Source organism: Acomys russatus, chromosome 20 (genome assembly GCF_903995435.1).
Source record: "Acomys russatus chromosome 20, mAcoRus1.1, whole genome shotgun sequence".
Taxonomy (NCBI): Eukaryota; Metazoa; Chordata; class Mammalia; order Rodentia; family Muridae; genus Acomys; species Acomys russatus.
Window position 1 is genome coordinate 48,060,065 of NC_067156.1, and position 58,639 is coordinate 48,118,703.

Below are 58,639 nucleotides of genomic sequence, written 5' to 3' on the forward strand. Positions count from 1 at the left end.
CGCTGGAGGTCTGACAGTAGCATCCCAAGCATCATTGTGACGTAAGAGCATAAATGAGTTTGTGCACCCAAGGCATTTGGCTTAGTGCCTGGAACACACAAATGCTTACGAAATACTGGAGAACAAACTATAGGAAAGCCATGGGTAAAGCTAGCTCGAGATTTAGATGACTACGCCAAAGTCCAAAGGTGACTCCGTGCTCCCTCTACTCCTCTCTTCTTTTTTTTTGGTTTTGTTTTTGTTTGGGTTTTTTGTTTTGGTTTGGTTTTGATTTTGGTTTGGGTTGGTGGTGGTGGTGGTGGTGGTAGTGGTGGTTTTGTTTGGGTTTTTTGTTTGTTTGTTTGTTTGTTTGTTTGTTTTTGAGACAGGGTTTCTCTGTGTAGTCCTAGATGTCCTAGACTCACTTTGTGGACCAGGCTGGCCTCAAACTCAAGAGATCCACCTGCCTCTGACTCCCTGAGTTCTAGGATTAAAGGCGTGTGCCACCATGCTAGGCTTTCTCTCTCTTTCTTGTCTCAAGACAACTTCTTTCCCTTGGGTACATGTCTCCAAGACATGGCCCCACAGGCCTTGAGTAGGGTAGCCATTTAAAGTTTGAGGCTAGGGGCTGGAGAGATGGCTCAGTGGTTAAGTGCGCCACCTGCTCTTCCAAAGGTCCTGAGTTCAATTCCCAGCAACCACATGGTGGGTCACAACCATCTATGATGTAACCTGATGCCCTCTTCTGGCCTACAAGCAGACAACACTGTATACATAATAAATACATCTTAAAAATAAATAAAGTATGAGGCTAATAGTTATGTTTGAATGTCAGACAAATGATGGATAATTTTTTATAACAAGCTTGTATGCCCAATTATTTGAATTTGGCACTGAATAAGAGTTAATGTCTCTAATATCAGGGAAACTGCCTTCTAACAGAATAACCACAGAACAAACAAGTGACAAATCTACTAGCAAATAAAACAGTCTGCTCTGTATTGATAATACTTTGGTGGGGAGGATGGGACATTTGGACTGCCAGACACCTGCGCCCCAATGTCATAGTGCTCCCCAACTCTCACTGCTCTTTCACCCAACCAAGTATCATTTTGTGAGGCAGGAGTCTTTGAGGGAAGGTCCCGAGTTAGAACTGGACTGAGCGTGAGGAAGGCTAGGAAGAGAAGGGTACAAGGTGGATGGTACTGTGGGCAGGGCCTGTCATGCACACGGAGTATGATGGCACTCCCAGGGATATAGCCTTTTGGTTCAGAGAAAAGAGGTTGCATTTTGTTCAGTTTGAACAGAGGATAAACAGTCTCTGGGACACTATGGAGGTTTTGTTTGTTTGGTTGGTTGGTTGGTTGATTGGTTGGCTTTGTTTTGGTTTGGTTTTTTGGTTTTTCAAGACAGGGTTTCTCTATGTAATAGCTCTAGCTGTCCTGGAACTCGCTCTGTAGACCAGTCTGGCCTCAAACTCACGGAGATCCATCTGCCTCTGCCTCCGGAGTGCTGGAATTAAAGGCCTGCGCCACCACTTTGTTTTGTTTTTTTAAGAAATCGATCTGCCAACTCTCTGAGTGGGTTTGTAGGTGAAGGGCAGAGTGAGGCAGAGGCCACTAGGAGGCACTATGGAAGCCCAGTAGGAGATGGGGGTGAAAGTGGTGGAGAGGGTGAAGGCAGAAAAGGGATACGAGATAATCTCTGAGGTAGAGCCAAAAGGCCTCCCTGAAGAATTGGATCTAGAGAACTGAGGTGGAGAGGAATCAGGGGGTGCACCTGGTCTTGGACATGGACAGAGTCCTGATGAGAAAACAGACCATGCCCCTTGGGGGTCCTGGTGTGGGAGAGGCATGGATAAACCTTCCGGAAGGCTAAAGAAGTGTGACATCCTCTGGGTAGAGAAGGTGAAAGAATTATAATTCACTATTCAACTTTAGGAAAGGAGAATTAGGGGCGTATTTCAGTAAGTTAGGAAAAATATCATCACAATATGAACTATAGAAATAAATCCAGATACAGTGATTTTGGCTGTGGCTCTCATGAGGATGGTGGGCGGCGGGGCACATGGATCTGGAGGGATGTGCCACGCCTTAGAATCTCTAGCCTAAGGCAGAGGCAGGTGGATCTCTGTGAGTTCGAGGCCAACATAGTCTACAAAGAGAGTCCAGGACAGCCAAGGCTACACAGAGAAACCCTGTCTCAAAAAAAAAAAAAAAAGAAAAATCGCTAGCCTAGAAGGACTATATGAGGGACAAGGGATAGATGTTGAGATTTTTTCCGTGTGTGTGTGTGTGTGTGTGTGTGTGTGTGTGTGTGTGTGTGTGTTTTACCATTACTGCTCTAGCCCATGGCTTTTAAGAAGGCATGTTTTGTTTTGTTTTGTTTGTTTGTTTGTTTTAAGACAGGCTTTCTCTGTGTAGCCTTGGCTCAGAAGACATGTTTTAAAAAGTGAAATAAAAACATTAAGAAATTTGAAAAAATGAGGCAGGCAGATCACTGTAGGTTCGAGGCCAGCCTGGTCTACAAAGTGAGTTCAGGACAGCCAAGTTAACACAGAGAAACCCTGTCTCAAAAAGAAAGAAAAGAAAAAGAAATTTGAAAAAAATGATCCAGAGCCCCAAAAATGTAGGGGAAAGGACTCTCCTGACTTCTTCCACAAGAACAAAATTGTTCTCAACTGCACTGTCAGCATTTTGAGGACGCCCTTCATAGGCAGAAACCATCCAAGATGGCTGCTGTGAGACCCAGAGCATTTGAGGACAGGGCAGGCTTGCTTCCCAGGAGAACGACCCTTGGCCTCTGGAGACTTCTACTTGCTTTCAGTTTTGAAAGCGCTCCTGCAGCACTGGGGCATTTCAGCGTAGCAGAGTGAGGGGTCAGGAACAGGGGCACCAGGGGAAAGGCTGAGGGTGCCTAGGCTAGCTTGTGGGGTCCTGAGCCTGTGATAGGAGGAGGGGAAACTGAAGAAGGCTTGATGACCAGGGACCAAATCTGCATTAAGCCCTGTGCACAGAAGACACGCTGCCCAGCTCTGCTTTGCTTTACTCTGCTTCAGCATCTCAGCAACCCTGTGGCTTACCCACAAGAAGGAAAGTGGGGCTGTTTTTTTTTTTTTTTTAAGAGAGATTAACTTGTTTCAAAGAGGTCACCCAGCCCACCACAACTGCGGGTCAGGATTTGAACATAAGTATCTTGCATAGAAAAGTACCAGGGCTCCTGGTGGCTCCATTTGTTTATTCCCCTACCGTTTCCCCTGGTCAGCTAGCTCCCTTGGTTCTGAAAACTAACTTGTCCCAAATGCTAGGCTTTGGGGGCCCAGTACAAAGTCCCTTGCACTGAGAACAGGACCCCAGCCTTGGATCCCATTCTTAAAACTATCTTTGTACATAAGTTGCCTCAGCACCCTCCCCCCCATCCCCCATGGCCTTTTATTTGAACTGTTGCCCAAAGCCCAGAATCCTGCCGCCCAGGCTGTAACCTGCTTTTGACCTCTGTCCTGTTTGGACACCACAAGATGCTTGTCCCCAAGTGTCCCACTGTGGCTGTGCCTGCTGGACACCTGCTGCTCCTCATCCCTGGGGAGAGTGCCCCAGGGTCACAGTGTCCTCCAATTCTCACTGCTTTCTCCTGACCCAACCCTTCTAGCTCTGGCAACTAGATCTGTATCCTTGGGCTTGGCCCTGCCTCAGGGGAGAGGCCCCAGGGGCTCAGTCTCATTGCTTGTCTCTTGGGGTGCCTACAGAGAATGAATTCCACGGTGGCTGGCTGCCATGGTTGCTGTTGAGGTTGGCGTGATTATTCGTTTGTTTGTTTGTTGAAAAGATTGTGGCTCTTCAGAGGTTTCTATGTGGCAGGACCTGGATTGATCATGTAAAGTGGATTCCTTCAGGTAACCTCCCTCCCCACAGCCCTGTGAGCAACGCGGAAAACCTGCGGTTATGGCTACTAACATGCTGGTCTGCTCTGCTCTAACAGGCTCTATTGATGGGCTTGGTAGCCAGAGACCCTAGAACTCAGACAAGCTGCCTGTGTCTCTGGTCAGAAACCTGAGGCAATTCCTTTCTCTCACACCTGGAGCTCGCTGCCCTTCCTGAGGCACCGTAGCTCCAGGACCATGTCCTCCATGCCCCTTTCCTTTAGAGCTTGGCCTCAACCACAGCTCTTCCCTGACACAATGGCCTGTGGGTCTTCTCATGACTGTCTGCTCTGGGCCCTGCTATAATAGCCTCAACTGGCCAAGATGGGACCAGCTCAGCAGATTCCCCTAGCCGTTACTCAGCTGTCTGTGGCTGAAGACACTTCAGAAGCTCCAGGTGAAAGAGAGATGACACTCCCTTGGCCCTGGACAGTGCAGATAGAGATGGGGAATGTCCCCAGGGTCCCTCATAGGATGGGCTATCTGAAGACCTTGAACCTGGGCTTCTATGGTATATCAATCTAACCAGAAACCAGGATTCTCTCCATTGTATCTTTCAGCCAGAAGGGATTTAACATAGGCAGTGTATTTTACAGGGGGGGGGGGAAAGACACACTCCAGATATTAACAAGAGCAGACATTTGAACATCTGGACTGAGAAACCTAGAGATGAGAGTCTCACCGGTACTGCAGGATGTGGAAACCCTCAAAGACACTAGAAGCATAACCAGGCCTGTTCAGCATAACTAGGAACCACGAGGTAGGACCACAAAGACCACCCTTGACAAGCAGAGAAATAAGGGGTGAGTGTATCTTTGCTCCTCTCACTGGCCAGGGCCTCTTATGGATGCAGTCTTCGAGCTGAGCAGAGGACAAAGGAGCCTTGGGGATGTTTCCTGTGGTACACATCTGCCAGGGCAGGAACCAAGGAAAACAGGAACAGGCTGCTGAGCAAGCACGGCTTCAGCTTCGGTGCTCCCTCTGCCTGAGTCACCTGGGAGATAGGGATGGCAGCCACTTGTGAAGGGCTTAGATGCCACTCAGGCTCCAAGGAGACCCGGATTCCTGAGAACCCAGACAGAGACAGGAGGCTTCTATGCAGGAATGTGGCCAGACCTTACCATGTCACATAAAGGGAGGCAGGCAGGCCCTGCAATGCTTCCAAATTGCCTACATCTCTTCGCAAGCTCCTCATAGCAATAACAATTACGTCATTGAGCATAGATGAGCCAAGTGCTGGGCAAAGGGACTTACCAGCATGTCATTTATTTTCTCAGAGGCTCTTGGTGAATAGTTCTCTGTAATCCTCACTGGTAAGTCAGAAGATAGGAACAAGGAGCTAACAGAAACTTGACATCAATAAAAACCATAAGAGGAATGACACTGAGGGAAAACCACACTTCCCAAAGGTCCAAGCAAGAGAAATTGGCATCCCATGAAGTCAAGACACAAAGCTATTTCTTTAGAGAAGATTCTTCACCCAGGGCAGCCAACCCACTTTCAGCAACAGGTACAAAGGTGGACCTGTTGTAGACCACATAAAGATTTCCATATGAAAGGGGGACAGAGCTGTGCATGGTGGCACATGCCTGGAATCCCAGTACTCTAGAGACTGAGGAGGAAAAGTCACTGCAAGTGCGAGGCCTGCCTGGGTAGTAACAAAATGAACCAAGCAAACATAATAAGAACCAAACAAAACCTCTGGCTTCTGGCTTCTCTTCAAAAGTCAGCCAGCCTGATGCCACCGGTGTCCCGCTGATGTGGGGGCGATTGGCACGAAGCCAGGAAGCAGCAGCCCTTTAGATGTGGTATACAAGCTCCAATCCAGTGAAGTCCTCATTATTCCCCAGTGCAGTGCTTCCAACCTTTCAAATCTGTGACCCTTTAATACAGTTCCTCATTGCTAATTCATAACTAATTCTGCTACTGTTGTGACTTGTAATGTAAATATGGGTGTTTTCCAATGGTCTTAGGCAACCCCTATGAATCAACCCCCACAAAGAGGAGTGATCCACAGCTTGAGAATCCACTGCCCTAACTAACATCCCTCTCTCTCAGACCCAGCTAGCTGCGGGTATTTCAGTTTGTCCTCAAAGGTACCTGAATAGAAGGGCCCTGCTGCCCCCTGGTGGTCATATTTCACACATTAACTCCATTTTCATCAGCAATACCTTTCACACCCTTTCACAAATTGTCTCATTTAATTCCTCCTCCTTCTCTGCCTCCTTTCTTCTTCTTTTTCCCCTTCTCCTCCTCCTCTCCCTCCTCCTCCTCCTAACTTGCCTATTTTATTTCACGTGTTTGAGTGTTTTGTCTGCATATGTATGTGTACCACTTGTGTGCTCAGGAGGCAGGGGCAGGCAGATTTAGCCAGCCTGAATATAGTTAAGACTTTGTCTCAAAAAATAAAGAGAGAAAATTAAAGAAAAATTGAGAAAACCAAAACACCAACCATAGAGAATCGTTTAGGTTGGGCAACCATTTCCAAGCCTGGGTGGGTCCTGCCCTGGAGTGTGGTTGATGTGACCAGTGTCACTTTATTGGAGAGAACCACATTGCCCCTCTCCTTGCAGATAACAATTACAGAGAGCTTCTTGCTTAGGGGTGGGACTTTATGCCCACTTCCTCTCCTCCATGCTGCGATTTTTGTCTGGCTTGAGCTTGTCTGGGCTTTGTGCATGCTCTCCGTGTCTCTGTGAGTTTGTATGTGCATCTGCCCCAATGTGTCTGGAAAGTGCTGTTCTGGAAGCCCAGTGGCTTCCTGAGGCCAAGCCTCCTTCAGCTAGAGACAACCTCTCACCTATTTGGTTTTTCTCAATCCAACTCCTCTACAAGGTCCTCAATCTACTCCCATTACTTCCAGCATGCTTCCAGTGGCCACCTCAGGCCTCTTAGATCCCCCTCCATGACCCCTTGTCTAAGCTTGGTCCAAGCAGTTCTATGATGCTAATGGCACTGATCCCTGCAGGGCCAGCCAGGAGGGGATTTCATAAAGGCTGGGTTTCAGTGTTTCTGTTCCTTCTGTGATGCTTATCTATGCAATACATATTGGACATCTCTAACTTGGGTCTCATGACAGGGCTTAGAAGGTTCTAGAAGGAAGCAGCTCCCCAACCCTGTCCTTGTAGAATGTAGTCATCTCTGGGTACATCAGCGACCTAGCCAAAGCCAGATGACATCCCAAAACCTGTGACCCTGAGTATTTCACTCTTCTCCTTCAACTACTTCAGTGGCTCCCATGCAGCCTAAAGCCCTCTGCCTTGCAGCCTTAACATCTCTTACTGCCTCTCCCACAACCCCACATGCCTGCATTCTGTGCAGAATATTGCAGTTCTGTGATCTGCTGTCTCCTGTAGCTTCGCACATGCCCTTCTGACTACCTAAGCTCCAGCACCCACTGGGTCTGAGGTCATATGTCACTTCCTTTAGGAAGCTTTCCTTGGTTGCCAAGTCCAGGTCAGAGGTCAACACCTCTTTTGGGCTTCAGCTTCTGTACTCTCCTGGTGGTTCCACTCATAGAACTGAGTGCTGGTTTGTCTGCCTCCCTGCCCAGGCTGTGTGCACATAAACAGCACGGCCCATCTGTCTGATGTCTTGCTAGGTCCCCAGTATCTATGCTCAAATCTTGGAGGCATCAAGGGTGTTCAGTAGACACTCAAACACAAAAATGAACAAGGTGCCATTTTCATATCTAGCAAGAGCAGTGAATGAATGGTATACTATCCAATGGCTGGATTCATACAAAGTCCTTTATTGCCAGTAGTTCATATGCTCATCACAGTAATCAAGAGTTCATTCATCTTCCCTTGGATAGTACAATTGTCTCCTCGCATCCTAAACTAAGTTGGAGGTCAAAGGGTTAATGAGCGCCGACCTCACTTTGCGGAGCAAGGGACACCATGTGAGTGGTTCTTCAACTCCTGGGAGTTTTGTTCCATTCTTAGGCAACTATCTTTGTGAGTATGCACGTGACAGCCCAAGAGTGAAATAAATAAGACACAGTGCAATGGCTCTAGGCATTGGGGGTAAAAAGGCACATTACACAGAGTCCCTTGGAGAGAATCCAGGCCACGCTCCATCTTTCCAGTACGCCTTCTCTCACTCCCCAGTGACTTTTAATCTCGCCCCCTGGTCCGAGAAACTATAACCCACATGTACTGAATGCATTTTTATTTCCCCTTCATGACACAGCCTTGGTTCTGAGAGTATTTCATTTTTCTCCCTTATGCCTACAAGAACATCCAATTTTGTTCAGGTCCCCTTTAATGGCACTTAATAAATACATATTCTGGGACCTGACAGAGCAGGCTGTCCTATTTCAAACTGCCTGTACGGCTTCCTGCTTAGACAGCTAGTGCAAAGCTCAGCTGGTAGGGGGAGGGGGGGACAACCTAACTTATCCTTGTCCACCTCTGACCCCAGGTCTAGCTGGTTACTTCATGTCTAGGGGTGAGGTCCTCGATGGGGCTGCATGAGAGAGTCACCTGGTTAGCCTCCTGATGCCCAAGGCCATGCCCACATGGATGACATCAACTTTCTCTGGGGTCCGGTCCTGGTTTGCTGCAGTTTAGAGGTACCCAGGTAACTGCAGCAGCAAGCAGCCATGCTAAGAAGCCCAAGCTAGAGCCTCAGCACATAGTGAGCTGTCAGTGAAAAGCTGTGGACGCTGCAGGTGCTGTTCCTGCTTTGTCATCTGTTTGTCTATGCTTCCTATTTTTATCAAAAGCTTGAGAAGGAAACAGAGAGGAGAGCGAGCTGAGAACATCTTGTGAGTGAGCCTGAGGTTGGGAAAGGAGCTGTGGAGTCTTGTTCTTACATCACACAGGCTTCGTGCAATAACAAGCCCAGAGGAGGCACATTACAGACTGTCTGACACCGGCAAGCATGACTTTCTCAAGAGCCCTCCAGAATCCGGAGCTAACAAACAGGCTCTTGAGCTGTAAAACAGATGTAGGCTTGCAAACACTGAAATGGCTACCTGTGTTACTCTCTCTCTCTCTCTCTCTCTCTCTCTCTCTCTCTCTCTCTCTCTCTCTGTCAATTCCAAAGTTGTCAGTTGTACAGAGGTCATAGCGGACCACCTCTTTCACTGTCTTAGGAATCTTCCAATTACTCTTGACCTAAAGCAACAGCCTGTGGACATTGCCCAGTAGTGACTACAGCCAAGACTGCCCCAATGGGTCTGTCATTCTGGAACAAGATCTGCTTTCTTTCTTTCTTTCTTCTTTCTTTCTTTCTCTCTTTCTTCTTTGAGACAGGGTGTCTCTGTGTAGCCTTGGCTGTCTTGGACTCACTTTGTAGACCAGGCTGGCCTCGAACTCACAGTGATCTGCCTACCTCTGCCTCCCAAGTACTGGGATTAAAGGTGTGCGCCACCATGCCCAGCCAGGATCTGCTTTTAAGGGGTTTCTTAAATCAAGAACCAAGAAATGACTTGCTCATCAAGCACTAGGCATTGGGACTTCGGCTTACCTAGACTGTACTCATTTGTCATGTGCCACGCAACAGCCAGCTACAGGAAATGCCTGTGTGTTGTCACGGTCCTAGGAGATATTGCCTAGTGTTGTCATAACCTTGTTGGTTATGATGTCTGCACAAAATAGAATCCCCAGCAGGGCATGTCTCAAAATGTTACTATTGTCAATGCATGCTGACTAGGCCCCAAGGCAGAGCCTGGGTTTAAGAGAAAGGATGCTGTTGCTACGGACATAAGGGGTAACCATATTTGTGTGACATCACACGTCCTAGTTGACAAGGGGCCATTGCATCCTCAGCCTTATGTCATCTTTCCTGCATCCCAAGGCTTAGTTTTTTTCTAGATGGGAAAACTACCTTTGTGTCCTATGTCTTAGGCCCCACATCCTCCCAACCTCAGTTCCCTGCTGCCTCTGTGCCCTCAGAGGCAAACCTAGGTCACCTGTGTTCCCACGGCTCTGCCATCCAGAACCAGGAAACCAAGGCCAACCCACCCATCAACCCACCAGGCCAGTAATCACCTATCTTACAGGGCTTCCACCTTGATTGACTGACTGCCAAGTCCCTTTGTCTCCTGGTCCAAAGAAAACAGTAGTAGGATCTATCACTGCCCGTCTACCTCACATGCCCTCTTTCCTGAAGCCTCCTCTGAGTTTGTACACACATTCCAGACCACCTGTGCATAGATCTCGCCCATTCCCAGACCCACTGGAGATTCTCCTCAGAACCTAGGCCCATGGCTTCCACTTGACCAGGGTTTCCACAGTTCACTGTTCACGATAACTCAACTCAAGGCAATAGCAAAGAAAAAAATTACCTGTGAGCAATGGTGTCTCCTGGCTGTGCTATGGGAAGGGCACTACTGAACCAGGCAGCTCTGGTCTTCCTCAGTGATACACCCCCACACATGTGTAACTAACACAGGTGATATTCAGCCTAGACATGAACAAGACAAGAGAGGTAGGACAAGCTGTGGCAAGCCCTAGCTAATCAGCTGTGGCCTTGAGATGGCTTCTTTATGCAGACGCGAGTGATACTGCTGGAACCGCCCACTGTGGCCACCCACGCCAGGCATTCAGTGAGGTCTAGTCACCAATTCCTGCTGCTTTCTGGGTGCCCTTCACTCATCTCCCCATTCCCACTTTGCTTTGCATCATGCCTGCTGGGTCACACAGCCATTAAGCATCTCCCTCTCCTTAGGAATGGGGGCTCCAAAGAGGGCATGCTAAGAAGGCAGGCTCCAGCCCCAGGGAGTTGGGCTCGGGGTCCTGGCTAGGAAGTTGGAAGGCACATATCCTCTCTGTCCGTTCGCTTCCACCAGGCTCCACTCTGGGTTCCCCTTCTTGTCTTGGGCTTCTAGGACGGTCACGGGCTGGCCTGCCTGCAGACTCAGTTCATGGGTGCTCCTGGCCACAAAAGGGTATGCTGCAACCACCTAAAACACACGGAGTGACACAGAAATGGTCAGGGGCGGGGGGTGCGAGGCAGACAACTGAGCTCAATCCAGCAAGGGTGTCATCCTGTGCCCCTACCCTCACACACACTCTAGTCTCTAGTGCTGCTCAAAGATCCCTTCCCACGCACATTCTTAGCACTAAAATGCTAGCACCATGGCTAATAATGCTGCGTGGTTACCACTGTTCTATCACTTTTCTAGGCTCCCCCCCCACCCAAGACATGGTTTTTCTGTGGAGCCTTGGCTGTCCTGGACTTGCTTTGTAGACCAGGCTGGCCTTGAACTCACAGCGATCCGCCTGCCTCTGCCTCCCAAGTGCTGGGATTAAAGTGTGCACCACCACCTAGGTTTTGCCTTTTACTATAATTCCATCCCTGTGTTTGCCCCCCCCCCCTTTTTTTTTTCAGAAGTTGAGAACTCAGGGAACTTACTCACAGCCACACAACTTTAAGTCAGGCCTACCTGACTGCAAAACAGGGCTTTTTTTTTTTTTTTTTTTTAAATAGGATTTCTTTATGTAACCCCCGCTGTCCTAGAACTCACTCTGTAGATCAGGCTGGCCTTGAACTCACAGAGATCTGCCTCCTTCTGCCTTCTGAGTGCTGAGATTAAAGTTGTGTGCCACCACCACCCAGAAGAACAGGTGTACATGAGGCCCTGCAGCCCTGTCAGTGGGTAGTCTCGGCGGCCTCTCCCTTCCAAGATCTAGGGATTTAGTTTATCTGTCCAGACAAGTTTTTAGCCTAGGAATAGTGAGGTTGGGAAACATGGCTACCTTTTTTAGGGCAAAGCATTGAACCAGAGAAAAGAATGAGAGCGAAGGCATTCATCAAACTACTGTCTGACTTCCCTATACCTTATTGTCATCAACTTACAAGGGTCAATAACAGCATCCTACTTTCTTTGTAAGCTTTTCACAGTTCCTGGTGCAGAATAAGGTCCCAGTCAAGGCAGCTTGCTTTGAGTCCTTACTACCAGTGTGACTGGTGATGGCTTAAGCCTCAGAACAGTAAGTGTCACGGGAGAGTGCCCTAGGAGTCCCACAGAGGATCCAGCAATGGAGGAAGCGGCAGATGGACCGCTGATCCTAGGCAGAGCTTGCTGGAGGTTCATTCCCTCTACATCTAGCAGAGCTGGATAACTGGGTGAGGGCGGCAACCTCACTCTCCTTGGTAGGAGGGGGGCTGAGTAGAGTAGTTAGGTCTTGGGGATCCTTTGTAGTTCCTGATCTAGCTAACACTGGAAGAGGTAGGTGTGGTGGGAGCTGTGTATCTCCCTACACACTGGCTGTGTTGGTTAGTTTTTTTTGTTGTTGTTTTGATTTGTTTTGAGACAGGTTTGTGTGTGTGTGTCTGTGTGTGTGTGTGTGTGTGTGTGTGTGTGTGTGTGTGTGTGTGTGTGTAGCCCTGGCTGTCCTGGACTTGCTTTGTAGACCAGGCTGGCCTCACAGAGAACTCAGAGATCCACCTACCTCTGCCTCCAGAACGCTGGAATTAAAGACATGCGCCACTACACTTTAGTAGCTTTTAGTATATTCACAGATACGTGTAACCATCGCCACTGTGTGATTTCAAAATACACTGTGACCAAAGAAAAGTCCAGACCAGTTAGCAATCTCTCCCACTCACTTCCCGTCTGGCCCTCCCAACCAAAGACTCACTTTATTTCTCTATCAAGGACAGTCATGGGATCCTATCCTATGTATTTCTGGCCTTTTTCTTAGCATGCTCATCCTTGTAGCATGTCAATACTGACCTACCCTGGTCATGTCAAAATAATATTCTATTCTACAGTGTCACAGAACCCTAGCCTCCAATGATAACAACCATCCTCTCCACCAGAACAGCTGTGACTACTTGCAAGAGACACACAAGCTCATAGAAGGAGTGTGAGGAAGAACTCTAGACCCTCATCTGAGATTCTGGCTCCTCCCTCCTGCACCTGTCAGCCATTTGTATGTAATCCTGCCCTAACTGCACCTGATCTCGTGGTATCTGGTGGTGCTAAAGTATATAGATACTGGAAGGTCAACTGAGCAGGATGGGGGGAGGAGGGAGATGGTGGGTGGTAGGGTCCCATCTATGCAGCTTTGTGGAAGTCATCATCTACAGTGGGGTGAGACATTACAGCTACTTTGGGGTTGCCTGCACTCCTAAAAGTAATAGCTTACCCATCTCCTATAAGAAAGTCAATAAACTCATTGACTCTCCCATTTGGACTGTGGCAGAGTTGCACCTGCCACTGGTACCCAATGAGGGGGAAGCAGACTTTTGCTTACACCTCTCTGGGGAAAAGAGTTCCCAACACATATGGCTCCATCATAACTAATTTGCCCTTTATATTGATGGATACCTGGGTTCTTATAACTAGTGCTTTCAAGAACGCGTGTGTCTATGCTCCTCACTGTTTTTGTAGGGAAGACTGTTAGCCTCTTCAAGAACACAGGGTCCGACTTCACCAGGAGCACCTCACTACATCCTGCTCTCTCTGTCCCCCCCAGGATCTGGCTTCATCAGTCCCTCCGCACCCTCGGCCACTGGGTTTCTGCATGTGCTGTGTGTGCTTCTTGAGAGTTCACCCCAGGCACCTCACTTCACCCCCTTTATCCAGTTAATGCCTACTCTCCTTAGGAAAGCCTCTCTATTCCTCAAAGTCTGGATCTTGCCACAGCAGAAAACGTTACATTTACTCCCCGTTCACACCTGCTAATCTAATCACTGTTCCCCCAGGTTGCACACTAGAGTAAGAGCATGGCTTGCTCCTGCCCATCAGAGTCACTCAGTACCACACCTGGGAAATACTGAGTGATTAGAGGACCCCGCCCCCCCCCCGACTTATCCTGCTGGTGGCGGAGGGGGGCGGGAATGATGGCTTGACTCCCTGGTGGGTGTTCATGCAGGAAGTCCCTCTCTCTGGGTCCCACCCCTGGCCATGATAAGAACTTATCACTAGTCACAGCCTGGCCTCACACGGAGGCCAGACAGAAGGAGCAGACGCTGTAGTAGTAGAGGGGAAACCCTAGTGTAAACAGATAAGAGGAGACAAGTCCTCAGCACGCTTCCAGACTCACCTGGGTCATGGTTGGGACGGTGGAGACAGAGGGTTGGGTGGGCTCTGGTGTTGGAAGGCAGTGGTCTTCCTGCAGCCCTGTCTGGCCTCTGGGCTCCTTCTCACTGGGAATGGTGTGGTGGTATAACTGAAGTTTCCCAGCTGGCACATAGCCCCGGTGTCCTAGGAAACATGCAGAAGGGGCAGTGGCTGCCAGTCAGCTTCCTACCCTTTTCAGTGATGAGGAAAGCCAGTGCTGCAGCCTGGCTTCCCAGCATTAAAGAGACAGTACAAGGCCATCCGGGAACCCTGTGCATTCTGTCCCACCGCCCCAGTCTCTATTCACTGTTCCTAGCTGCTGCTTGCTCACCTCCACTGACAGATGGATGCTCTCCACTGGGACAGACAGCCCACAGGATTGGAAACTTCAGACAGATGAAGTTCATCCCTGGGCTGGCATGACAGCTGTTTCCCATTGGTGGAACTACTGCTTATAGCCCTCTAGTGGCCGCCCACAGTAAGGTTGCTTCCTCAGCTCTCCTTAGGACCAGGACTGCCTTCTACTGGTGATGCTGTCCTTCTGGGCTGCTTCACACCACCACCCACTCCCATGACACTCAGCTGCCGACCATCATTTCCTGCTTCCCAGGGAGCTAGAATCTTCACACCAACCTGAGGTCAGTCTGCACCACTGTCACTGCCTCAGTCTCATGAGGATGCAGCTGAGCTCAGAGAAGCTCCACGTCTCCCTGAGATCACCCAATTAGGAGAGCTCCGAAGCCTCTCTCTAGTGTTCCTTATATTATTTCCTCCACAGATGTGTTTTCTGATTGTACCACTCTTTATTTTTCATTATTATTATTATTGTTGTTGTTGTTATTATTATTATTATTATTAATTATTATTGATAATATCCCACTGTATAGTTCCTAGGTCTCTCTACATAGATAGGGCTGGTCTCAAACTCGTGGTCATCCTCCTGCCTCTGCTTTCCAAATGCTGAGATTATAGGCATGCACCCCTATACATAACTCTACTTTATTTTTTTAAAACTGGCTTGCTTTTTAAAGTTTGGCCTTGTGCCACACAGTAATAGCAACACAATCATGAGTTTATGGACTAGCTGCATTTTTTTTTTTTTTGTAATACACATAAAGGCACTTAAGTAACTATTATGTCACTGTGGAGCAATGAAACGACTGCCTGTGGGTCTCCAGCAATCGTCCTGTGCAGCCCTCGTGTTCAGAATATGCTACTGGGCCACTGTGTTATCCTGGGCTCACAGTACATCTCCCTCCTTTATCTCAGTTACACATGAGCACTAGACCTCAGTGACACATCCCAAGGCCACAGCTAGTAGAGATCTTACTGTCCCTGACCTAAATCAGATTCTGAGAGTGTGGCTGGCATGCAAGCATCCCTTCTCAGCACACATCTGCATTTTCCAAGGCACTGCCTCGAGTTCCTTCTACACATCCTATCACCCAATAGCGTGTAACTTCTCTGAGGCTTGTCTTGCGTGCATAGGACCCAGCGACTAGATGAGGGAGGCTACACTGGATCTTCTTATAGATGGTCCATGGAGTCGCTGTAAGCTAACTGAGCTCCTGCAGCTGTCACTGGGTTCATTCCTCCTGAATTTGCACGGCCAGATTGGCACACAAGAGCATCCATGCCTCCCTCCCAGCTTCCAGCATCTGGCTTTCCCAAAGTGACATGAAGGGGTTACAGAGGGCCACATACCCCCTGTGTCCACCAGCCAGCGACTGTTGTTGCCTTTGGTGTCCTTGTTTTGTAGAAGGGCCACGATTTGGCCCCGTGGCAGTGTCAGGTCCAGGGTCCCAGCTCTGTTGATGTTGCTTTTCACCTGGTAAAGCTTCTCGGGGCCGTATTTGGCGAGGAGAGCCTGCATCTGGTGTTCAGTGCCCGGGAGGAGTGGCTGAGAGAGCAGAGACAGACACTGGAACTTGAGTTAAGTATCAAGGCTGGTGCCAATGTGAGCTGAGACGTGGGAATCCTGTCCAGGCCCATCTCTGTCACTGAAGGACCCATTCTGATAGGGACAACCATGCCCTCCTCTACATGCCTGGCTCTTATCTTCCAACAGCATTTTAGGAGGGGGGAAAAAAAACAACTTTCAACTAATTCAAGTATGGATATCTGTCCGTTATAGAACTTGTAGGATGGGGCCCCAAATTCTGCACATCACCCCAAGCTAAATCATTTCACAGAAAATGTCTTATGCAGGTCTTTGAATCATGTTAGGCTTTGGGCTTCATGGTGCATCAGGCCTTAGAGCCAGCTGGAATCTACAGGACAAACATTAGCCCCTGACATACCTATGGGTAAAGGACAGCTAGCTGTGACTATGGGAGTTTCTTGGTACTAGGCACCTAATGCATGCAAGGCAGCAAAGTAGACTTTGTACAGCAAGAACAACATACACTGGTACAGTGAGAGCATCCAGCAGAGTTTTGCTCAGACAGAAACTGCCATCTAGCTTGGGACTTTGGAGAGAGGATCTCAGTCCATCCCCAAACTACCTGGCATTTCCTTTGTTTTTCTATTGACAGTTTTCAGCAAGAAAGAGTCAAGAGATCCACCTGCTTCTGTCTCCCAAGTGCTGGGATTAAAGGCATGCACCACCATGCCCTGGCTGAGACCCTATCTGAAAAAAAAAAAAAAAAAAAATCAAGACTGGGATGGATACGTAGCTCCATGGTGGAGCACCCACTTAGTGTACGCAAGGCCCGTGTGCGACCCCAGCATTACAGGAAGTGAAAAAAATCAAGCAGACTGATGTTTCCAGGCAAAATATAGAGGGGACAGTTTCCTAGCAGGAGGAGGGGTACTCAGTGGTATCTGCTCTTCCAGAGGACCTAGCTTTGGTTCTAGCACTAACCACCTGCGACTCCATTTCCAAGGGATCTAACGCCCCCTTCTGGCCTCTTCGGGTACTGCATACATGTGGTATACATACATACATACATACATACATACATACATACATACATACATACATACATGTAAAACACTCATCCATATGAAATTTTAAAAAGAATGTAATGGCTGGCTGTAAGAATGTAGTGGCAGACACTTTAACCCCAGCACCCAGGAAGCAGAGGCACATGGATTTCTATGAGTTCAAGGCCAGCTGGTTCTACATGAGTTCCAAGCCAGCCAGGGCAACATAAGACTGTATCGAAAAGGCAAACAAACAAACAACAGAAAGCTGTATGTGGCGATTCACATTCTTTTCTTTTTTGTTTTTTGGTTGGGTTTGGTTTTTGTTTTTTGAAACAAGGTTCTCTGTGTAATCCTGGCTATCCTGAACCTACCTCAGTTTATAGTACAGGCTGGCCTAGAACTCAAGAGACCCACCTGCCTCTGCCTCCTAAATGCTGGGATTAAAGGCGAGCACCGCCACCTCTGTCTGGTTAATGTATGTGATCTTTCAAGCTTGTGAGCCCAGTACTTGGGCGGCTGAAGCAGGAAGACCCTTGAGTTCAGGGCCAGACTGAGCTACACTGTCGGATCTGTCTCAAGGGCAAACAAAAACTGATCACTACAAATCACAACGCCAGGGACCTTGTGCCTTCTTTCTCAAACCAGTCCCAGCCAGTTCAGTGCAGAGCAGCACTTAAGAATCCCCAGAGAGCCGGGCATGGTGGCGCACACCTTTAATCCTAGCACTCGGGAGGCAGAGGCAGGCGGATCACTGTGAGTTTGAGGCCAGCCTGGTCTACAGAGTGAATCCAGGACAGCCAAGGCTACATAGAAAAACCCTGTCTTGAAAAAAAAAAAAAGAATCCCCAGAGAAGGTCTCACAAAAGACAACCAGAGCTGCCCCTGTCCAGGGCCACACTACTTCCGTTCACCTTTACGCCTGCAGCCAGAACAGGGAAGAATTTGGGGGAGGTCAGGAGAGGGCTGTCTTCTCCTAACACAGGGGATCATGGGTTTGTTTCTTCTTTTTGCTTTGTTTTCATGTAACTCATAACCTTTTACCTCAGTAAGGATAGACTGCTTTTTCAACAAGAAGTTTAAGGAGGAAGAGAAGGGAGGTCCCCAGTTTGTCTTTTCTGTTCTCTCCCTTTCTTCCTAGTTGCAGGGTGAGATCTTATTGGTCTCACTGAGAAAGGAGGAGGAGATGGGGACAGAGGGCCTCAGGTGGCTGCCCTCTGAGAGAAAGGAGGGGATGTAGCTTCAGAGAGCAGATGAACGCTAGAGGAGGGCCACGTACCTGAGTGGTGGAGGGTGGAAGCACCTTCTCGAAGTTCTCTTGAAAGAAGCGGAGCTGGCTGCTGCTCTGGCCTAGTGTGTCCTGTAGCAGCTTCTGGAAGTCCGGCTCTGAGACACGGTGATGAGGCAGCTGCGTGGGAAGATGATATCAGCATGGCGTCTACAGGAGGGATGCCCAAAGGTGCCAGGGTACCCACCCTCTAGTCCCAGACTGCTGCTTTTGTCTGCCTACTGTCCCTGTCCCCGTTTCTGTTAAGAAAACATCTCTCTGTTGGGGGTAGCGTGCCTCTGTCACAATGACCCTCTAGTCCTGGGGCTGGTAGGCGCGGCATCCCTTCCTCTTAGCTACTGTGATTAGATCAAGGGAAAAGAACAGACTTAGGCGAGCCCCCCTTCTGTCAGATGCAGTGTGTGAAGGCTCAGAACACAGGTGTTACTCTTTCCTCAGATCCTGAGGGGTCACGGTACAGGTCTGATGTCTTCCCTACAGAAGCAAAAAACCAGCACAGCCAGAGAGGAAAACAGATGGGGGATTGGGAGAAAGGCAGAGTCCTGACAACACAGGCGTACAAGTGGTTGTGATCCCCTAATGCCTCATGGGACCAGGCCATTCTGTCCTCTATGCTCCAGCCACTTAGGCGTTGGCTTGTGTTACTTATTACCCAGAGAGTTCTGAGCTCTCTCGTGAGGTCCCCACCCTGTTAAGGCTCTCCCACAGTCCCATCACACAGCTCAAGAGTGAGTGAGAGCCCACAGACAACAGACATGTCCACCCCTCCAGACTATTGCCAGACTCACGGCTCTTACTTGTGACCCAGAGCCATGCCTTGAGAGAAGACAGTTTTTGCCATGCAGGCCTTGAATCAGAGGAGTGAGACCAGGCGAATGACCCACCGGATACATACGAGGGAGGTTTGGTAGCCATCCTAGGCAGGCCACAGGCACCCGTAGCACAGGACCAATCAGGAGACATGCCCTCCCTCTGCTTCCCTGCAGGTACCATCGCTCACGTGCTTACCCTCCACATGCTTACATGGCTGTCAACCTCCCGCTACCTGCATCCCCAGCCCTGCTCACCCAAACTGCAGACTAATAGAAATGGGAGACATTGGAAGAAAGCAAAAGGATTATCCAATCATATCCACTCTCCTCTCTGCACAGCACTGGGCCTCCTTGAACTTGATACTTCAAAAAGTATGCTTGAGGCACAGCCCTGTACTAAATAATAAGAGAGCCAAAAGTGGAACCGCTCACATCCCTCAGCCACATGGCTCCCCACCACTCCAGCAGAAGGCAGGCTCTAGTAAGCACCAAGCAGTAATGTGTTGTGCCACATTGTTATGTTGTGCTGGTGTACAGAGGGTGAGGAGGGGTTTAGTCCCGACTCCTTCAGAGCAGCAAGAATTCCAAGAGCTTTTTGAGAAGACTGGCTCAATTGTCACTGGACGGTAGGCATTGAGAGAGGCCTGGGGGCGGGGGGGGGGGGGGCAGTTGAGGAGGTATTTCCAAGCTGAAGAAAAGTTGGTGACACTCAAGCATTGTGTTGGAGGGAGGGAGGGAGGGAGGGAGGGAGGGAGGAAGGGAGGAAGGGACAGGGCCACAGCAGCAGAGTGGGAGCCATGGATTGGAAAGTTGGCAGGAATGGGAAGGTAAGGAGACAGGAAGTGGAGATGAGGGAGAGCGGGAGTGTGAGCTAGTCGACAGGGAAGCACAGAAGGCGATGTTGGAATGAAGAACATGGAAACGGCTCCCAAGGCCTGATTCATGAGCCATGCAGCTCTGACACGGCCATTACAGAGCAAGACGTGGAACTGCCGCCGATCCCCTCCTGTGCCAACTCAGACTTCAAGCTCTCCACTGCAGGTCTGCATGTGGAGGGCTGTGCAGAGCTCTTTGGACTCTATTTGTGCCTCAGCTGATGGTTCTTTCTGAAAGGCTCTTGAGGACTGTGTTCAGAGCTCAGACACTGCACAGTCAGGGGTCAAAGCCTACTGTCATCTGGGCATCTTCGCACAAGATATTTTACCTCTCTGGGCCTTGGCCTCCTTATTACTGAAAGAACCACATACTGTACAGGATTGTTATAAAGACTGAGAGAGGCACTGCCCAGAAAGGGCCCCAAACAGGCACACAACAAACACTGACCAGTAAATGGCAGCTAGCAGTAGCGGTAGAACTTCCTAGACACATCTACTCCTGACCAGAGAGAAGAAACTCCTGTCTCTGTCACCATCTTGTCATACCCTCCAGATAGGCTTTGATGCTGTTTTTCTGGGGGGAGGGAGGGGTTGGGGGAGCCTTCTCTGCTCTTGAGTCCCAGGATGACCTAGGGTAGGGTAGAGTCCAGCCCGGCCTCTGCCTCCACCAAAAAGGGAGAAAAGGCAGGAGAGACATCTCTAAAGGTCCCTGCTGAGTCCTGGGTCCCAGTAACCTGTTTAGCCCACTTTATCTCCATTTCTGCCCTGGCAACAGCTAGGGCCTTGCCTGGCTCTGGCTCCACAGCAACCTGAATCCCAGCAGCCTTACCAGAGTCATGCTGCTCTCTGCCCTTCGGAGCACCTCATCTGCAAGGTCCCTCTGGAGGACCACAAATGTGCACAGGATCTGACCCAGCCACTGTGTGACTAGCTGGTTAAACTGTGGGAGCTCGGCCACAAGCAAGGAGTTGAGTGCCTGGTATGTGTGCCGGGCCGCCTCCTCCTCATAGGTCACGCTGCCCACATCCAACAGTTTCTCCTCCACTCGCTCGAAGTCCAAGAGTTTGTCCAGACGCTTCTTGATCAAGTTCTGAGGGCCAGCCAGGGCTCTGGCCAGGCTGCACAGGGGTTGCCACACCAGACCTTTCAGCCGTTGCTTCTGTAAGGGAGAGGGGAACTTAAGAGCTGGGACAGGAGGTGACAGAGCTAGGGGCTGGGTGGGCAGCTGGAGGCAGGCAGCTGAGGTTCCAGGCCCCCTCCGTTGACAAGCTGTGACGTGTAGCGTATCCTAACCTCTAGCTGTCTAAACTGTGGATTGCAGTTCATATAGGCTTGTGACAGAACTCGGGTGTTGAAAAAAAGATTTGGCAACGGCAGAAGTTTTCCAAAGGTACAATGACCCAAAATCAATTCTGTAATGTGCATTTATATGTGAAGTGATGGTCTCAGCGCTGATGATAATAAAGTCAACATGTTCATCAGGTCTGAAACCCTTTGAAAATGGTCTGTGTCCAGAGATCTTATGTCCTGATCAAATATTCAGCCAAGATTTAACTCCTTTTGTGAAAATAAACGGCACATCATCTCATTAGTGCACAGATGGGCTATTAGCATTCATAAATGGTCAAATCATATGTACTTCAAAGAACTGTTATAAGCTGGGCACAAGCCTTTAAATCCCAGCACTCGGGAGGCAGAGGCAGGCAGATTGCTGTGAGTTGACCAGCCTGATCTACAAAACGAGTCCAGGACAGCCAAGACTACACAGAGAGACCCTGTCTTGAAAAACCAGAAACAAAAACCAAAGAACTGTTATAAATTCCCTTATGATTTATTATCAGTACATGTGTATACCTCTACTATATCTACTTAATACAGGCAGCTCACATCAAAGCTCCTCAGGCAATGAGGTTCATGCAGAAAAGCTTTAGTCACACTGCTGGAACCTCATGGAGCCTTGGGTTTAGGGTTTGAAAATGGGGGTAGGGGGTATGCGGTGTACACAGAGTGCAGCCTGGGGAAGGTTCTCGATTCCTGGCACGTCGTTGCTGTTATTATGTAACCAGCTTGAAACAGATTCCCTATAGAATGATACTTTGGGACTCAGACCTCATCTGTATAAATGACCCACGAGATGGCACTCTCTGGACCTTGAGCTCCCATTAGCAGAATGGGGCTATTAATAGTGTCTCACCCAAAAGCGTGTGTTGAGGGGTAAATGAGGTCAAGAGTAGAAAAGGTGGGCACGGTGCCTGGTACAGGGTGCGGCTCACTGCACATCAGTTGGGCTATTTTTATCAGTAAGTGCGGGAATAGCACGCCCTCCCCTACTGGATGTGACAATTGTATAAGTGCCTGGCTTCTAAATATTACTCTTGTCAGCCCCACCGCCCGCCTATCAGAGGAAGGGGGAGGAGAAATCCCACTCACAAAGTGCAGGAAGGCCTCAAGCTGAAGGTCCCTTGCTAGGCTGCAGTACTGCTCCGCAGGCCCCCCGGGGATGTCCAGATTCCATTCGTGTGGCCGGACGCAGAGGAAAGCCTAAACCAGGGCCAATAGAGATGGATGGTTAAGGCCCAGCATAGCCATCTTACTCCTGACCCTCAAATCAGCAGACCTCACAAGCAGTTTTCCAGGGCCTCAACATACCTCTTCATAACAAACAAGCACATTCACCATTCTGTCCCTGCCCAACCTGAGGGAGTAGAAAGGCCTTGCTGAGCCAGAGCCCTATCTCTTCCCTCCTTTGGGGCTTGTGAGCACCACGCCTATCTATGTGCCGCCTTCGTGAATCTTTTGCCATGTGCACATTCAACAGATTCTATTACTATTTGTGTGTGTGTGTGTAAGCCAATGAACTGCTCCTATTCAAATCAATGCATGAAAAAAGAAAAGGCAAGGGGCTGGAGAGATGGCTCAGTAGTTAAGAGCACTTGCTGTTCTTGCAGAGGACCTGGGTTCAATTCCCAGCACCCACACAGCAGCTCACGACCATCTGTAATTGTAGTTCCAGAGCATTGTTGACCCTGACCCATGAGAACCCCCAATGGGCTGAGAAGTTGTCTCTACCCTCACCCCAGTTTTGTGGTTATGAGTTATAGCATGCTTGCCGGCACTCCTCTTGAGTGACACCTGACCCCAACGTCCCTGCAGCTGGTACCTCTGTCGCTTGTGGGCCCGGCCTTCCAACTCTGCAGTATTCTCACCTCCAGATTATCCATGTAGGCAGCCACATTGCTCCTTAGCTCCGTCACGCACAGAGACACCCACTGGAATCTCTCCTCTAAATCATCAAATTCCTTGTCTTCTGTCTGTAAGTAAAGTCATACGTGTGAGGGTCAGAAGATCCACACGGGGGCAGTGTGCAACCGGTTTCTCTGCCTCAGGACCTCCCTGGGGATAATCTCACCACAGACACAGACTGTGGGAAGACAAGAAGAGCTGGTTCCTCCAGCTCTACAACTGTGTGGGATGGTTAAAAAAAAAAAAAAAAAAAAAAAAAGGCAGTATAAGCTGTATAGGGTGGCAGATGCCTGTAAGCCCAGCCCCTAGGAGACTGAGGCAGGAGGATTATGAGGCCAGTCTGAAGGACACAACAAGACCTTGTCTCAAAAGCAAACAGCAGTGAGGTTGCGTAGTTTTGCCTTCAGACTATGGGATCAGACACTGGAGTATGCGTCCTAGCTCACTTGCTTCCTAGCTGTGTGGCTGTGGGCAGACATTTCATCCTCTGGAAGCCTCTGTTTCTTTGTGGGAGAATTGAGATACGAACACCAGTGGCTCGGATGCTACTGCTTTGTAAGGGGTACCCACTCACTCAACCTGAGCAGTGACTAGGAACTGTTCAGACTGATGCTCTGCCCAAGCTCGGAGCCCCAGCTCCCACATAAACAAGGAGGTTCCAATACTGAACTCTTGAGAATCAGGTGGTGTGTCTCTTTGTGGTCCTTCGCTCGCTCTCAGCTTCAGCTGCCTCACTTTCCAAGAGAACCTCCCTCACTCTGCTTTCATTCCTGTATCTCCCCCACCCCAACACAGACTCACCCTGGGTACTAGCCCTGCCTCTTGTTTCAGCAGCTGGCTCAGTCTGGTGGTCTTCTTGGAAAGAGTATGCGTGTTGATGCGGGCCAGGCGCTCCCGAAGGCTCAGCTGCTCCACCTTGGTATACTTTAAGGCTGCGATGACATCAAAGAAAAGGGTACTGTGCGTGACCAAGGCAGACCCAGGAGGCAAACAGCCCTACCTTCTCCTGACTTGACATTCTGCCCCACCAAGTTACATCCAGCAGGACCAGGATACTAAGTTCCCACAGGGAACCGCCAGTACTGGGGGTGGGCAGGGTGGGGGGAAAGGGGGTTGAGGGGACAGGGGGAAGGGGGCAAGGGGGAGGGGAAGGGAGAGGGGGAGGGGGGAAGGGTCCTCTTTGTTCCAGCTATGAGTCCTGGCTGGAAAGCGTTCTGTCTGCTAGACTTAAACAGGTCACCATTCCTTGGGGCCACAGTTTCCTCATCTCAAAAATTAGGTCTCCATCTTGCAGGGTTGATGAAAGGATCACTTAAGACAGCAGGTGTGAAGGGACATTTCTCCGGGCTTCTCCAGCCACTTTTATCAGGGTCAACCAAAACCTTATTTGCCTCTCCTGGCTCAGCACCTCTGCCCTTTGTCCCCTGTCCACATGGATGCGGAAACAAGCACGGGAGAAAACTCGAAGACCCCAGGCCTAAGTTGGAGACTGTCTCTGCTTCCTACAGTCCAGTGACTAGAAGCAAATCATATACACTCTGATTCCTCAGCTGGGAAGCAGAACTAAGAGGGCTGGCCTCAGGGCTTACAGGGACTAAATAAGATATTGAAGGAAAAAAGCATAGCAGAATTAGTCTTCAAACAATATATATGGGCCAGCATTCTATCTGATAATCGGAAGGACATTGCATGTATGTACAGAAGTACCACACTCTGCCCTGCAAATATTTGTGAAATTGAAGTAATTGCTTTAAAAGTAAACATGAGGGGCTGGAGAGTTGGCTCGGTGGTTAAGAGCACTGTCTGCTCTTCCAAAGGTCCCGGGTTCAATCCCCAGCACCCACATGGCAGCTCACAACTGTCTGTAACTCCAAGATCTGACACCCTCACACCAATGCACATAAATTAAAAACTTAAATTTAAAAAAAGTAAACACGAGGAGGGTTGGAGAGCTAGAGAGAAGAGCATTGGCTGTTCCTCCAGAGGTCCTGGTTTGGTTCCCAGCACATGCATGGTAGCTCACAACCACCTACAACTCGAGTGCTAGAGGCTCGGGCACCTTCTGGCTTCCAAGGCAAGTATGTGGCGCACGGACATTTCACTTAGGCAAAAACACCCACACACACAAAACAAAAAAATTAGTTTTAGCCAGGCAGTGGTGGTGCACACTTTTAAATCCTGGCACTCAGGAGGCAGAGGCAGGAGGACCTCTGTGAGTTTGAGGCCAGCCTGGTCTACAGAGTGACTCCCAGGACAGCCAGCGCTACACGGAGAAACCTTGTCTCCAAAACCCAGAATAAACAAATAAACAATAACTGCTTTCTAACGAGCAAACATGAGCTAAATTCTCAGTATCATGTTCTCAGTGGGCAACTTGCGTTTCTTGAGTTCGCAGTGGGCACTGGACACTGCTTCTGCGCCTGCTTCCTACTGCAGCAACCTAAAGGGTGGATGCATCCAGCCTCACACATCTATACAGACCTCTTTAGTGCCCAGCAGTGATGGGGATTGAATCCCGGGCCTTCCACAAACTAGACAAGCCCACGTTCTCATTATAGACAAGGCTATAATGCGTTTTGGAACTAGAGATGTTGTCCTTACCCACTTCCTTGCGCATCTTGTACTCATTGATGTGACTGTTGACATCCTGGAGGGCAGAGGAAGCTCTCTCAAGGACCGGGCGGGCACTGGCATCCGCAGGCGTTTTCTCCAGCATTTTCTGCAGCAGGAGGGGGTACTTGGTAATCCTCTGCAGAGGGATTACAAGTAAGAAACTGAGACCTGAAGGTCCAGCTTGCGGCCTGAGAGAGAAGGTTGCTATTAGGCAGGTAAAGAAAAACAAAACCATCCTTCAGGGCACTAGGGGGCTTGGGCTTGTGGCCCAGCTCTGTCACTTAGCTCAGTGTGTGATGTCAGGCAGTGCACTCTCTCCCTGTGGTCCTTTCTAGATATTAGGCAGACAGGGCCATTCCTGGGCCTCAGTTCCTGATCTGTTCAAAACCCAGTGCTCTATCAAGTGTATTCATTCTCTCAGCAGCAAAAACAGCTGGCCGTAACCTCTTCCTCGGCAGGCGTTACTCAGTAGGAGGGCCCACAGACACTCTGTCCAGTGTCTTCTCGTTCCATGAACTTTTTTTTTTTTTTTGGTTTTTCAAGACAGGGTTTCTCTGTGTAGCCTTGGCTGTCCTGGACTCACTTTGTAGACCAGGCTAGTCTCGAACTCACAGTGATCTGCCTGCCTCTGCCTCCTGAGTGCTGGGATTAAAGGTGCATGCCACCACGCCCGGCTCAGGTTGTTGCTTTTAAAAGGTTTGAGGGCCTGTGAGATGGCTGTGAGATAGCTGAGCAGGTAAAGGTGTTTACTACCAAAGGCTGAGGACCTGAGCTTAATTCCTGAAGCTCACATGATGCAAGGACAGAACTGACTACTACAACGTGACCTACACACACCTATGTACATGCAGACACACACACACACACACACACTAAATAAATAAATAAATGTAAGGTTTTTAATCTAAAAAAATGTTCTGAAAAACTACAGGAACATAATTTTTAAACTACATGGGGAAAAATAACAACTTCTTTTACATACTTTAACATAAAAATAGATAAAGGCATAGCCAGGCATGATGGCGCACACCTTTAATCCCAGCACTCTGGAGGCAGAGAGGCAGAGGCAGGTGGCTCGCTGCGAGTTCGAGGCCAGCCTGGTCTACAAAGTGAATCCAGAACTGCCTAGGCTATACAGAGAAACCCTGTCTTGAAAAACCAAAAAAAAAAAAAAAAAAAAAAAAAAGACAAGACGATATTGATATGTTAACTCTCAGTTCAGGTGGTAGGTTTGTATATTCATCACAATCCTAGTTTTCTGTAGGTTTGAATTTTTTATTAGGAATTTTTTTTTTAACCACTGTGTGGGATGGCTTTGAAACTTGGATGACCACCAGACTCCTAGTGATATATGTCTGAGATTTCATCAGGATTCCCCAGGTCAAGGGCAACTGGGGAGAGGCATTTACTTATTTTATTTATTTATTTATTTATTTTTGGTTATCCTCAGCTTCTGAGAGGTGTATAGTATCCCAGCCCCTAACTGGTCTCAGTATGCCACCTACAAAGCGCACAAGTGCTCCTAGGGCCAGCCCCAGGGCCCTGGAACTGAGCCTTCCACTCCTTCCTAAGGAAACATCTTCAGACCAAATGTGCAGGAAAGAAATAGTTCAGAGGCTAAGAATAAACGTAGCAGGTGGGAGCCCAACCCCCCACTCCAGAGGCGGGGCTGGGGGAGGGGGAGAGGCGGGGCGACTACGCTCACACTGTCCATCTGCTCTCCCCAGGCGTGTCCAGAGCTCAGATAACTACCAGCAGGTATTTTGGAAACTCCATTCTCGGCTGACATTCCATGGGAAAGAGCCAGCTGCCTCCCAGGGACAACTGTCACCATAAAACACATCAGAGGCCAAGGGATAGTTAAAGAGTGGGCTGCATTTTTAAAAATATGTCATCAAGGAGCCAGTATGGAATTGTAGAAGCCACTCACATGTGTAGCCTTCTTAAAATAACATGGAGGGAAACTGTACATAGTCTCTTACATAGATGATAGGAATGGAGGGTTAACATGGAAGGCTGGGGGAGAATGACAGAAGAGGGTGTCTTATGTCCTCTTGGGAGTGTCACTGGCAGAGTTCTTAGCCAGTATGGCAACTTTCGAAATACACAAATCCTTTGTTCCACTAATTCCAGCCCTAGACAGCTACCCACAGAAACCTTGGCTCAAGCAAACAAGGGTAGAGGTAAGTTGCTCAGTTCTTCATGATTGCACGCGTATGTGCGCGCGCGTGCACACACACACACACACAAAATCAATAAAAGAATGGGGAGTGATGTAGAGTCTGTGAGCTGCCTTGGACTGAGCTCTGTGCATCCCTGAAGGGAACACAGGACAATTGCTCACACTGTCATGAGACAATATTCACAGCTATAATAAAAATGAAAGTTCTAGAATAGTATAGGGGTCTCTTTAAAAACTACCCGCCTCTTTATTCATCTGTCTGTAACAATACAGGAGAAAACTGAACAGGAAATGGCAATCCTTTGGAAAGGCCAATGGAGAATGGACTTCATGTATTTGAGTATAATTTGAATATTGCCTTCATATTTAAAATAAATACAACTAGCTGATAAAGGAAAACAGGGGTTGTTTGCTTTCCCCCAACACTGCTGCGCTAGGCAGCCTTCCATAACTTTGGCTCCCAGGACTGATCCACCTCTGCCATGTCTCCTTTCTCACACCACTCTGTGAAAGGTCCTTCCTAATACAGAGCTTCCTGTCCGGGCTTTGTTTCTGTCTTAAAGGGCAGGCTACTCTGACAGCTAATCAGCACAAAGGCAAAGTCAGCAGCACGCATGTCAGCAGTATGCGTTCTGAGATCGCTGTCTTATGTTTCTGCTACTGTGATAAAACACCATGACCAAGGCAACTTACAAAATGAAAAAAAATCTAATTTGCAACTTACAAAATTAAAAATAAATTAATTTGGGGCTTGCGGTTTTAGAGTGTTAGAGTCCATGATGGTGGAACAAAAGGCAAGGCAGAAGGAATAGCCTGAGAGCTCACATCTTGATTGATCGACAAGCTGGAAGAAGAGAGAGAGAGAGAGAGAGAGAGAGAGAGAGAGAGAGAGAGAGAGGGAGAGAGAAGGGAGGGAGGGAGGGAGGGCCTTAAGTGGTAATGCAACACCCTGCATACAAACCTGTGCTGCAAAGACAAGCTCGGGGTCTCACCTGCCCCTCTGAACACTCCAAGCCTGAATAGGGCCTCAAAATATACTGTGATTCCAAGAACCAAAATACTTCTGTGATTCTCAGACTCTATCCTGTCACACGACACAATACTGGGCTTTTTATACACTACCCTTTATACGTAAGACTCAGGCTATTTGCAAGCATATCACCGATTCTCATTTCCCAGCCTCCCAAGCCGGTGAGCCATCACATTATGTTATCTTTAGCGCCTCATACCCAGGGAAGTCAGGACTGCCTCCCCTGTGGGTTGCTGTCCTTGGGAACACACACCCTTTGCTCCTTCATTTTCTTGTACAGCTTAGGCAGAGCAGCTTTGGGACATTTTTTCCCTGACCTCCAAACTTACTATACCTAGAGGCAAGCTAATTTTAGAGCACTTCCTCATAGCTTCAGCAGTTGTAGTGCCTGAGTGCACACTGAAACCCACATTACTAGAAAATGCTTTCCTTTTCTTCTTCCTTTATAGTCACCATCATACTGACTTTACCCAGTTAATGTATGTATGTATGTATGTACGTACGTACGTACGTACGTATATATGTAGGGTCCATTTGACAGGATTTATTGCAGGTTAATAAATATATTTAATATTTGTAATAAAAGGAGGCATCAGGACTGACAAGACCAAGAACTGCAGTGTGACACAATTCCTGCCTGGCTGAGATGACTAAAATAGCTGGACTTATTTAGTGTCCCTTGTGTCGTGTGTCTACGCTCCATCAAGTACTGTTAAGACTCCCATCAGGCCCATAAGGAAATTGGGTTTGAGATGTGAAATGGCTCTCAGAGGAAGGGGCTGAGCCAGATCTGCCACCATGCGAACCTGGCTCTGAAGCTGCAGAAATGGGACGAATAGCAGCCTCATTGCCAACTAGTTACTGCTTCTAGCACGGTTGGGAAGGATGGAACACATGGGAGGCACCCCACCTAAGTTTCTGCTGCTCTGAAAAAAATCAGAGGTTTGGGACAGAGAGAACTCACATTCCCGTGAGGTAGCATAAGCAGATGGTGTGCTGCTGCTGCTGCTGATGATGATGATAATAATAATAATAATAATAATAATATTAATATTAATATTAATAATAGCTTCAAATGTACTTCTTGTGACTTTGAATCCCTCTCCACTAAGGAGAGCCATTTCTCCACTCCTTTCTGGACTGGCTGTAAGACTTGTTCTGAATAGCTGAGCGCTCCAATGGCTTGCCCTTCCTTGCACTAGAGCCCTGTGACTATCAAGTGAACAAAACAGCTGCAGGAAGCACACAGGCCACGTGACAAGACCTGAGCTGGCTCTGGGTCTCAGATGCATGGGGAGGAGCCCAGCAAGGCTGGCTGCAGTTGATGGCGGATATGCGGAAACACTCAGCCAGGAGCAGAAGGCTTAGTTGCTGAGCCCACCTACACTGATAATATGTAGAAGTGTAAGCTAGTTAATGCCTTATGTTTAATTTTTTCACATTTGTATGTGTGTGGGCACATATGAGCCACGGCACATGTATTTGGCCAGAGGACAACTTGTGGGGAGTCTGTTGTCTCCTTCCACCATGTTCTGGAGACTTTGGTGACAGCAAGCAAGCGTCTTTACCTGCTGAGCCACCCTGCCCGCCCAGTAAATGTTGTTTTTAAGGTCCTGTTTGGGGTGGATTGTTGCCTAGCAAAGGCAACAATCTCCTACAGCCATTCTAAGTTCTACACAGGGTCTGCTGTCTCTCTTTTACCACAGTCCCCACCTTCCCATTTTGCCCCACATTGGGCTCTGGCTTTGCTGCCTCAGTCTTAGAAACACATCTAATGGCACTGCAAAAACCTACGCTTTCGAGACTGATGAGAAGGAAAAAAAATTTTTTTTAATATTTATCTATGTGTTATTTATATAGTATTCTACCTGCAGGTCAGAAGAGGACACCAGATCTCATTCTAGATGGTTGTGAGCCACCATGTGGTTGCTGGGAATTGAACTCAGGACCTCTGGAAGAGCAGTCAGTGCTCTTAACCTCTGAGCCATCTCTCCAGCCCTGAAAAAAATTTTTTTGAAGATCTAGGACATGAGTACTTGAAAAGAGACTCTGACGGAAGAAAGGAGGCTGAGAAGCGAGAGAAAGAGAAGGCAGATGAGAAAGGCTGGTGGCCTTCACATGTGTCACCTGCACGTGCCTGCTCTGCACGCTCTCTCAGCATGAAGAAGCACCTGAGTCAGATAATGAGGACATCTCCTGTCCTTCGCCCGCCACCCTGATTTCTGAAAACTGACCATCAATTTCCTCTTGGCAAGCTTTTAAAGTTTTGTTTGGGGTCTGCTGTTGATTCTGGTGTTTCGTCGTTGTAGGCGTTGTAGTATTTTGTTCGATTCACAAGCAGGATCTTGCTATGTAACCCTGGCAGGCCTGGAACTCTCTATGCACGCCAAGAGATCCTCCTGCCTCTGCATCCTGAGTCCGAGGGTTAAAAGTATATGTTATCATACCAAGCCAAGTTTTTGTATTATGAGATAGGGTGTTACTATGTAGCCCAGGATAGCCTTGAGCTCATAGCAATCCTCCTGCCTTGGTTCTATAAATAAATAAATAAATAAATAAATAAATAAATAAATAAATAAATAACAGCCACCCTCACCCAGCAGCAGTGGTACACGCCTTTAATCCCAGCACTTGGGAGGCAGAGGCAGGTGGATCTCTGTGAGTTCAAGGCCAGCCTGGACTAGAGAGCAAGTTCTAGGACAGTCAGAGCTGTTACACAGAGAAACCCTGTCTCAAAAAAATGGAAATAAAGTAAAATGAAATAACATCCACCCTGTAGATGAAAAGCTACAGGTACCTCAGGGCCACCAAGAGAGGAAGACTCAGACTTCTTCAGTCTGAGACCCCGAGGGGTTATGCAGTCCCTAGTGCTCAGTCAGCCCTTGTTTATATCTATGACCTCAGCTCATATACATACGAACAACACTAAATACACTCAGCAGGGCATATATATGTGCATATGGATACATATATATGTTATATGCAAATGTGTGTGTTTGTGTGAGAGAGAGACAGAGACAGAGACAGAAAGACAGAGAGAGAGAGACAGAGACAGAGAGAGAGACAGAGAGAGAGAGAGAGGATAATAATTAAAGAACAGGTCATGAGTTTGAAAGGGGAGTTTAGCAGGACCCAGGAGTTGGAGGCAGAGGAAGGTGAGGTAAAGTGGTGTAAATATTGCACTCATGTATGAAATTATCAAGAAATGTAAAAAGAAAGAAAGAAAGAAAGAAAGAAATATTAAATTTGTGATAGAAGGAAAAAGGTAAAATGAGAACCAATAATGGATAAATCAAATAAACAATAAGAAATCTGTTTTTGGGGCTGGAGAGATGGCTTAGTGGTTAAGGGCACTGGCTCTTCCAGAGGTCCTGAGTTCAATTCCCAGCAACTACATGGTGGCTCACAACCATCTAGAATGAGATCTGGTGTCCTCTTCTGGTGTGCAGGTGTACATGCAGGCAGAACATTGTATACATAAATAAATCTTTAAAAAAAAAGAAAGCTGTTTTCTATACATACACACATACACATCTTTAATATAGAAAAGAAAACAAAATGATTCACAAGAAAATATCCACAAAGGATTTTTGTTTGTTTTGTTTTGTTTTGAAAACAGGGTTTCTCTGTATAGCCCTGCCTGTCCTGGACTCACTTTGTAAACCAAGCTGGCCTCGAACTCACAGTGATCCGCCTGCCTCTGCCTCCCGAGTGCTGGTTTTAAAGCTGTGTGCCACCACGCCCGGCTAAAAAGGATTCTTTAATGTCCAAAGAAATGGCAAACTTGTCATAAGATAAATGCCAAATAAAGTCAGAGACCTCATCCTGACCTAAGCCAGTACAAACATCCCAAGGTTTGGTGACACACTACACTGGAGAGGCTGTGGGGAGGCAAGTGTCTGCTGGTGAAATACAAATGGACATGCCTTTTCAGGGAGGTTTTAAGAACCATTATCCATATTCATATTTCCTTTAATCTATCCACTCCACTTCTGAAAAATGCACCTTGCAGCACAGTGAGATGACTGCAGATCCTTCAAAACTGCTGTGGGCCTGCCTGTGATATGTAGGGACTGGAAACAAACCAAATGGCTACTTACAGACATGGCTCAAACAAATTGGCATGAAGAGTATGCTGAGTGTCAAAGGATGGGGAATGACATGTGTTTAAATGGAAGGACCTTCAAGAAAGAGATAGACTCTACTGGTGTCCGTCAAGAAGTTTAGCCCGAGGGGGCTGGAGAGATGGCTCAGTGGATAAGAGCGCTGTCTGTTCTTCCAAAGGTCCTGAGTTCAATTCCCAGCACCCATATGGTGGTTCATAATAACCATCTATAATGAGATCTGGTGCCCTCTCCTGGAAGGCAGGTATACATATAGGCAGAGCATTGTATATATAATAAATAAATAAATAAATCTTAAAAAAAAAAAAAAAGAAGAAGAAGAAGTTTAGCCCGGCATGGTGGGGCACACTTTCAATCCCAGCTCTCAGGTTAGGAAGGCAGAGACAGGCAGACCTCTGTGAGTTTGAGGGCAGCTTGGTCTACCGAGAGAGTTCCAAGACACTCAGGGGTACACAGAGAAACCCTATGGGGGAGGAGGGTAGTAGTAGTTAAGAAAATAAGATGTTTATTCTGGCATGGTGGTTCATACCTTCAATCCTAACACTTGGGAGGCAGGGGCTGGCAGATCTCTGAATTCAAGGCTACCTTGATCTACAAATTGGGTTCCAGCATGACACAGAAAAACTGTCTAGAAAAACAATGAGAAGTCGGGCGGTGGTGGCGCACGCCTTTAATCCCAGCACTCGGGAGGCAGAGGCAGGCGGATCGCTGTGAGTTCGAGGCCAGCCTGGTCTACAAAGTGAGTCTAGGACAGCCAAGGCTACACAGAGAAACTGTGTCTCGAAAAACCAAATAAATAAATAAATAAAAAATTTTTAAAATGAGAAAGAAAGAAAGAGGAAAGAAGAAAGGAAGGGAGGAAGGAAGGAAGGAAGGAAGGAAGAAGATTATATATTTGTACCTATTTGTACATGCAAAAGAGCACTATCCATAAAAATCCAAACTGTTTGAGACACTGAGGCACTGCTTGCCAGCAAGGCCTTCCTGACTGACAGAGAGGCCTGGCTGCTGACACAAGCCCAAAGCAGCCTGAGCTGGCCTAAGCAGGATCAAGACTTGAACTCACACTGCGGCTTCGATGATGTCTTGGATCTCCTTCTGCAGTTCCGGCTCCTTCCGGTACGCCTTGAGCAGCAGCAGGGCCTGGTCATAGTTGGCACAGTAGACTTTATACACCTGTTCAAACTCCTCTTGGAATTCCAGGAATAGGTTACCTGGTGACAGACAAGCATCAAGAGTTATCAAGGGCAAGTGTGTGTGTCCCTTGCTTTGAGTGGGGAGGTGAGGCCCGTTCTGTGGTGAGGCTACCAGCCTTCCCAGCATGTCACTATTACTCCCAGCGCGTGCAAGCTATTTTGCCTTCCTGTTTCTATTTTTCATCTGTTTCATAAAGTTGCTGAGTGGGGGAGTAACAGAATGGTGTAGAGTCCAGGTTCTTTTTTTTTTTTTTAATAATTTTTTTATTTTTATGTGCATTAGTATTTTGCCTGCATGTATGTCTATGTGAGATGCCCTGAAACCAGTGTTACAGACAGTTGTGAGCCCCATGTGGGTGCCAGGAATTGACCCCGGGTCCCCTGGAAGAGCAGCCAGTGCTCTTAACCTCTGAACCATCTCTCCAGCGCTAGGTCATATACCTAGTGGGGCTGCTGCAGCCCTGAATGTGGGATCTGGAAAAGTCTGGCAAGAGTAAACAGTTTGCATTCCAACAGTGGCAGGAAGCAGTGGGGGTGGTTTCAGCTGGAGTCTCATGTCAGCTTAATTTCAAGCGCAGGTATGGTAAGGCTGGAACAGCATGGTTAGGATGAAACAGACCCCATGTAATTTCCTAAGGGGGTCTGTGTCTTGTAATATAAAACTGGCGCTCATAGGGAGCAGGTGGAACAGGATGTGGAGAAAAGGAATTGTGTGGGGGGGGGGGCGGTACTGTAGGGATAAAAGATAAAGAAGACTGCTTCATTAAAAATAAGGGTTGGAACCGGGTATGGTGGCCCATGCCTTTAATCCCAGCACTCGGGAGGCAGAAGCAGCTCTGAATTTTGAGGCCAACCTGGTCTACAAAGCAAGTCCAGGACAGCCAGGGCTACACAGAGAAACCCTGACTTGAAACACCAAATAAATAAATAAATAAATAATTTTAAGAGGTTTGGGATGGTACTGTGATTTTTTTTTTTTTCTGGTTTTTCAAGACAAGGTTTTTCTGTGTAGCCTTGGCTGTCCTGGACTCACTTTATAGACCAGGCTGGCCTGGGAACTCACAGCAATCTGCCTGCCTCTGCCTCCCTAGTGCTGGGATTAAAGGTATGCACCACCATTCTCAATTTCATTTTTCTATAAACCAATCAGTGCTCTAAAATAGAAAATCTATTAAGAAAATTCAGGGTCTAGAGAGATGGCTCAACAATTAAGAACACTTAGTACTCTTCCAGAGAACTGGGTTCGAGTCCCAGCACCCACATGAGGGCTCACAGCCTGCTGTAACTCCAGGTACTTCTTATGACCTCTGCAGCTACCAGGCACTCAAGTAGTGCAGACACATGCATGCAGGCAAAATGTTCGTACATATAAAAAATAAAAATAAATCAAGATCATCTTAACACTAACTAGGAGGCACTGTGGTTTCAACATCTCCTCCCAAGTGGGGAAGACTTGAGTAGGCCACGGATAGCAGATACTATATAAGGGCCCTGCTGCCTCTGGCGTGCCCAGACTTCCCCTTTGCTGATTTTCCCTGGAGCCCTGGAGCCAGTTCTGCAGTAAGCACAAGCTGGGGCCAAAGCTGAAGGCAAGACAGGCAGTGAGCACCTGGGTCTTTTGCCTACCAATCAGGAATGCTTGTTCCTCTTCCTTGCCGGCTGTCTCCTGCAGCCTCTGGAGGAATCTGTAGCTCACTGGAATGATGTCCTCGATGTTGGAGAATAGGACGTCCAGGTCTCCTGGTGGTAGCTGGAAGCAACAAAAAGGCTATGAGCAAGACTGGGGACCTGGGAGGGGTCTTTAGGGAACAGTCCTGAGCACTTGACTATCTGGGGTCCTACTGCCCTTGGGAAGACTGACTGCCCAGTGCAATGGTGGGAAAGATTTAGGAATGTTATAAGTTAGGTCTCCTCATTGCTCTGCTAAAAAAAAAAAGAGAGAGAGAGAGAGAGCGAGAGAGAGACACCAAGTCCAGCATAGAAGAAAAGCTTAAGGTGTATGTGGGTAGGGCAGGGAGGGCTGAGGTGAGGGGCAAGAAGATTTGAACATGAAATCCCCATAGGCTTATGTGTTTAAACACTTCCTCCCCCAGCAGCTGGGGCATTGTTTGGAAAGCCCATGGAACCTTCAGGAGGCAAGCCTTGCTGGAGGAAGTGGGTTAATGGAGGCGGACCTGAAGGTTCCTCAGCCTGCTTCCTGGTCCTTCCTTGCCTAACCAATAGCTCACTTAATTCAATGCTTGCTGCTCTTGGAGAGGAGCCAGTTTCCTAGCGCCCACATGGTGGCTCACAACCATCTGTAACTCTGGCTCCTGGGAATCCCACATCCTCTCTGGCCTCCTCAGGCACCAGGCACACACACAGAATACATAAACAATGCCAGCAAACACATATATGCATGAAAATCGATTGTTGAAAAATTGAGACACACACACACATGAAAACAATGAGATTTTCATAATATTTTAAGTAAGTTTACTATTTTATGTCAGGCTATGTTCACAGCTATCCTCAGCCTCTATGGCCAATAGTCTGCAGGCTGGCCACACCTAAGCCATTCAAGGCCTTGCTGAAGGTTGCATGGCCAATCAATATTATATCTAGGTTTGTCAGGCTCCTACCCAACAAGCCTGCCCAGGAATGATGAGAGGTCTTAGAGGGAGTCCACACCTGCTCCTATGAAGATAGGTTGTAGATGGTGGATATATGGTAGTATATGCCTTTAATCCCATGAGGCAGAAGCAGGTGTATCTCCATGAGTTCAAGACCAGCCTGGTCTACAAAGAGAGTCCCAGGACAGCCAGGCTACACAGAGAAACCCTGTCAAAAAACAAAACAAGCTGGGCGGTGGTGGCACACACCTTTAATCCCAGCACTTGGGAGGCAGAGGCAAGTGGATCACTGTGAATTCAAGGCCAGCCTGGTCAGCAAAGCGAGTCCAGGATAGTCAAAGCTACAAAGAGAAACCCTGTCTCCAAAAACCAAAAACCAAAACCAACCAACTAACCAAAAACAAAACAAAACAAACAAACCAGGGCTGGGTGTGGTAACACACGCCTTTAATCCCAGCACTTGGGAGGCAGAGGCAGGCAGATCACTGGAGTCCAGTCTGGTCTAACAGGGCAGCCAAGGCTAACACAGAGAGACCCTGACTTGAAAAACCAAAAACCAAAACAAAACAAAAAACAAAAGATAGGTTGGAGGGGGCCACCTCAGTACCTGATGTAGTTGGCCTCTGATGTCAGAGATACAGAGTCTGAGCATGTGCAAGTAGGAGCTCTCTGTGTCGATGAGCTCTTTGATGGCCAGCCTTTGATGGAGCAGCGATCTGTCCTCAGAGTCCAGGGTTTCCTGCTCAGGACTCTCTGACCTGGAGGAGGAGGTTTCATCTGCTCCAAAGTCAGCCATGTCCACAGGTTCTGAGGGGGAAAAAAATCTGATCAAATTCAATTGTAAGGAAGGTCTCCTCCTTACATTACCTCAGAAATGTGGCCCCTAACTTGAAGACTACTCATCAAGTGACCCAAAAACATCATTAGCAAAAAAAAAAAAAAAACCAAAAAAAAAACCACATCATTAGCTGCAAACAGAGGCAACTGTTAGTTTATTAATCAGAGTTAAAGAATCGTTGGCATTTGTGTGAAGTGTCTGGACAACATGAGAAGACAAACAACAGCTCGGGTTGTTGCTGACATTTGAAATTCATTTCCAAAGTGCTGACCTTGCCTCGAGGCGCCAGGCACCTGACACCACTACAATGAGATATAGAGGTGGGAAGACAGAAAAACAGAGCCCTATGGAGAGGCAGAATTGGAGCTGTGACGGCGGTGACAGATGAGAGGGAAGGCTGAGATTGACATGCCCAGTAAGGTTGATGTAGCCAGAGGTAAGCTCTCCTTGGCTCTGGGCAACCAGAAGGCCTGAGATGAGGAAAGGTTCACTTTCTGGATTGGACCTCCTCGAAAGACCACAGTGGTCTGCAATACCACCAGAAGTCATGTGCTGCTGCCCCAGGCAGTGGTAAAAGCTGAGATCTATGAGGACACAGTCTGTGCCACTGCCTGCTGCCTTGATGATGTCCTGGGGCTTTACTGCCTGGGGGTGGGTGGTGGGCGTGGTCACATCCTCAGCCATCTGAGGCCATGGTGAGGCCAGTGACCTATCCAGTCGTTAACAACCATGAGTGGGTTGGTGGTCTTAATATGGCCAAGGCCGTGTTGATGCAAACATCCATGGTTTGGGCTGATGCTGGAAGCCATGTTAATATCAGCAGATGGGGAGAGACCGCCACTGCAAGGCTTTTCTCAGTTGATTGATGGCTTCTGGTGTAGATACAGGGAGAAAAAGACTCCTCCTTCCTTGGGGGAGCTGGCCACTAGGAATTTGATCATGATCCAGTGAGTATATAGACAACACAAAATAAAATTGTTTTTGTCCCCTTCTTTTTTTCTGGGGGGGGGGGGGGGGTGGCCTGTGATCATGGGGGAGGGGAAAAGACATAGGAAGACTGGGAGGTGAGCTTGATTGGGGTATATGATGTGAGATTCCCAAATAATCATTACAAAATAATTTTTAATAAAGAAATTTATTCCCCAGGACTCAATGTGCGTTCCTAAAATTTCTCTTATTTTTCTTTCTGAAGTTTGATCCAGGTCCATTCATTCACTCATTTTAAAAATGTATTAATACTGGGTTCAAAAAGCCATGTTATATAGATATGCACATGTGTTCTGATAACACTTCTTCCCCATAACCGGCAACCCTTCCTTTCATGTCCCTCCCTTTGTACCTATATGAAACCTAAGACCCACGACTGAGAGAAGCCGTAATACCTGTCTTTCTGTGACACACTAACACGATAGCTCCAGGTGCATCCGTTTTCCTATAGATGACACAACTCCATTTTTCCTTATGGCTAAAAAGAAATCCCTCTGTATCAAAGCCCCACCATTCCGTGGCTGGTGGCCACCTAGGTTGGTTCCATAACTTAGCTACTGTGAAAAGTGCTGCAGCAAACACTGATGTGCAGGTATCTCTGGGAGGGGCTGACTTGGAGTACTGCTGAATTTCCAGGAGTGACACAGTTGTTGACCCAGATTTTTATATTTGCCTCAGCTAAGTCCTCTCTCCTTTTCTCCCCAGTGTCTGGCTCCCACCCTCAGTCACACAGAGCCATGGTCAGGTGATTTTCTTTCTTTTTCTCTTTTTGGCTTTTCGAGACAGGGTCTCTCTCTGCAGCCCTGTCTGTCCTGGAACTCACTCTGTAGATCAGGCTGACCTCAAACTCAGAGATGCACTTGCCTCTGCCTCCTGCATGCTGGGTGCACCAGTGTTGTTATAAAGAATGAAAAATCCCAATGAAGACCCAGGAGCCCGATTCTCTGGTGAACAAAAGATCATGTAGTTTAAGTTCTCCATTATCTTTGCAACAGTCTTGGGACACACACAGCTCAGCAGCTGGCATGAGCAGGACAAGTAAGTACCACCTTTGTGCCTATTCCTTATCTGACTGCCTGATAAGGAGAGAACACACCCCAGAAACACATGCCTTTCTTCAAGGCAAGTAGGGTGCCTAAGGAGCATCACAGTGTACGATATGATCATTCTTTAGAATAGCTTGATGCCTTATATATAATAGCCAACTAAGAACTAAAATCAAGGGGCTGGAGAGATGGCTCAGTGGTTAAGAGCACTGGCTGTTCTCCCAGAGGTCCTGAGTTCAATTCCCACCAATGACATGGTAGCTCACAACCATCTATCATGAGATCTGGTTCCCTCTTATGGTGTGCAGGTATACATTCAGGCAGAGCACTGTATATGTGATAAATAAATAAATCTTAAAAAAAAAAAAACTAAAATCAAGCCAGAGAAGGTGGCACACACCTTTGATCCAAGCACTGGGAAGGCAGAGGCAGCTGGGTCTCTTGAGTTTGGGGCCAGCCTACCTGGTCTACAGAGGGAGAGCCAGGATAGCCAGGGCTACACAGAGAAACCCTGTCTTGAAAAACAGAAAACAGCCGGGCGTGGTGGCGCACGCCTTTAATCCCAGCACTCGGGAGGCAGAGACAGGCGGATCACTGTGAGTTCGAGGCCAGCCTGGTCTACAAAGTGAGTCCAGGATGGCCAAGGCTACACAAAGAAACCCTGTCTCAAAAAACCAAAAAAAAAAAAAAAAGAAAGAAAGAAAGAAAGAAAAACAGAAACCAACTAAAATCAGGGCCCTGGGCTCAACTTGATGCCCAATTACACACACACACACACACACACACACACACACACACACACACACACCAATAAAAATCATCCTGGCACATACTTGATGCTAAAGGAAAAATGTCGATGCTACATCACTAACTCTACAGCTAGAACTTTTTTTTTTTTTTTTTTTTGAGACAGGGTTTTTCTGTGTAGCCTTGGCTGTTCTGGACTCACTTTGTAGACCAGGCTGGCCTTGAACTCACAGTGATCCACCTGCCTCTGTCTCTGCCTCCCAAGTGCTGGGATTAAAGGCGTGCGCCACCACGCCCAGCTTGCCAGCGAACTTCTTATTTTGAATTGCATAAAACTAGATTAATTCTTTTTTCTCACATCTCTTCTATTCACACTGGGGCAGTGGGATTTGAACATGCCTACACATGCATTCAGCAAAGAGTGTGGTGGTGCATACCTAGAATTCTAGCACCGGGGAGCTGGAAGCAGAAGGATCCCGAGTTTAAGACCATCCTGAGCTGATAGATCCTTGGGAGAGATAGATAGAGACAGAGATAGAGAAGGAGGGAGGAGAGAGGAGCAAGGCAGGGACCCCAAGTATAAAAAGTAAGTTTCCTTAGCTACCATTCCAAGGTGAGTTCAGAAATTACTTCAACTTATTTGTTACATTTATTTGCCTTGGCAAGTGCATGCGTGTGGAGGGGTTGCTTCTCTCCTCCTATGGGGCCTGGAGATGGAACTCAGGTCATCAGGCTTAACCCTTAACCCTTAACCCTTAACCCTTAACACACACTGTATTGTCCTTCCAGCCCAAAGGGCTCCAACTTGAATATGTGAGACAAAAGAAAAAGCATGAAGCCGGGCGTGGTGGCGCACGCCTTTAATCCCAGCACTCGGGAGGCAGAGGCAGGCGAATCGCTGTGAGTTCGAGGCCAGCCTGGTCTACAAAGTGAGTCCAGGATGGCCAAGGCTACACAGAGAGACCCTGTCTCGAAAAACCAAAAAAAAAAAAAAAAAAAAGAAAAAGCATGAGACCTAGTGTCTGAGACTGTCTAGGGTCAGGAGCCATGATAGTAAAAGACCCTAGTGAGGAGTAAAAGGAGGGAATGCCCATAGAGACACCAGTGGCCAGAGGGGACTCTGGCTGACGGGCATGGTTGATGAGATCCTTACAGTGGCCAGAAGAGACATTCCTATACAAAAGGCTTCCAGCTCTCAAACTCAGAAGGGTCTGAGATAGAAAAAAATTATATGAAAAGCCAGGCATGGTGGCACATGCTTTTAATCCCAGCACTCGGGAGGCAGAGGCAGGTGGATCGCTGTGAGTTTGAGGCCAGCCTGGTCTACAAAACGAGTCCAGGATAGTCAAGGCTACACAGAGAAACACTGTCTCAAAAAACCAAAAATGGTAATAATAATAAAAAAGTTACCTAAGGATACTTGCTGATTGATTTAGTTGCAACCAATCAAATTCAAGTAAATAGAGTCAGACCAGCTAATCATGACTAAAATGATCATCATCATAGTCCCCATCATCATTGGCAATAAGAACTATGAGCTGTAACCTGAAATTGCAGCTATTGCCCCAAAAACCGAGCTGAGAGATGGGAAGGGAGACAGTGCTGAGGATGTAACTCAGCCGGTCACAGTGGAGACTTGGTCCTTTCGGGCTGTCTTTTCAAGAGTGGATACATTTTTCTCTTCTACCTCCACCTTGGCTGAAGGCACTCTGTATTGGATTTCTGCCACTTGATTAAGATAGATGGGTTTTTAGGCCTTGAAAAGAAAGACGTCACTGGGTGTCAGCACAGGCCAACCAAAAAACAGGTCATGCCAGACTATCCCCATTCCCTTACTGATAGTCAACTGCATCAGCAGGTCAGTGGAATGTTGTAGCCTATGTAGTCCAGCAATCTGGCGCGGCCACATTGAGTGCTCTCTCAGGACATCCTTACAGAAGAAGAAGGAGGAGGAGGAGGAGGAGGAGGAGGAAAAGAAAAAAAGATGAGGTTATGGAGGCTGAGGAAAAGGGCATTGAAAAGCAGTCATGTGAACTAAAAATTGATAAAACTTGTCAGACAAGCCAGGCAGGTAGAGCACACTTGTAATCCCAGCACTCGGGAGGCGGAGGCAGGTGGATCACTGTTGAGTACGAGGCCAGTCTGCTCTACACAGGGAGTCCAGGACAGCCAAGGCTACACAGAGAAACCCTGTCTCAAAAAAAAAAAAAAAAAAAAACCAAAACAACAAACAACAACAAAAAAGATGGATCTACTGGTGCAATAGTGGCATGGCTGTTAGTGAGTAACCAACTGATTTCCGATTGCATCTGAGGCCTGCCCCATAGGAAGGAACTAATCCCTGGCACTGTAATCCCGGTCAAAAGCCCGTGTCTAGGAAAGTCATAAGCTCTATTGGGGAACCTACTATTTTTGTTTAGTAAAATGGACATGTTGTCACACTGCCTTCTAAATACTTAGTTTACACATTAGTGCTGTTCTCAAACTTGGCAAAAGAAGCTCCTCCCCCTCCACCAGTGGGCCAAAGTTCATGCAAAGACTCATAACAGCTCATCTGAGGATAAGTGACTGTTGAGTCCAAAAATGGGTCATCTATAGCACACTCTGCTTTGTCGCCTCTGTAGGGGTCAGGGAAGATGGCAGGAGAGGGACCGGAAATGGTGTAAGAGCTGGAGGATGGGAGGGGTGCTATGAAATGTTTCTTCTGGACATTATATGCCTGTTGCACTCACAAACTCACAGCAACTGTGGGCTACCTGCAGAGACCAACACAGCCAACACTTCTTCCTGAGTAGTAGAGGGGATCATGAGGCCCCACCTTTAGCTGAAGAATAATTGGCAGCTGTTTGCCTGGGGAGGGGTGGTTTTATCCAGGGGTGTGGCTACTGGAAGGCTGCACATGCTCCAGTGGATGGCTCCACGCCCGTGCACATGCAGGCAGAACGAATTGAACTACATGGAGTAATGAAAAATGGGGAAACATGAAGGTGGGAAATGGATGTGGGGGGGGTCTAGAGAGAGTAGAAGGGGGAGTTAGGTGTGTATATTATCGCGCTACATTGTATGCATATATAAAATTGCAAAATAGACTTTTTAAAAAGATTTATTTATTTATTTATTATGTATACAGCGCTCTGCCTGCATGTACACCTGCTCTCCAGAAGAGGGCACCAGATCACATTATAGATGGCTGTGAGCCACCATGTGGTTGCTGGGAATTGAACTCAGGACCTCTGGAAGAGCAGACAGTGCTCTTAACCTCTGAGCCATCTCTCCAGCTCTAAAATAGATTTAAAAAAAAAAAAAAAAAAAGTGTTTCCTATCTCAGAAACCATCTGAAGTCAAACTCTACCTTCCTCCCGGAGGAGTGTGACAGACTCCTGACTGGATGAATGGCAGCAGCATGGCATGGGCTCCAAAACATGAAAACTGGGACTCAGCAGAGGGGGGTGGTGCACGCCTTTAATCCCAGCACTCAGGAGGCAGAGGCAGAGGGATCTCTGTGAGTTCGAGGCCAGCCTGGTCTACAAAGCAAGTTCCAGGACAGCCAAGATACACAGAGAGACCCTGTCTTGAAAAGCTGAGAGGTAGAGAGGAGGTGGTGGGGACAGAGGAGAGAGGAAAAAAAGAAAAGAAAAGTAGGACTCACCTTTGAGAAACGGTTAAGTGAAGAGATGGATAAGTGGTTAAGAGCATAGGCTGCTCTTCTTCCAAAGGACTAGGATTCAATTCCCAGAACCCACATGGCAGCTCACAACTGTCTGTAACTCCAGTCCTAGAGAGTAAATGCCTTCTTTTTGCCTCTCTGGTAGTAGACACACATATGGTGTACACATACATACAGGCAAAATACTCACCAAAATAAATAAATAAAAATTTAAAATAGATATATTTTAATAAAATCTTAAAGGGGAAATGAGGGTTGGGTAGCTCAATGGTAGGTTTGTGCTTGGTCTGTGCAAGGCCCTGCGTTTGATGTCCAACACTAAAGGCATAAAAAAAAACCAAACAAACAAAAACACCCTAAAGCAACAACAAAAACCCTACAGAACAAAAAATAATAAAATTAGTCACCTTATTCTTCTACATAAAAGACAGATGAGAGCTGGGTGGTAGTGGTGCATACCTTTAATCGCAGGCAGAGGGAGGCAGATTTCTGTGAGTTCAAGGCCAGCCTGGTCTATAAATTGAGTCCAGGACAACCAAGGCTACATACACAGAGAGAAACCCTGCCTCAAAAAAACAAAACAAACAAACAAACAAAAAACAGAGACAGATGGAAGCTTTATGACCTGAGGTCAATTCCCAGAACCATTGTTATCTGTAATCTCAGTCTTTTATGTTGAGACAGGAGAATCGCCTGGAAGCTCCCAGGACAGCCAACTGTGAAGCACACCACACACAGCAGAGGCAGAAACAAGAGGCCCTGCTTCCCAAAAGTTATCCCCTGACTGCTGCACACATGCCATACTCCATAATATATATATATATATAACCTAGACCAGTCTTTGTTTACTCCAATGCCCTTTTATTATATGTTGGTTCATTCAGCAAAATATAACTTTCACAAAGGCAGGGATTGTTTCTTACTTTGTCACTAGCATATCACTTGCTAGAGTTAGCACATAGTACGTGCTCAGTGAATAAACTGAATAAGTGATAGAGATGAACTGAAGGAACCATGGTTAAGTTGCCAGTGACACTGCTGCAAAGCAGAGTTAGACTCCTATGCCCTTCTTCCACAAGTCTTCGGTTCCTCTTGAAGGACACCAAAAAGCTGGACATCAGAAAAAGAATGGCAATCCCCCCTTAATTTTATTCAAAGGGAACTAGATGCCAGGTAGTCTCTATGGTTGCCTCTTTCTTTCAGAACAATTGAGATCCGACCATGCAGTAGCATGTAGGAATATCTCATCACTCTTTACAGCTGCATACTATTCTGCATCAGCTATAACCTTATGATTATTAACATACTAGATAAACAACTGGTTGTTTCCTGCTACCTAACTTTTTCCTCACTTATCGCAGAGATAGACTTAACAGTGGAATGTTTGGGCTCTGTGGCAGTGTGCCTTTGTTAAGCTCTTTGTAAAGCAGTCTTCTGGTTTGACAATCCCACCAGCAGTGTGAGTTGGATCTGCTCTGCCTCCTGGACAACACTGGCACAGTCAGCCTTTTTTTTTTCCCCCTCCTCTGAGGTTGATAACCTTGAATACCCTTTCCAGCTCTAATATGCCACCCATTTCTGTTCTTGAGGAACCCCGTTAATGTATGTAAGTTATGAAAGAGGCTTCTGCTCATTATAAAGCTAAGTAACAGCACAGACGGGTGTAAAGAAGAGGGCGGAGTCCCCCACACTAACCACCGCCCTGCAGCACACAGGTGACCACAGGGTGTGTGCACCACCAGACACACATGCAAATGAAGCTGGACCAAAGCATTTTAACAAATGTCTAGAAGTTTTTGGGTTTTTTGTTTGTTTGTTTTGTTTTTGTTTTTGTTTTTTTGGTTGTTTTTGGTTTGGTTTTTCGAGACTGGGTTTCTCTGTGTAGCCTTGACTGTCCTGGAACTCTCTCTGTAGACCAGGCTGCCTCAAACTCACAGTGATCTGCCTGCCTCTGCCGCCCGAGTGCTGGGATTAAAGGCATTCACCACCACGCCTGGCTGTCTAGAAGTTTTTGATGTAAATGTTCTGTAAGTCATTAAATGATGTATAGAGAGGTATGGAGGAGATATGGAAAGCCACACAGCTGTCATCAAGTAAGGAAAGGTCTTTTGTTAAAACAGGAAGCATGTTTGCTATAGACTGTCCTCTATTGAGGACTAAAGGTTGAAGTCTAAAGGTCTAATTTAATAAAGACAATTAAGGCTGGGTGTACTGGTGCATGCCTTTAATCTCAGCACTTAGGAGGCAGAGACAGGCAAATCCTGTGAGTTCAAGTCCAGGCTGGTCTACATAGTGAGTTCAAGGACAGCCAGAGCTACACAGTGAGACTCTGTCTCAGGAAAAACAAAAAGAAAAAGAAAGAAAAGCCAAAATGTTAGAAGCATCTGTGGGAGGCTGGAGCAATAGCTCAGCTATTAACAGCACTGATTGTTCTTCCAGAGGACCTGGGTTCACTCCTCAACACCCACACATCAGTTCAAAACAGGCTGGAACTCCAATTCCAGAGGATCTGGTGCCCTCTTCCAGCTTCTGGGGGCACTGCACACACACAGTGTACAGACATACATACATACAAGCAAAATACCCATATACACAAAATAACAAAACACAAAGGAAAAAAACCACTGTGAAACAAAAGTCATAGCATAAAGTCAGAAGCAAGCAAGCTATCAAAACCATCGTGCTGAAGATGGTGGGAAAAAGAAAGACCTCTCTCTCTCTCTCTCTCTCTCTCTCTCTCTCTCTCTCTCTCTTTCTCTCTCAGACACACACACACACACACACACACACACACACACACACTTTCTTCTCTTCGTAAATACATGGGAAGACAGGCTGTATATGTCATAACCCAAATTAAACAACAACTATTTGCCCTTAGCCAGACTTCCCTGGTTCTACTTGGAAGGCTGAAAGGGGTAGAGAAAGGAGACCATACAGTATTTTTTTTTAAGCAGGTCTTTTTATAGATCAGTAGGTCTACCCAGTCTGTGTCTTCACAAATCCAGATCCACAGATTTAGAGTTCTTCAGCCTGTCAATAAACAAGCACCAGGCTGTGGCGCGTCAAGCTTGATAAATGCCTTGCTTTTCGGTGACAGCACTCAGACACACACACCCCTCCTCCATAGCTAAATAAAAAGCCATTGATTTGAGCTGGAGTGGAATCAGCTAAGGCACTGTTTACTGCAGTAATCTGCTGATCCAAGGGAGATGCGAGCCAGCTGTTGGCGATTCCTGTGCCCTGGCAGAAATTCAATAAGCCTGTGTTACTGGGCAAGAATGGTGCTGCCAGGTCCCAGGCCATGTCCTCTGTCCTCTCCTTTGAAAACACACCATAAGGTTCTGACTCTGTTTGAAAGAGCCAAGGGTTGCCCCCTTGTTAGATAGAGTACCTGGTAGTTTCCATTTTCAGTTGACTATGGGTCAGATAGTGAACTGAGGAGCTGGAGAGAGGGTTCAGTGCTCACCAGCGCTTGCTGCCTTTCCAGAGGACCTGGATTTCCACGTCCCTTGCCAATGTGACGCAGCTCACAACCACTTGTAGCTCCAGTTCCACAAGGACTGGGAAGCATTTGACCTCAGAGGGTACCTGCACTCACATGCACACGCCTACAAACAGGCACACACGTTGCACATAGTTAAAATAAATACAAATACTTTAAAAGCAGTGAATGCAGCACTTCACTGAACTCTTATTTAAAGTACTGTCACCAGAGTGTGCGCTGTGTTTTGCTAATCACGATAGCGCTGACTTTATTATGCCTTAATGTGCACATTTTTGTCTTTGGGGTGGTGCATCTAAGTCGGGGCCAGGGGTCCTGGTAGGATATCTTCCTCTTTCTTTCTCCACCTTGTTTGTTTGGCAGTCTCTCACTGAACCTGCAGCTCACCTATTTGGCTAGGGTGTCTAGCCAGCAAGCCTCAGAGATCCCTTTATTTCTGCCTACCCACACCCCTGGGCTGGAGTTACAGACTCCTCACCAGGACCGGGCTTTTAAGTGGGTGTTGGGATCCAATTTCATGTCCTCACGCTTGCAAGGCTTTAGCCATTTCCAGATATCCCCGGCTCTGCTCATGAACACACTTTTTAACGTGTTCGTTGTATTTTACTTTGTATACACCCTAATTCCTTCCAGGCCGTTCCTAACTGGCACAGCAGTGTTTGGTTGGAATATCATCAGCATCACCCTTTCTGCTCACATCTGTTGTGTGCCAGGTACCAAACTTTACACGCAAAACAACCTAGAGGGCAAAGCACTAGGCCTAGAAAGGGCAAAGTGGGCTACCCAGATCATATAGGAGGTCATCAGGGGGCTGCCTATTTGCCAGGCACAAACTAAGGAACAAACTGTTCTCAAAGATTCTGCCAGGATGGGCAGCAAGCATTCCTGCCTGACCACTGACTTCCAGAGGACCAAGAACCAGCACCTGCTCCAAGGGCCGGCTACTCTACCTCCAACTTGCTAGCACGCAGGAGCCACAGTTCTGCTTTCTGGACCCAGTTCTGTACCATTTTTTGTTTTTCTTTTTTCGTTTTTTTCCCCCCCTTTTCTTTTTTGGTTTTTCGACAGGGTCTCTCTGTGTAGCCTTGGCTGTCCTAGACTTGCTTTGTAGACGAGGCTGGCCTCGAACTCGTCCACCTGCCTCTGCCTCCCGAGTGCTGGGATTAAAAGTGTGGGCCACCACACCCGGCTCTGATACCACTTTTCTACCTGGTCAATTCTCCCTTTCAACTTTTCTTGGATTTCTGATCCTTTCTTCCCCGGACCTTGCCGGTCTACTCGTAAGTATTGTTTCTTAGCCAGGTTTCTTTACAGTCGTTTGAACCTTTCCTTTGTTATAAAGAATGGTTTCTTATTTAAAGCCACCTCACACCAGACACAGGCAGCAAGATAAGAAACAGAACAGTAATCATTTGCTCTAGCCCAGGTTACTTTCCTAGACCCCACCCAAAAAGGGACTTGGTGGAGCCACCTGGATTAGGTGGCCTCGAGCTCCTAAGATACTGGAGATACTGCACCACAGCACCGTGGGCCCTGGGAGCCGCCCGCACCCTGCCTCTCTGGCCCTCACCTCCCGCTCCTCAGCTGTCCAGCAGCTGTTTTCCCCCCAAACCCTCCTGGCGGCGGCGTGTTGCCAGGCTGGACTCACCGCGCACGCGCCGGTTGCCCTCCAATGTCAATCGCACCGGCTGCGCTGGGTTTAGGCTGCTCGGCCCTGGGAGGCTCTTCTGTCTGCTGTGCACGCGCAGAGCTCGTCCCCGCTTTTGTCAGTTGCTACTCTAAGGCCAGGTTGTTTTCTGCGCGCTCCCTGAGTCACCCAGCAGCAGAGGGCGTTCCCAGGCCTCGCCTCTGCCACTTGTGGGCGGGGCAGCGCCGCACCTACTAATTCACCTAGGCGATTGCTTACCCATCCGGACCTGGAAAACAAGCTCGCTCGTGGGCCCACCTCCTGGCAATGGGTTTCGGCCTGTGACCCCCGGATCACTAAATTCGAGGGCTGTGTCTTACTTTCTATTGCGGCGATTAACAAACACCATGACCAAGAGCAAGTTAGGGAGAAAACTACAGTGGGTATCAAGATCACAGCCCACCCTCAAAGGAAGTTAAGGCAGGAACTCAAGCAGTGCCAGAAGATGGAGGCAGGAACTCAAGCAGACAATACAGGAATGCTGTTTACTTGCTTTTTCCCATGGTTTGCTCAGCCTGCTGTCTTCTACAAATCAGAGCTTCCTGCGCAAACCAGAGCTTCAGGTGTGTCGCCTTCCACAGTGGGCTGGGCCCTCCCACAGCAATTATTAATCAAGAAAATGCTCCCACAGACTTACCTATAGGCCAATCTGATAGAAGCATTTTCTCAATTGAGCTGCCTTCTTCCCAGGCGACCCTAGCTTGTGTCAAGTCGACCAAAACCGACCCAGCTGGGACTTAAATTCTGAGTTCTACTACTGGTTCTTACCCCCATAGCTTGCACACCCAATCTTAGACAAAGCTTTCAGTAGTTTTTTCTGGTACATGAAAAATGCTCCTGTTTTATTTCGTATTACATTGAGCCAGAGTCCCTTCTGGGCACTGAAGACTCAGAAATTGATTGCACAGACAGGGTCCCTGTTAGCCATAGCCTCCTGTCCTAGGCACTGAACTCGCAGTTGAAAGTACAAAATAGCGTGAAACCCACAGAGTGTTCCTTATCAAAGTAACCTAAGCTTGTTTGTGGAGAAAGCATTGACCCGCTCAACTCTAAAATTTATCGTGGGTGTGGTGGCACATGCCTTTAATCCCAGTACTTGGGAGGCAGAGACAGGCAAATTACTGTGAGTTCAAGGCCAGCCTGGTCTACAAAGCAAGTCCAGGACAGCTAAGGCTACACAGAGAAACCCTGTCTTGAAAAACAAAACAAAACAAAAAACCAGGATCTCACTGTGTAGCCATGGCTGACCTGGAACTCATTATGTAGACCAGGCTAGTTCCAAACTTACAGAGATCTGTCTGTCTCTTCCTCCCAAGTGCTGGGATTTAAGGTGTGTTTACTACACCTGTCCTGGATTTTTGTTTTTGTCTTTTAATAATGGTTTCTTTGTTTGTTTTTTTGTTTTGTTTTTGTTTTTCAAGACAGAGTTTCTCTGTGTAGCCTTGACTGTCCTGGACATGCTTTGTAGACCAGGCTGGCCCTGAACTCACAGGGATCTACCTGCCTCTGCCTCCCAAGTGCTGGGATTAAAGGCATGTGCCGCCACCACCCAGCCTAGTAATGGTTCTTGAAGATTTACAAAGAAATGAACATCACTTTGCCCCTAGAGACAGTACCCAAATATAAAAAGGATTTTCCTTTACTTCTTTCTTCATTAGTAATCGATCTTTAAGGTTTACCTCCTTAAAAAATACATTTATTACAGAAAGTGGTGACATGTCTTTAATTCCAGGACTCCGGAGGCAGAGTCAGGTGGACCTCTGTGAATTCAAGGCCAGCCTTAGTCTACAAAGCAAGTTCCAGGACAGTCAGGGCTACACAGTGGAACCCTGTCTCAAAACAAACAAACAATACATTTGTCTCATTTAAAATTCAAAAGCATCTCAGAATTGCTTCTCGTTGATCTTTGAATCTCTTCAGTACCTGGCATAGTGCCACAGACACAGCGTGTTCCGAATTAGTGTTTGGTGAGTGGGTAGATAAGAGAGTACAAACTAAGAATTGTGAAAGTCAGAAAAAGAGATGTGATTTGAAATGGGACCGCAGATATTTTGAGAATCACTGGACGGCTACCCTTTGCCCTGCTCTTTTTCTTTTTCCCTGGGACACACAACTTAAGGGAACCCAAATAGAACTCCCAAACCAGTTGCAAAATTAATTGTGACATTACTTAGAGATAAGTACTATAAACTGGAAGATGGGACCCTTTGGGGTTAACTATATCTAGAAATGATGGGCTAACTAGGCTGCTAGGGTCTTCAGCAGTAACAAAAACTGGTACTGGCTAACTGAAGCAGAAATGGAATGCATTTGGGAGCTCACTGAGTTGACAAAGTCTGAAGAAAAAGTGTGAGAGATGGCTCAGCAGTTAAGAATGCTCACTACTCTTTCAGAGGACCTAATTTTAATTTCTAGCACCCACACACTAGGCACCAAACAACCATCTGTAACTCCTGCTCCAGGGGGATCTGCTGCCCTCTTCTGGCCTCTACATGCACCTGCAGGCGTGTGTGTGTGTGTGTGTGTGTGTGTGTGTGTGTGTGTGTGTGTGTGTGTGTGTGTGTGTGTGTGTGTGTGTGTGTGTGTGTGTTTAATAAATCTTAAAAAAAGAAAAGAAAAGGGTAAAGAGCCAAGCTAGAAACATGGGCAGGCACCAAAAGATCAGCGATTTTCAACCTGTTGGTCATGACCCCTGTGGGGGTCACATATCAGATATCTTGCATATCAGATGTTTACATTATGATTCAAAACAGAAAAATTACAGTTATGAAGTAGCAATGGGATGATTTTATAGCTGGGGTGGGGGTGGGGTCACCACAATGTGAGGAACTGTATTAAAGGGTCGCAGCATCAGGAAGGTTGAGAACCACTGGGGTAGATGATCAGACCCATGAGAAACCACACCACAGGAAGGAAGAAAAGAGAGACAGAGAGAGAGAGAGAGAGAGAGAGAGAGAGAGAGAGAGAGAGAGAGAGAGAGAGAGAGAGAGAGAGAAAGGAAATTCCCACTGGAAATTCTTCAACTGAGGTTCTCTTTTCCCAAAGTGTGTCAAGTTGACCACACAAAAAAAAATGCAGGACACAGTTTATTAGGAGAGAAATAAAATCTCAAGGAATTAAAGAGACATTTTAAAGAATATACAAATCAGAATGATAAGAGTTAGCTTGCAAGGGTGTCCTGGCCAAGTCTCAGTTAATTTATCAAAATAAATAGCGACAAGTAATAATAAATCAAGTAAGTTAATAATCTAGGGCTTGAAAAGATGGCTCAGTAAGAGTTCCTGTTGTTCTTCCAGTGGCTCTGGCACTACCGTTAGCCCTTAGAAATCATGTACACATGTCATGCACTCACACAGACAAACACACACAAGTGTAAATAAAAATCAGCATTTAAGAGCCAGGCATGGTGGCTGGCGCATGCCTGTAATCCCAGCATTCAGGAAGGAGAGGCTGGCAGGTCATTGTGAGTTCGAGGCCAGCCTGGTCTACAAAGTGACTCCAGGACAGCCAAGGCTAACACAGAGAGACTCTATTTCCGGGGGAAAAAACAAGCAAACAAAATTTGTCTTTTTTTTTTTTAAGGATAGAGTCTCACTATGTAACCTTGACTTGTCTAGAACTTGCTATATAGACCAGGCTGGCTTCAAACTCACAGAGATCCACCTGCCTCTGCCTCGTGAATGCTGAGATTAATGGAATTAAAGGCTTGTAGCACCATACCCTGCTGAGTCTCTATGTCTGTGATAGAGTTGATTGGCATAAAAATGAAATAATGGATAAGAAAAATATAAACCTCAGAATGCCGCAAAATGGAGTGATTATTTAACCATCTCATGGTATTTTGTGGGATTCACTAAGTTTATACTAATTCTAAAACCATAGACAAAATGACATTTCCTACTCAGACTATTTAAATCTAGACTGGAAACCTCCTAAATGCGGGGGTTCTAGAGCTCTATCACATGGTATAGTGACCGGCCCACAGTGGGACTCTCTGTACTTAAACCCAGTGCTCTTAGCCACATTCACAGCCCTAACGGCTTCCCTTCTTAGTGGCCGCCTAAAAGGCTAAGTACATTTTAATTCCTCTCAGTCACCGATATGCTTTGTTATCCATGAGTAGATGTAGTCTAGTTGGTGGAGTTCTGACTGATCTGGGAATCTAGAAAACCTGTTCAGCTATGACTTTGAATGTGTCCTCCACTCTCTACGCCCATCCCTCATTAAGTCACAAGCTACAAACGGACTTGAGAGTCATTCTCATGATCACAGTCTGGAGAGAGACAGAATGCACTACACAGTGATTATGATGCAACATGGTGTCATTGTATTAGGAGGAAGAAGGGGGTCTTTGGAGTACGCATTGTCCTGCACACAGTAGTTAATTGTGTTCTGTTCTGGTCTCTTTCTTTCTTTCTTTCTTTCTTAAAGATTTACTTATTATGTATACAGTGTTCTGTCTGCAAGTACAACTACATACCAGAAGGGGACACCAGATCTCATTATAGCTGGTTTTGAGCCACCATGGGGTTGCTGGGAATAGAACTCAGGAGCTTTGGAAGAGCCGTCAATGCTCTTAATCACTGAGCCATCTCTCCAGTCCCTGTTATGGTCTTTTTCATCTATCCTCTTCTACAAACATTATAGATTTTTGTTTGTTGTAGGAGAGATAAACATGTTTGATCCTAAGTGTGGGATTGGGAACAGACTAGTGAGAGAGCAGGATGTTTATCCCCTTAGAAGTCAAACCACTTCATGGGGGGAGCTTGGATGTTGCCAGCTGAAAACATCCTAATGGAGACTCTGAGAGGATATATATATGAGTCCGAAACAAGAGGCTTGAGGGAGAGGACTTGGGATTGTTTGGGCTGTTCATCAACACTTAGGGCCTCCTAAAGAGAACTGCTCCCGCTGCAGTTTCAGGTTCCAGCAGCCACCTTGGTTAAATTGAGGGTTTGCTGAGGTCCTGCAAACTACGCCAGGAGAATCGTTCCTCGGAACTGACATCCTTAAGGTTTCATTACTGTGTTCTTTAATATCTGTTCCCTCTTATTTAGGCTAGTCGGGTTGTGAGGGAGGTAGGCTCGTTTAATACGTTCATAATAAAATATAATTGCTAAGAAAATTGAGCCTACAGTTTCTTTGTTTGTTTGTTTTGCAGAGTGAGTTCACCACTGTGTAGTTCCTCAGGAGTTATTTTCTTCCCTGGGACTGCAATGGCCATTTCTGTGCGTTTACTAGTTGTGCATGCCATAGAAGACTGGCTATTGTAAATACCCACAAGATGGCAGCATTGTATAAATACTGAAAACCAAGACTGCGAGTTCTTGAAGACTCCCTTTTGTGGTGTAGTCAAGAATCTATTAAGTAGATGTCTGTTTTTTTAAGCTTCTTTTAATTATGACATAAATTTGCAGTTTCCTTCCTTGAGATGTTTTGCAGTCCTAAAACAGGAATTTAAATAATAAAGAACATGTTCTTTGATGTGGAAAAAAGAAAGAAAGAAACCACAACTGACTTCAAATAGATGTGCCTTAGCTCTAAACAAAACAAACTAAAACAAAAAACCTTTCCTGTGCAATATTTATGTCATAAGCTAACGTGAGTGAATAATATTATAGTTTGGATGTAGTGGCAAATGCCCTTAATGCCAGAACTTCCAACACAAGAGGATCTCTGTAAGTTTGAGCCTAGCCTGACCTACATATATAAATTTCAGGTCAGCCACTACATAGTAAGACCTTGCCTTTAAAAAAAAAAAAAAAAAAAAAAAAAAAAGATATAATAAACTGGGTGTTGGTGGCACACGCCTTTAATCCCAAATGCTTGGGAGGCAGAGATAGGCAGATCTGGTCTACAAATAGGGTTCCAGGACAGCCAAGGCTGTTACACAGAGAAACCCTGTCTCAACCTTCCTCCACACACAAAATAATATAATAATAAAATTGTATAAACTTTTGTAAATATTGTAAAATGAATGCAGTAAGTTTTGCAAGTAATGGATGCCTTAGGACAGGAAGAAAATATCCATCCAGGTAAATGCCATGTGAAATCTCAATGTGATCATGTTGAGTGGACCTTTAGTGTAGCCTGGAAATTCTTTTATTTTTATTTATTTATTTTTCGTTTTGAGGCAGGGTTTCCCTGTGTAGCCATAGCTATCCTGAACTCTATTTGTCGAACTCACAGTGATCCACCTGCCTCTGCCTCCCAAGTGCTGAGATTAAAGGCGTGTGCCACTACACCCAGCTCATATCCTGAAAATTCTTACTTCTCTGCCCTGTGTTGCACTTAAACACCTACAAATACCTTGTCAACAGGAATTGTCTACATGAAAAACGAGTTGTGGAAATATCATAATTGCTGCATTTTCTCATTTCAGACCTCCAAGTATAACTGCGACATTCCTTTTTTAGCTGGCAGCCTATCTCCTCCCGCCAGCAGGTTAGGGAATGTCACCTTTGGTGTGTTGAATCGTCTAATAATAACAACGCAGCAGCATACATTTCTGTGAGGTTCATGGCTGAGACAGTGGCCTCTCACATATCCTATTTCAACAAATGCAAAGCCGTGCGGTCCTTGACACAGTGGGGGACAATTAAAAAAAAAAAAAAACAAGCTAAGAAAGAATAATAATAGAACTCGAAATTCTAAGCAACCTCTTTTAAAAGGTCAAAACATGTTTCATATGGGCTAAATAGACTACCAAGTAAGTTGAGAAGTCTTAAGTCCTTCATTTGCCCATCAAGACAACATAGGGAAAAAGCACTTTTAGGAGTTCTGACCAAGCTCAGAACCCAGCAGGAAGTAAGGGCTATTTCAATATAATTGGATATTTTATCTTGGTGGATTAGGGTCCCACAATCCAAACCACTTCTATCACCACAGACATGCACATGACCGTTCTAGCCTGCTCATTGCCTTACAGAAAGTCAGAGCTGTGTTGCTCTTAGCTGGCAGCAAATGGAGGGGTCACTGCATTTCCTGTGATAAGCATCAGGGCCTCGTGGCATCGGCCTGGAGCATGGAGAGTTAACAGGATATGGCTTTAGGACCGCTCTCCTCAGGAATGGTAACTCAGGTGTCTCCAAATTTAGTCTCACAAAGAAGAGTGGATTACTAGAGTGAACCCTGAGTCGCGGGGGAACACAGCTTCATGCCCTTACTAGCGAACAAATGCAGAAGGAGAGAACCAAAATGACAAAAGAAAGGCACACAGAAATTGGGGAAATTGCAGGATTTAAGGAGAGTCTTCCTAATCAAAATAGCCAACGAGCATCCCAAAGTACCAGGCAGTACCTTAATGGTTCATATGAATTGAGTAAAACTATTAAAAATATGATTTGATAACCTAAATATTGTCAGGTCAGTCTAACCAGAATTGTGGGAGTAGGGTAGAGCAGGCCAATCAACGATGGTACACTGTCTTTTATTATCTGATATTCACGTCCTGGCGTTAGCCAACCTGCCAGTGAGGACATCGCCTTATGGTCAGGATGTATTTCCAGCTTTTGTGTATTATACTGCAGAGTACTCATTTCACACAAACAAGCCAAAGCCTCCAGCATTGTTTAGGAGTATTCCCGAGACAGAAACGAGAGATTTGGCCAGATCTCTGTTGTTGAATAGATCTTGACTGACACAAAAGCACATTTCTGTTTTCCTCATGTTTTCAGTCACTTCACTGATGCCTGCATTTGATATCGACTTTATATAGTCGGGGGATGTCTGATAGTCAACACTTGGGACAGTGCTCGATGTGTTCTAGAAGTGTTGTGGTTTTTCTACTGGTTTGTAGGTTTGTGATACATAGGGATGCATAAGCCGGCTTGTGTCTTTTTCAATCCACCTGAACTTCTTGTGTTTGTTCTTATTTTGCCCAAAACATACTGATTACCAGAGAGTTTTTCTTGAGAAAGACCAGCTCTTAAAAAAAAATTGAAGCCACTTAATTTAAGACATGCCAATAAATAAAATACATATGTAATTACTGGAATACAACTGTTTAAATTTGTGTTCTACCCTTTTCAAAAGTTCTCTCTCTTTTTTTTTTTTTTTTTTTTTGGTTAGGTTAGCGATCTGGTCCTATTTCTGCCGCTAAGATCCATCCGTGTGACCTTGGACACACCTGTTTATCATAGGAGGGCATAACTGGTGTGTTCAAAAGTGCTTAGTAAATTGTATTTGAAATATAATTATCAAAATTGATCTCTGAATTTCCCCAGGATCCAAAATTTTTATTCATTTTAAAAATAATTTTATTGAATTCATCTGATAAGTGCCAGCGATGAAGACTCCTTTAGTCACAAGGCTGCTGCCGATTCAATGCGTATGCAATGATTGGTGAGTTTACATAATGGCGCCGCAAATCAGGCCAAGTCTTCAAAACTTTTGCATGAAAGTTTCTGCAGGACGATACACGAGTCAAAAGAGAATATTAAGTTATAGCCAATACCTAAAAAGTTTCCACAATAAAAGAAACCACAGGAAAAAGTGGCGAAATCGTAAGATTAGTGCGATAGAAATCTCAGCTGTGAAGGTTGTGGCTACTCGTATTAACTACAATATTCTGGGAACAAATAACACACGCCAAATTATACATATACGCTTTATCTTACATGTGTCTGGGTAAAATCGTACAGCCTCAGAATCATTTCTTCTGTGTCCAAGGGTCCCCACTTTGTGCCCACCCTACACAGCAATTGAACATTTGAACCCTTCCACCGACATTCCTTTTTTGTGTGTGACTTTCATGTATGCTTCAGCCAAACCCTGGTTTGTTTATACTTCAGAACTCCTTGTTAAACCCCAGGTAGACGCTGGTTTCTAATTACAGTACCGGTTTTTCTTCAAGATTTAAAAATTTTTTATTTTTATTTTTCCTTGGTCTGGAGTGCTGGCTCAGTGATTTAGTGCACTTAGTACTCTTCCAGAGGACCTGGAGATCAGTTCTGTCACCCACATCAGGTGGCTCTCAAGCACCTGTGACTCCAGTTCAGGTGGCCCAATTCCCACGTGCATCCATGCATGTGGTGCTCATAAACTCATGAATGCACACACCCAGCACAGGTGGATCTGTGAGTTCGAGGCCAGCCTGGTCTACCAAGCCAGTTCAGGACAGCCAAGGCTACCCAGAGAAACCCTATCTCGGAAAAGAAAAAACGATAAACTAAAAAACGGGGGGTGTGGGGGGGAGGAGAGTTAGCAACATTTCACGGAGCCCCGTACCAGCTAGTCCCTTCTAAAACATTAACTTTTTTTGTTTGTTTTGTTTTGTTTTTCGAGACAGGGTTTCTCTGTGTAGCCTTGGCTGTCCTGGACTCACTTTGTTGACCAGGCTGGCCTC

General features: G+C 46.8%; 1 protein-coding gene across 1 annotated transcript; it reads right to left on the minus strand.

The window, feature by feature from the left end:
• Positions 1–10,195: 10,195 nt before the first annotated feature.
• On the minus strand, positions 10,196–37,618 carry Arhgef37 (Rho guanine nucleotide exchange factor 37). The gene is made up of 12 exons (XM_051163400.1): positions 37,424–37,618; positions 35,831–35,954; positions 34,075–34,222; positions 25,661–25,860; positions 23,861–23,991; positions 23,023–23,127; positions 22,247–22,357; positions 20,646–20,975; positions 18,121–18,249; positions 15,621–15,816; positions 13,900–14,060; positions 10,196–10,808 (listed from the first exon to the last, which is right to left on the minus strand). The coding sequence occupies exons 1-12, from the start codon at positions 37,610–37,612 to the stop codon at positions 10,599–10,601; spliced, it is 2,034 nt and encodes a 677-aa protein (XP_051019357.1). The 5' UTR covers positions 37,613–37,618; the 3' UTR covers positions 10,196–10,598.
• Positions 37,619–58,639: the final 21,021 nt, after the last annotated feature.

Bases quoted from the DNA above. Each gene is read 5' to 3' on its own strand.
- Arhgef37 (XM_051163400.1), bottom strand. From the start codon at position 37,612: ATGGCTGACTTTGGAGCAGATGAAACCTCCTCCTCCAGGTCAGAGAGT. The intron at 22,358-23,022 runs GTGAGAATACTG...GCCCTGGTTTAG, and splicing joins CCTACATGGATAATCTGGAG to GCTTTCCTCTGCGTCCGGCC. The intron at 14,061-15,620 runs GTATGTGGCCCT...CATGTTTCCTAG, and splicing joins CTGGCTGGTGGACACAGGGG to GACACCGGGGCTATGTGCCA.